The 52,933-nt window shown below is 30.3% G+C and overlaps 1 protein-coding gene across 1 annotated transcript; it reads left to right on the forward strand.

Annotated features, from left to right (window-relative positions):
* The first annotated feature begins 6,659 nt into the window (after window positions 1-6,659).
* LOC129959035 (uncharacterized) lies at window positions 6,660-34,269 on the forward strand. Its single transcript, XM_056071810.1, has 10 exons — window positions 6,660-6,718; window positions 7,194-7,257; window positions 15,431-15,504; window positions 17,135-17,163; window positions 20,969-21,003; window positions 22,284-22,366; window positions 25,846-25,910; window positions 28,918-28,970; window positions 31,322-31,455; window positions 34,047-34,269. Exons 1-10 carry the CDS (start codon window positions 6,667-6,669, stop codon window positions 34,127-34,129), a joined length of 672 nt encoding a protein of 223 aa, XP_055927785.1. The 5' UTR covers window positions 6,660-6,666; the 3' UTR covers window positions 34,130-34,269.
* The last annotated feature ends 18,664 nt before the right edge of the window (window positions 34,270-52,933 follow it).

Raw genomic sequence — 52,933 nt, forward strand, 5'->3', positions numbered from 1 at the left:
AAAATACATTTTTGATAAAGCAAACTGGGCTCTCTTTTCACAAATCGCTATTATTACACAAGGTATGTTGAATATGGAAAATATTGACGATTTTATCCTAATCATTACGGAAAAAAATTTAGCAGCAGCTGATACGGCAATCTTAAAGTCATCTGGGAAGATACCAAAACTTTGGAAGCCATGGAGGAATGACGACCTCAAAATTGCAGAGAAGAAACAATCCAAAGCCTGGAATAGGTTTCGACGTTATCCTACTACGGACAATTTTATCGTTTTTAAACAAGCTAAAGCATATGCTAGATTAATCAGACGTAGACGTCAGAGAAATACGTAGATGGCATTTGTTAATTCTATAAAGGGACGGATTAGCTACAAGCTATTATGGGACAAAGTCAGAAATATGTCTGGCCTTTTTAAAAATGAATTTCCTTTGATATTTTTAAATTCAAATGGACAACTTATTACAGACATTAAGGCAATAGCTAACACATTGGGTGAGGCATTTTCCAAAGTGTCTAGTGAAGCAGCTTACCCACAGCATTTTATATTTTACAAATTAAATGAAGAAAGAATTTATTTAGATTTTAATACAAACTAACAATGAATATAATTCTGACTTCAGTTTTATCTAACTAAAAAGAGCATTGCAAAAATCTCGAGCTGGTCCTGATAATATTCATTTTTGTATGATCAACAATCTTAATGAACAATCTTTACAAAATATCCTGCAACTATTTAATAGAATCTGGCACAAAAACTGTTTTCCTAATTCGTAGAGAAAAGCAATAATAATTCCGATCGCTAAACCAGGGAAAGATACCAAAGATCCAAACAACTACCAGCCCATAGCACTTACTTGTTGTTTGTGCAAAATTTTGGAGAGAAAGGTAAATGCTCGATTAATATATATTCTAGAAAGAAAGCATTGGTTATCTCCTTTTCAGCGGTTTCCGTCGAGGAAGGAGCACTTTGGACAACATTTTACAATTAGAAACATCAATCAGAGAGGTTTTTGTAGGCAAGAAACATTTAGTTTCGTTAATGTTGATATGGAAAATGCTTCCGATGGAACTTGGAGATATGGTATATTGCGGGACATATATAGAATCGGCCTAAATGGGAGTTTACCATTTTTTATCGAAATTTTATCCTAATTTAAGAACGAGAAATTTTCAAGTTCGATCTGGCAATATTCTTTCGGCCAGTTTCCATCAAGACGAAGGTGTTCCTCAGAGAAGCGTCCTGAGTGTAATTATATTTATCATAAAAATCAATATTGCCGCATTGAAAAGAGGCAGTGGACTCTCCATGGCCGAATGGTCATGGCACTGGTCTCTTAATCAAGAGATCGTAAGGTGGAATCCCGCTAGAGACAATGCGATTACCAGTCTGTGTAAATATTTAATTCCTTGATTTTATTTTCCTTTATTTCATGTTCCAGAAGATTCTGGACATTTCTTTAGTTTACCAGACAAGTGTTCTGGACTTTTCTTACAGTCTCCAGAAAAGTATTCTGGAACTTTCCCTGCTAGTATAAAAGCAGATCTGTCAGTCACTGTGTTCTGAGTTCAGAGTTGAGTTAATAAATTGGTTTGTCTCTACGTCTTGTATGTGTGTCATTGAGTTCCATACTAAAGTACCTCCGTGACAATATTATAAAAAATCTTCCGGCAGGCGTTAATGGCTCATTGTATGTTGACGACTTCCAGATACATTGTTCAAGTGAAGACATGGGTTTCATAAGGGAAAAGCTACAAGAAGCGATTAATAACATTTGTGAATGGGGAAAAATTAATGGCTTCCCTATCTCTTCTCAAAAATCTGCTGCAATTCATTTTTGTAGAAGACGAGGATTGCACCCAGATCCGAAACTTAATTAAATAACCAACTAATTCCCATTGTTTCTGAAATAAAGATTTAGGTATAGTTCTTGATTCAAAACCTATATTTAAACCACACATTGATTATCTGAGAAGGAAATGTACGCTTTCCATGAATATAATGAAAATACTCTCGAAGTTATGGTACGGGGCAGAAAGCGGTGGTTACTCAAGATCTACAGAGCATTAATACGTTCAAAACTTGATTATGGTAGTGCTATTTATGCATCTCCCTCGAAATCTACGTTACGACCACTCGATACTATAAATAATCAGTCTTCGATTGTCAATAGGTACATTTAGAACTTCCCCAGTTATGAGTTTGTATTGTGTTTGCAACAAGCCTCCTTTAGAACATTGACGGAACAAGTTAGCACTTTATTTGTTTTTAAAAATAAAAAGTGATGATTTTCATCCATTACATTATAAAGTCATAAATCCTCTATATAGTTCATTATTCGCATTGAGATCATCATTCATTCCCACTTTTGGTTTCAGGATCGGGTAAATTCTCAGAGATCTAGGAATAGAAGACTTCCCAGTCCTTAATATATCGGACGAAATTCTTCCTTGGAAAAATACAATTATAAATTTTATTGATGGGTTTGAAAAATGACGTAAGCCGACAACATTAAATTTGGTTTATCAGTCCTTGTTAAACGCTCACAGACAACTATTTTCTAATTAAGAAGCTGTTTTTACAGATGGATTCATAGGTGGTAACAATGTGGGTGCAGCTGTAATGCTAAGGCATGAGATATTCCAGAAAGATTGCACAGATTTTGCTCCGTTTTTACATCTGAAATTTACGCTATATACAGGGCTTTGATAAAAATATTAGAAAAGGATTATAAAAGAAATATTTTATACACAGACTCCAAAAGCGCAATCGAAGCTCTCAAAAATGTTTCTCCTTCAAGTCATCCAATAGTGGTGAAATGTGTAGAATATTATCTTAATCTATCAGAGAAATGTATACAGATAATATTTTATTGGATTCCTGGGCACTCAGGAATTCAGGGAAATGAAAGAGTAAATAATTGAAAATTTTGTTCCTTTAAATGATGCTTAGCAAGCTATAAAAAATTAGCTTGAGAAAAAATGGCAAAATGTTTGGGACCAGCAAGATAAAAATAAGCTATACGAAGTTCAGCCCTTCGTAAGATCTACAAAAAATAATAATTTAAGCCGAAGACAATCAATTTATTAAATCGTTTTAAAATCGGACACACCAGACTAACACACAAACATCTTCTCAATTCAGAACCAGCTCTTATATGCTCCACCTGTCATTGTCTTTTAACCATTGATCATATTTTGGTGCAATGCCCTAGTTTTAGTACATTTAGATGAAACCATTTTGGTAAAAATAATATTGAAGTAAAAGACTTGCTGGGAGATTATTCAAACCCAAATTGGTTTTTACACGACATTGGAATAGATTTGGAATTGATAAGCTCCTTTGAGTTTGTTCTTAATTTTTTTTGTGTGTGTGTGTGTGTGTCTTGGAACAGTGTATATCAAGATTAGACATGCGTTTGGCGCAGCATGGCCAAATATGGCTTTTGCGCCACTAAAATAAACCAAATCCACAATGAAGGAAGAAATTATGCCCACTGCAATGGAAAATATGCCTTTCCTTAATCTACTGCTAACTGGATTTGCCACTTAAACCTCCATAGCTTCTTCCAAAATTTAAATTGCATCTAAAGAATTGCTTCACTTTTCACCTTAACACTTTCAACGCTACCGACGAGATACCTCGTCGTTCAGATATTTCCAATTACAGGTTTCTGTGGGCTAAAATTTCTCTTATGCTAGTTTAGATAGGTTGAGCTTTCTAATACTCAAGAACGCCTTTACTTTTTTTTTTTTTTTCTTTTTTTTTCTTTTTGGCATAAGAAATGTCCATCAGCAGGAAGAATTGATATTTGTCTTCTCATGGAGTCTTTATCTAATTCATCCTTAGCGATGAATGTGTTAAGCGCTTTTAAGGAATATTTTTTCTACTCAGCTGACGCACCAATGGTACATCACTTCTGTTTTTTCCTCTGCTACAAATTACCTCAAACTGAGCAGAAGTGGCTATGCATTAAGGCTCTTCATGCATTTAATTCAAGCAAGCAATCTCCTTTGTTATGATTTGATTATCAATAGTATATTCAGTCGGAGTCTCCAAGTTGAAAAATACCGTCATCACCATATCAAACACGACTAACCTCTTTGGTCCGCCTCTTATTCAAATATTAAGGAGTTTGATGAGCGATCTCAGTTCCACAGTCACTAATTTTTAAAAACTGCTACATGTTGAAAATAATATTTCTGATGGGTATTTTCCATATCATTTATTTCAACCAGGAATTGCCTGCCTATTTTTCTATTTATATATACATTGAATAAACTTCTGCCCCCAACTAAATAAGAACAATAGAAAGCCTGACATCGGAAAATTAATATGAACTGAAATGCCATAAAACAGTTTTAATAATCGTTTTAAATTGTAATATAACAAGTAATCATTCATAGATATATTTAAGAAGTTACTCTATTGAATACAATTGAGAATTGTGAAGACACATATACTAAATACAATTTCGTTAATTCTATTTAATAATGGAATAATTCTTTCTTATATTAAATATCAATCGTGTAGCATAATTCCTTCTTATATCAAATATCTATCGTGTATATCAAAAATAATGAAATTATTTTTGATACAATTATTTTAGAAACACAGAATACAGTATCATCCTTAGCATTCATGTGAATATTTAAGACAAATCATTTCTTTTTTTAAGCAATATTTTCCGAAATATAATACTCGGAATTTTATGCATTTTTTACAAAAATTGATGACTAATTTTCAAATGTCGCTGGATGAAAACTTTAACATTAAAAAAAAATGCATAAAAGAAATGTTTTTCAAAAAAGGCAAAAGAAAATTATGGCAAACAATTTCTCCTTTTAAAGATAATATAAAAATAAATATTATTAACTATAAACAATATTTTTAACTAAAAAAAAGTCAGACTGATTTAAAAATTTACGATCTTTGAAAAGAACAAATTAATCGATAAACGAATCTACAGTGTGGATGATATCGCATACCAACGCTGTATAAAGCTAAGAAAGTATTCGAGCAAAAAGAAAGAAGAAAAATTCTGCGCCTTAAGAGTGTAAATAACTACAAAGTGGTTTTTTGGCTTTCAATGCTGCTGGAATCAAAGCTTTGAAAATTACAAAGATGGGACTCATGAAGATGACTAAAAGTTAAAAAGCTATGTAAACTTTTATTCTCTCATCTTAAATTCATTTAATAACGCTGGCTATATTAATAATTTATTCCTTCAGTAAAATATGCGAATATTAAATTAAATTGGATTAATGTTTATATTTCTTTATAATTTCTAAAGAACAATGTTTTTATCTTAATTTACAAAATTTCACTCCAAAGTCACATCTAAGATATATATTTAATCCGTGAAATTTGCCTCCATAGAGAATAATATGAAATTTTCAGAAAATAATTTAAAAATGATAAACTAGTTGTACCCCCCCCCCAAAAAAAAATGCACGTTATGCGACATGTAATGATTATACTTATTGGGGATTGAAAAATGGTCAGTGAAAATTCATTTTAACAGGATTTTTATCCGCAAAGTAATGAGACTGCCTGCTGTTCAGCGCTGCAATCGTCAGTAGAGCGCTTCTTGAAGGAAGGATTTGAGATGCGAGTTGCAAGCCAAGGAGGAGAATCGCTGATTTCTTTCCGAAATTTGGAAACGATTGTTGCGGCGTCGCAATGGTTTTGTTTGTACAGGAACTAAACAAAAGTCGGAAATATTCTAAAATATCCGAATCTCAGTTTTATATAATGTGGCGTTTGGTGGTACGTATTCTTGTAGAAGGCTATGGTCGGCGGGTGTTCTGAATAAATATTATTTAATTTACTGGTTGCAGACTGAATTATTTCCAATAACGCCCGGCATCTGGTAGATGCAACTTGAAGAATTTAGATTGGCTTTTGCTATGTTCAAATATTTTACTTTTGGAATTATTATTTTGATTAGATTTATTTTCTGCACATTCTCTTTTTTTATATTTTTCTTTACATTTGTGTACTCTTTCTTTATAGATTTTTAGAATGGATGAGAATGTCGAAAGCTTCGCAATTCCAGAAAAGTCAATAGATAAATTGAGATTCTGTGTTCCAGAAGCCATTATGAAACATTTGGATTGATATTATTCAAGATTGCTTCGGACGACAGTGGGTTTGATTATTATGTGTTTTGAAATTTTCATGAAGTTAAGTCTGATAGAAAAAATAAGGCCTTACGCATTGCTTTGTATCACGGATCCTGCAACCAGAAATTCGTTGTTTATATCGACCACTTTTAAAGACTGATAAAGAATCAATCATGAAACGAATAATAAAAAAAAAATAATAATAACGCTTTTCACGAAGATTCACGAGCAATATAAAAATTACTTTGAAATTTGATCAATCTCCTTACATGATTATGCAAAGCTCTTCAGCTATCAATTCATAAAGATAAAAATTGAATATTGGAAATTGATTACCTTTATAATTACTAAAGGAAAGCTAATAAAAACTTGAAAGTGTTTTAAATTTGTAAGTTTATTTTAACGGAATAAAACCAATTCATATTAACCCCTGCAGATGGAGCTGCTGTTATTAAATGTAAAGAGGGTTGCTTTTAGCGCCATCTAAGCACTTACATTTTGTCACTCAAGATCTTCGGAATCGTCCCCGAAAGAACGAAAAATGGGATATCTTATGAATTCTTATCACTTTCGTAAGCTCTTTCGAAAAGAAGGTGAGAAATTTTTTAATTTCTTATTTGCAGTATGCAAAATTATTACTTTTTATTCACCTTCCATAAAATACTTAAAGTTTATTTAATCTTTTCTATAGAAAAATATGGATTTAATACCAGTTAAAAAAGTAGATGAAAAATTTTCATTTCGATTTTGGCTAAAATAACGATATTAAAATGTGCTACAATTTTGTTATTAAATTTCTTTGCTAAAAAAATAATTAAATATTCTCATCTTCCATAAAATGCTAATTGACTAAATATTTATATGTAATAGAAAAAGTGAAGTAATGTGAATTAAAGTTATTAGTTGTGCTTATAGGTAAACTAACTGCAGTAGAACATTTAAAATAGTGTTGTTCAATATCTTTATTTACATACAATGTAAAACATTAGCATTTATAACAAATTTTAACATAATATATATATATTCGGATCTTTCCTGATTTCTTACATTTAAAAAATTTTTTCACAGTGAAAAAACTGGACACAGATCAAGTGGAAATGCCACCAAAGACGAGTAAAAAGGATTCCACCAGGTATTCTTTTGTATTCCCGTTTGTACTGTTATTTTAAATTGATATTTTTCATGTGCAGTAAAGCACCATATATAATTTTCTTCAAGAGATTGATGCAAAATAACATATAAATTAAGACATGGCTGCAATCAAAATTTTAATATTTTTTTGTTTATTATAAAATTAATATTAATAATGTAATTAATTCATCTGAAAGTAATAACTTTAAAGTTTTTTTAGATAGTACTAGCATGTTACTACATAGAAGTGAAAGAAATTATTAAACATTAACATTTATTCTGTAACTTGTTTACAAATTACATATTTCTTTTTTATATGAATTTATGCACATATAGCTACACATTTAATTACAAAAATCTTTACTTGTCTCGAATATGTTGACTGTAAGCAAGTATTCAATACAGTATAATGAATTGAATCAGGTTCATGAGATATTTTGACAAGCTAACAAGCTTGAAGTTTCTCAAAGGAGTCTATCATGTCTTTACAGGGAGGTATTAAAATTTCTTATTCACTTTTCATCATCACTAAAATTAACTCCAAAAAAGTTGTCTTCAATTAATTCTTTGATTGTGAAAAATTCCAAAGTCACGAATTATTTTTTTAATGAAATCCTAGAAATGGTAGAAATAATGGCCGAGACAGAAAAATTTACCAATTTTAGAAAACAAGAAAACTAAAGGCAATCAAACTTTTGCATCCTAATAACAAAGTACTTTTTCCTTCCACTGATTGCAAATGCATCTGCACTGTGAGGAAGCATCATAAATAAGACATGTATAACTGTTTTTACTTTATGTAATTTTAGCATCAACATCCTGTCAAAAATCAAAAAGGCCATAAACCAAAAGGATGCAAATTAGCTCTTTACCCTCACTTGTATTTTTTTTCCTTTTCTTTTATTGACTTTTTGTTGAGATCCATGTTGTCTGCTTGCCCTGATGCATGTGAGTGCAATAATTGACACACAAAAAAAATAAACAATAAACTATATGAACGAAATTTCATATTCAAGTTTATCATCAGAATTATACATCTACTCAAGAGCAAATCAAATAGTGATGAATGATCTCACAATTTTGAAGGAGGTACGGGCTCATAGGTTTTTGGAACTTTATTTTCGTGGTATTTTCAGTATTTAATTTTCAGTTTTCATTTATTTTACAGCGATCATGGTCTGATGTTTAATCAAATATAAAAATAAAGTGTTAGTTAAATTTTACTATATTGTTCTAAAAACACTCCCAACTAGTTATCTTTTGAAAGTTTTTTAAGTCTAAAAAAATTAAATATGGTATTTTGATTCTATAATTAAATAGTATTTGAATTATGTTAAAAAGATCTTGTTATTTTGTTCCATCAACAATCTTGGACAAATTGCTTTAAATGTTGATTTGGTTTATATACAAGATAATGAAACTAATTGTTTTGGAAATAATCTGCATTAAAATATTTTGTTATTTTAGTTTGTCACGATAATTCAAACAAAAGCCAGATAAATGAAATTTAATATTTAATCTTCGTATCAAAACTGTAAATCGGTAACAAATTTTGTACTTAATTAATTAACAGAAAGAATGCACACCTTATTCTCTTCACTATATGATAAAGTTCAACATAAAACACACTATACTGTAAAAGTATACAAGTGAAGAAAAGAATTAAAGTATTCCTGTTAGTTTAATTTTATAACATTCTAAATATTGATGGTTGATAAAAAGAAAATTTGAAAGTCTGTGGATTGAAATTCAATATAAAATATCAAATATCAAGTTTCAGTTTTAAGTTTTAGGAGAAATAAAAAGAGTAAACAAAAAACACCTGTTAATCAAAATAATTAATCCAACATTTCATGCCAAAATAGTGCTAATTTAAGAAACTTAATATTTATACTCATACCAAAAATATTAACCAATGCAATAACAATATTACAGTTAATGCAATATCTTTTTTAAATTGCTACCCGACAGATGGCAGTGGAAAAATTTCATGTACTGTTTAGATAAATTTTATCATGCAAACTTTTAAAATGGCCATCTATTGATCCAGATTAGTTCAGCGATCCCGATTATTCTATGGAGAACAACATTGAGATTTCACTGGCAGAGTATTAAGTACATTATGAATATATATACCATCTGTTGAGGTGCTTGTCATTATCTGGTCAGAAATGGGAAGCAGTAGCAGCATGGGTCTGAAAATAGTGGTGGCCACGAGACAATAGTGAACCATTTACATTTAAAATGTTATCATTTAATTTTTATAATGAAAAGATAGAATTTTCAAAAATGCATGAATTGAAGCCAAAAGATGAAAATAAAATTTCTGCAACATTAAATGTCATTTAGTACATCAGTATTTTTCATATACATTTATTTGTATTCTGAATTGGGATTTGATCATCTGCTATTATATAATGTATTTTTATTTTCTATAAATGATTATAAGATACACTCAATAATAGCTAATCTGAAGTGAAAACTAGCTTTTCTCAAGCTATTTTTTCATAAAGATTTGGTTACTAATATAGAATAATAATAAAAGTTTAAGTGTAACTTGAAATTACTCCTATCTATTCCTAATCTAATATATATATATATATATATATATATATATATATATATATATATATATATATATATAATCGGAAGCAAAAAAAAGTTAAAGCATAATATTTATGATTGAAAATGTAATAAGTTTTTGATAGTTGTATAGCATAATACTTTTTTGAGAATTTTTAGTTAAAACTCTGTATGAATTTTAAAAATACTTTTAAAAAAGATTGCTTAGACATATATTAACAATTAAAAAATACAGAAGTATGAAGCACACACTTCACTACATGAAGAATTCAAACAAAAACTAAGCTTAGAATGCTATATTATAATATAATGTATAAACCAAAAACAAAGTCTAAATTGAATAGTTGTTGAATTTTGGTATATGGTCTTTAGTGTAAATTTATAGATTTGTATCAAGTTTTGAGCAAAATCCAATAATAGGATGTCTGTTTGTCTGAATATAATTAAACTCAAAAACTACAAAATAGAGAAAGTTAGATGAATAAAATTTTGTAAAAATATTTTACCTCTATTAGATAATTATATGCCTATCAAATTTAGAACCAAATTCATCCATCTCTTTGTCTGTATTTCTACAAGCATGTACATGCAATACTCTATATCGAATGACTTAAATATATGGAATTCGGTATGTGATTTTGTGACAACACTTGTAATTTTGTATTAATTTTTTTTAATCAATTGAAAAATATATATATATCTAAAGCAAAAATTCAACCTTCTTGTACTATTAATTGCATTCTAGGGATTAATCATTAAAAAAATTTCCAAGGATCCCACAACAGATTAAGTAGAAATATTAGATTGATGAAAAAGATCTATATTTCTTAACTATTGTTCAACAATGTCGTGCATCAGATTTATGTCCTTTGCCTAAGGTTGACAATGTTATGCACAGATGGGGAAAGAGATAACATCTTCATTAGAGAGTATTCAAAAAAAAATTTAAAAAATGTCAGGTGATCATTCCTACTGGTTTATTTTGACACTCACAACTGACCCAAGTCTCATAAGAAAATAGAAAATTAAAAATTCTGAGTTGGTAAACAAAAGCACACATAGTTTTTGATATTAAAGAGAAAGTATCTCAAACATAACTAGGACTATTAGCTAAATCAAATGTTAATAAATATGAAATGGTACTTAATAAATTATCAGGATACTTAAGAGATTATTAGTTGTTAACTGTCATTAACGATCTAATATAATCACTGAATTTATAACTTCTCATACATATGGGAAAAAATTATTCTAAATTTCTATTAATTCCTGACTAATACAATATTAGAAATCTTTAAAATATTAGAATAGGGGACAGAAATTTTTAATACTTGGTCACATTTCAGTACCAGTCTCATTAAAAATGATCTGTTAACTCATTCTCTAAGATTTCAGAAAGTAATCCTATGGAATTGAGACTCGCAAGGTTTTGAATTCAAACCTTTAATATGTGACTTGCACATCCAATACAAATTTAGACCTTATTGCAATACTTTCTAAAAGTCATGTAGAAGGTAACAGGTGCATAGATTAATTTTATCTTTAAAAAATAAACACTTAATAAGTACCTTTCAAGCACCTACAGAGAAAGAAAATAAAAGAAATAATTTTAATCTAGAATTTTTTTATTATAGAACTATGAGTTCAATGAAAAAAATTAAGTTGAATATTAACTCTATCAGTATCCAATTTTATGCAAATATAAACATAAAATACCACAAATAATTACTGAATATTTTTTTATCAACATGAAACTAATTAAGATGTTTTTTATGTAAGTTTTGTTTAAAAAATCTTATTAAAAGACTTCCACTACATATCTTAAATTAATTACTCTATAATTAGTCCCACAAGAAAAAAAAAAGGTTTTACTTCTATTTCATTAACATTCCAATTGCTCAAAAAAGGTAAAGAACATAAATAAACATATCTATAATATAAAAATCATGCTAATTTTATTACACATGTAAAGAAAAGGCTGTTTCTTTTTATAGGTATTTTCAAACACTTCAATTTGTTCAATTTTCTCACTAATAACTTTCCAAACTCATTAAATTTTGTTAATAGTGAAAAGTGTCTGGCTTGTCAAACATTAGCTTTATATTCAATTTCAGAAATTTCCTTTTCTAAGAGAAATTTCTTTTTTCTTAAAGAGATCTACAAAGCAGAGTCTAACGTTTTTCATATCATTGACAACTTTTCTTGAGCCATCTGTTACCCACAAAATAGGCAGTATTTTGAATGGATCAATGTTGTTAGCATTCTCAATTCTTTAGTAATGTTTACTGAGTGGATTCTGCCAGACTGTTTTATGTAATCATAGACTACATGTTGTGAAACATGTATTTTTCTGTCAACTTTCCCACTTCAATATTTTATTTAATGCTGAATCCTCTTTTAATAGATGCTTGTTCGAGAAGGAATGAAATAATTTTTAAAACTCTCCACAGTTTAAATTTAGGTTCTTTAAATAAAAGATAAAAAGAAAAAACCTCATCCAATTTCATTTTCCTGACAGGCAAATTTTTGAAATCGAGTAAAGATGATTTGACATGGAAATTCATAAACTTCATGAGAATAGCATCTCCATTACATCTTTTTATCCTTTTTAATGAGAGTATACCTGAGAACATGTTTCTTTTCTCTCTCTTATTTCTTCTCTGCTAAAACAACATTTCTTATTGATGCAACATTTATTGAAGATCCAATCATTATTCATTTCGACGTTTTTAAAACAAGTTATTGACAGTCATGCTTGAAAAACATATCATTGGATATTGCTCCTGCAGAATGTAAGTCTTTCAATGATTTGTTCTTTCTTATGCACATACCCACTTTATCAACTGCAGAACAAGATATATTGTTAGAAAAATCATACTCTCATTAGCAATTTACTGAAAAAATAATTTCAATTCAGAAGTTTTCTTTCAAAACTTTAAAAAATGCAATCATTGTTTTATTAACTTGTGTATATCAGATGCAGAGAAAGGCAAAAGCAGGTCATTACTCTGATACTTTTGAAGAAATGTCTTAATATACTTCACTATGCATGTGAAACCAACTAAAAATGTATCTCCAATACTTCATTGCATCCTCTCTAATAAAGGCTCTATCACTCCTCTCTTGTGTAAGGTCATAAATTTTCTGAGCACACAAATTTTTACTTTTGGAATCCCAGGATAGGAATGGATTTTGCTCAAAAATTGGTAGGAATCTGCAAATTTAATTTCAAGATATTCCAGCTCAAAGCATTTTTCAGTTATGTTCACAGACAGATATAATTCCAAAATCATGTTATTCAGAAGTTTGAATTACAGAGATTTGGCAAGGTTGCAATTATTTCTCTTTCAATAGTTTGCATATGAAAAAGTAAAATGGGATTTTTATTGGTATTAGTTAATTTATTTTTAGATTTTTTGATAAGAGTAACATATATTTAAAAGTAATATTGAAACATCATAAATATTTTATTTTACTTTTATTTTTGAAAGCCTTGAATCATTCTGTGTATTCTCTTATGGAAGTACACAATAAATGAAATACACATTTTCAGACTTACTGTTCTAAACTTTTGCAAAAAAATTAATTCAAGTAAAAATATTTAAATAAATTACTAATAGAGAGTAACTAGATGAAACTTGAAATAAAATGAACAAGTAATCATGTGTGGAAAAACAATGGTGAAATGAAGTTACTGTCAAAAACCAATACTCGTGATTTACATGAATACATAAAACTATTTCTGAAATGAAAGGATTCCCCCCCTATCTAAAGAAGCAAGAGCTAAAAGAAGAGTTACACACATGTAAAGTTTAGATTTCCCCCTATTTGAAAGAAGTGAAAAAAGAGTCCAGTAAATGGAAATGTTTTATTTTCCCATTTCTATTAGTATTTCCTTTAACTGAAATGAAACCCTTCCTACTTACTTTCAGATTCATTAAATATTGAATGATCTGACATCGCATAGAAAATACAGCCTATAATTCAGCAAATCAAGAATGGATTTTTTTTTTACATCACAAGGAAAATATAAGCAAATAAAAAAAATTAAGCAATTTTAAGGACTATAAAATATAAGCAGTTTTTAAAGACTTTTAATGATGTTACACACCGTAGATAAACTTGTGTGAAAATTTTTATTTTATTCTTGTTCACCAAAGTTTATTCTGCCATAATATTAATAGAAGGAAGAGATGAGAAAATTTTGAAGCACTTATAGCAAAAACTACAGTTATAACATATGAGATTAGCTATTAATAGTTATATAATATAAATATCATACTACTAAAGTGTAAATGTAGAATTGAAATATATATTTAATATCAGCACTTGACAGAATGCCAACATGTATGAAAACAAATGCATTTATTAAATTTTTTAACATTTTAAATGTAAATATACTTTTGTATAAAATATATACAATATCCTTTTAATATCAGCAACTATTTGCAGAAAACAATTTTTAAACCTTGCATTCTTGAAAAATTACAGACTTAATCCAAAAAATTTTCATGTCAAATTTTTTTTTCTCTCCAGATAATAACTTTTACAGAATGGTATAAAATTCAACAAAACATTAGGAGTAGCAACTCAAAAATAAATAGAGAAATTAATTTGAAAAAAATTAAAAATGAAAAAGTAATGAACTGTCCAAAATTCTTCAATACCCTTTAGAGCATTTGTGAGCAAATTCTGATGAAAATCTTTTCAGTATCTTGGATTTCAATGAGATACAAGCTATTTATAAACTTCACTTTTATTTATACATAAGTTAAATACAATATTTTGCTTTAAAATTTACTATGAGTTATTAAAGTCAAAGAAATATGAATGAACAAAAAGAGACTCATGTAAGTACTGAGTTTATTGTTGAAAATCACATTTTTTATGAACAGTTGTTCTTTTGAAAACTTTTAAAGTCTATTAAATTGTAAAAATAACAGTTCAATATCTAGCTATGCTTTGTTACATAGGGGCAATGAACTAATATAGTTAAACATGTTTAATTAAAATAGCCATATTCTTATTTTTACAAAAGGGGGCATTAAGACACAGAAAGGCATAAAATTTGAAAAATGTCTAATGTTTCTAATATCTTAAATATTGTTTACAAATTTTAGGATTTACAATTTAATATTATTTTTGTAGTAATACTGAAGAATAATTATGAAAAGTAATTTTGTAAAATCATCATTATTGTACTTTATTTAATCTTTCATTCATATTCTGTTCAAAACTTAAGAACTCTGAACAACAAGTAAAAGGGCAATTTTTTACTCATAACAGCAATGACTGATATAAAACACATATATCCAATAAAAAACTATAATGCTTGGTTTTTAAATGACTTTTAAAAAATAACATGCCATAAAAATCAATTTATAAAAGTGAAACATAAACAATAAATGCCATTTTTTTTTTTTTTTTTTTTTGAAAATGTAAAATTATAAAAGTCAAATTTTCAATTTTTTTTTAAATAATTTTTTACAGTATTCTATCATTCATTCAAATGGATATTTTCAATTTAAAGAAATTTCTAGATGACCAATTAGAGCTATATATGAAATAATATGATAATGTGCATTTTATAGGAAAATGGCAAAAAGCAGCAAGGGCAAGACTGCAAAACCAAAAGGAAAATTACATTTAGAAGCAACAACTTCAAGTAAGTTCACGTTTTTTTTAACAGAAAAATTTCTGATTTTCACCTAAATAGCAACAATTTGTTTAGAAGTAATAAATCTAATGTAACCAATCCTATTTTAAAAATATTTTTTTTGTTCATAATCAAGAGTAAATTAACCAATATACTGGAAATGGTATAGGAAACTGTCATTTAAAATAATGTGATTAAGGAATTATTAAACATAAAAATACATTCAGAACATTAATCAATAAATATTTAAAAATTTCTATAATTACACTTTATATCAGAATACCTGTTTCTATTAACCTGTGAAACTTAAAACCAATAAAACAAGAACTTGTTATAATTTGTTTTATTCCATGCAATATTTCTTCAGTATGGGAATTATTTAAAGGGGTACTGTGGTAAAGTATATCCATACTATTTTATCTAAATATAAGTTTGTTTATTTAAATAAAATAGTTTGCATATATATATATATATATATATATATATATATATATATATATATATATATATATATATATATATATGCCATACTATTTTATCTTAAAAATAAGTTTAAGTTGAATACAATAATTCTTTTTAACTTTTCAATAATAAAACCTTTCAATCCCAACGAATTTTCTATAGCAGAAAAGGCTAGATATGGTGTGTAGATAACAAAAATAAAATGGTGAAATGAAGGGGCAATTTGATGTTCTCCATAATCATTAAAATACATTTAATTTGTTTACTGAATAATCAAAACACTATTCAAATTATGATTTCTTTTTTAAACTTTTTAGAAAAAAAAATATTTCAATATTGAGATGTTACTTGAATAATGAAAAGTTCTCAAGCCTGATTATAGTTAATTTTTTAACAAATGTAACTTACGATTCAACTTAAAATCTAGAGGGTGGTATAGCTGAAACTTTGTGGTTCCATTATTCATACTACATTTTGAAAATATTTTTGCTAACCTATTCCACTTTAAAAATTAGAAATTTTTCTTTCATTTCAGATTTTTTAAGATAATACATACATATTCTATAACCCTTCTTTTTTATAATATTTTTATATAAGATTAAAAAGGATATTAAACCCATAAACTTAAAAGAATAAAACCTCTCTAAAACGAAACCAAAACCTTTTAAACAGTTAAAATAACAGTTACCATTCAAAATTTAGTTTTACATTCTAGCAGGGCTAATGAGCTCTAATCTCTAAAATAACAGCTTGTGTATTTTATGATTTAAATCGTGCTTCTATTATTTTAACAATTTTTCTGAATTTTAAGAATTTTCTTTTGTAGAAAATCGGGAATACCCATATATCATTATTTTTAAAGCGGATTTCAGGAAAGCAAGAGATATATTTACTTCAATCCAGGAAGAAGCTATAAAAGATTTATATTTAAAAGCTTTTAACATGAAAAAAAGGTCAAATTTTGCATTTTTTTTTAGGTTACAAATTAGGTTTTATTGCTAAAGTATATCTATTTTTTTTATGATGCTTAAGGGAAATTCATCATAAAATGAATAGAACGGCGTTAAGCCCTCAAGTATCAATCATATATTTATAAAAAGTTATTTCCATTTTTTTGCATTTAGGTATATGCTTAGTGTTTTTACTTTTTAAATAAAGTTTCTTTTATCATTTTCAGAATTTCCGAAACCAAGGATTACAAAGAAGGTAAGCTAGAAACATGCGCAGTTCAGAAATATTTCTTTTATATTTTAAATGTTTTTTTGAAATAATAAGTTGCAAAAATTTAACAATTAAATAATTGATTTTATTGTAAGGTAAATTACGAAATTTATTACAGACGACAGTGCATAGTTTTTTTTTGTAATAATCGACTTTTAAGCTAATAAAGGACTTAAAATGTTCTCAAATTATTGATGTTTGATATGCTAATAGAATTAAAGAAGTATGTTAATATCATAAAGAAAACATTGCTTATTATCTAAAATTTTATCCAAGAGCCAAAATATCAAAAGAAGTTCTATCAAAGTTTCAATGTGCTTAAGATCTGAAAATTTCATCGCAGATCTTGTTGTACGTGTTAAATAGGAAGTTGGAAAGCATAATTTTAAAAGAGTTTTCATTTTCTTTTTAGAATTGTTGTTCGGTACATCTAACAGAGTACCTTTACGTATTTAGAGAAATATTTGAAATTGAATAGATGCTGACAGTCACAATTTTGACGATTCTCGAATATATTTAAGTTAATAATCATATGCAGCAAATAAAAATATATTTCTATTTACTATGAAGTACGACGATTAGCTTCATCTTGAAATTTATGTATTTGCAGCTTCTAAACTAATATTGGATATAAATTTAATGAAAGAATATGTAAATTTATTTCAAAAATGCAATAAACGTAAAATATGTTATTTTCTGGTATTAAGATATGAATAGTGTCTATATATATAAAACAGGAAAATTAAGAAACCAGTAATTCAGCCAAAACTGCTGAACCGATTTCGATAATTTTGGTTTCATATAAAAGATCTTGAACCGAGATATGCTATCAAAGGTTGCTTGTACTCTTTCTCCTTCAATTTTCGAAACAAATCGAAAAATTAAAACTGCGTTATGTATTCTCTTTGGAGAAATCCTACGATAGAGCTCAGCAACCGAAACCACCGAACCGTTTAAATAAAATTTATTTCATATGAATGCGTATGGCCCCTAGATAAAAAAAATTGGTTAAATCGGTCCGTTATATATTTTATTTAGTGATTCACAGACGAACTCTGTCAAGTTTTCCTCTTCGGAGAAAGGACAGAGAAATAACGTTTTGAAATATCTCTCGGAATCGGAAATTGGTTTGAGAAGAGTACTATTGATTTGATATGAAAGTCATTTGATTTTCCTGTAGATATTGATGACATTAATTTCATGTGAAATAAAATTTGGTAAAATCAGTAGGGTATTGGGTCAGGATTGTTCTTTGGTTTTGCCGATTATTTTGGATACGGGTGAACTGCTGATCGCCGAAGCAGCTAGTATATTTTTCTGTATGAAAATTTGTTGTACTGATCTTAATAGAAAATAAAACAACAACTGGATTAGATAAAGAACTATTTGCACTTTCTTGCATTCGAAAGTTAATCCTAGTTATATGTATTTAAACAACAGATGAAAAATCTAAATAACGAAATGAATCTGTTATGAAAGCTGCCAGTTACAGTTATCATCTGTAACTACTTAAATATGATAACTAATTTTCTGTTTGTTGTTATTATTTTCCTCTTCTCTTCCCTTTGAATTTTTCCGATTTCAGAAATCCAAATTTATGTTCATTACGTTTTTAGATGGAAGAAAAAAAGTTAATCAAAAACCCTAACACATATTCCTAATTTATTAAATTTTTTAAAAGTTTGATGAGAAAGATAGTATAAAGCTAATAAATCGCTTAGCACACAACAATATGTAAAACAAATCTATCGTTAATTTAGCGCTTATTTCATATTGGTCTCTTTTGTGTATTTAGAAATATAAGGTCAGATCAATGAAAATGGAACAGTGGTTAAAATTTGATGCGTAAATGTGACAATAATAGTTTGTAACAATAGAGTGGGAGATGTGAATGACAACTTTTATTTGAAATGAACTTCCTTACGTCATCGAAAGGAGCTACATGATATGCAGTGATGGTCGGGCAACAATGCAGTTTGCTATTTCCTCCGCATCACATTTATGGTTAAAGAGCAATCATTGACATATCGGTCTGCTTGCCTGATGACAGACAGATCCCTTACATTTTAGGCAAAAATATTGATATACAAAATAATGACAATTTAATGCTGCAGAAATTTTATTTTCATCTTTGGCTTGGATTCATGAATTTTATGCAATTCTGTCTGTTCGTTTTAAAAATTTAATTACCACTGTAAGTATAATAGGGCCCCTATAATCTCTTAGCAATCAATATTTTCAGATTCAGTTTGCCAATAGGATCAAAGCGATGGACGCGATGTTGGATTTCGAAAATTGCATTGATGAATGAAGAAATGCACGAAGAACATTTACTGCCATCGACTCGCGTGAAGGACTGGCACAAGCGATTTTGTATCTTCTAAAGTGTCTTTTCCCCATTGTAATGTATGATCACTCGCATACTAAACAAGTTGACGAAGGTTTAGTTGACAGAGATAAAAATCCACGATATAGCCCTGATCTTTCATCGTGTGATTTTGAAATGTTGCTGAGTTGAAAAAAAATGTTGGCACTTTTTTTTGTTGTTGTGTTCTTCACTCAGACAGAAAAGTCATGGAATCTATTCGAAACTAGTTTCAGTTTCAATTATATGCAAGGTATTGGCCACTTGGTGAATCAGAGGGAAAAGTGCTTGTAATTTTTCTGATTATTTTTTTAAATGAACTATGCCATTTCATTCTATGGTTCCTGCTTTGTTTTCCTTGATCCGCCCATATAATTTCAGTTGTTTTCTGTCATTCATTACATAGCTGCCTTTTCAACTATGCTAGAACTGCTTATACTCCCGCCGGATAGAAAAACATGTAGTTGATTCCGTTTTCGGATCTAAAGCAGGTTACTTAACCCATTTGTCGAGATTTGTGTGCTTTTCCTTTTCACCAAATGGGATAACGTGCAAGAATTAAGGAACCTGTGCAAATTGAGATTTGAATTCACAAATTAGGGTTCATAGCCAAATAACAAGACCACTAGACAAAAGTGTACACACTTGTCCAAAAGTTGTTATCTGGTTTATGATGTTATCACCACAAACCATAAAAAGCTGTAATAATTTCCGTTTCTCTAAATAGGTCTTGACATAGTTTAGCAACTTACTTAAAATATTCTTTAGAATCTTAAAAAAAATGGATTTTGAACCCAATTATCTTTTGTTTATCGCTAATGCATGGTTAATTTCCTTATTTTATTCTTCTTTTGACTTGAACTTCAGTATATGTAAAAAATTTTGACGTTCAAAGAAAGCAACTATTTTCATTTGCACTCCAAGAAAAAACTGTTAAAGTATGTAGTTAATATTAATGACAAAAAACGATATAAACAAATAGCGGATAAAATAAATTTCCTTTCTTCTTTAAACAAAAGATTGTTAAAGCTTTCTTCTTATTATTTCTATTTTTAGACGATTATTCCAATATCTGGGCCAGACTTTTAACCAAAATGCTCTATTTCATTATTTATGAGCTGCTACTATGAAACTTATACGATTTTTTTCCCATTAATTAAGCATATAAAAGTAATGAAGAAAGTTTCTTACGAAGTTTTCATTCTATAATAATTTTCCATTGTACGCTTTTTATTTTTTAATGTTTGTATTTTGTAAACATTTATAGAATAAAAAGTTCCTTTTTTGCTAGAATATAGACAAATGTTTGTTAAAGTAAAATTTTAGCTCTTTTATTTTTTTAAATTTTATCTAACTTATTTTGTGTTTTTATTTATTTTTTTTTTTTTTTTGGTTCAAATAATAATTGCAATTTTATTTCCGTAGGGAGCCCCATCTGAAGCAAAGCATTCAATTTCACGGTACTGTGTGACACATTTTATGACATCATTTTATTTATTTGCTGATTTAAATTAAATTGACTAGTACTCTTCTTATATTTATTTAGAGATAAAATCGTCTTATTTGTATGCTTTAAAAATATTTGTATGTTCATATTTGTATGATTTGAAAATATTTCCGTTTTTATTACTGATCTGCTTATGTTTTATTGTATGCTGAAATTTAAAATATTCAAATAACTGAATTATACAATGCTTAATATCGTTTTTCTCGCGTCAGATTAAAAAGAATAATCCTTTTTTACATTTCTCACATCCAGGTATTATGAAGTTAGATATTTAATACTAGAAAAGCAAAAATAAATAAATTAAATAAGACAAGCTCTAGAATTCATTAAAGAAAGAATTCTTTAAAATTATTGCCTAACTTTATAAATTACTTTTGAAGAATAATACTTTATATGAAGGATGTTTAGGCTGCATGTTTATTGAATTAAGAATCACAATTCATAATTATCTAAAATATTTTTAATATTGTAACGATATCAAATAACTCAGGACCTATTTAAAAACTCTCTGGTGCCCGAAGAAGTAAATGATGCTAATCTTTTATAAAGAACGCTAGCATAACGATCAAAGCATTTTTCCCAGAAATGCATTTCCAGAAATATTTTCGATTATTTCAGTTTTATCTAAAAATAATTTCTCACTGAATTTCAGAGTAATTTTTTTTATAAAAGTTTTGTACATTTTAAGCACTTTTACTATAATTTGTTGTTTGCCGTTTCTTGACATTTTGATTTAAAACATTGAAATTTAAATATCGCCCTGAAATTAATAATATCATATTCAATATCATTTCCTTTAACGTAACAGAATGCTAGATTTTCAGCAATTCTAAATCCAAGCTTCTTTTAAAAGTTTTCTCTTTTCTGATTTTAATTATGTCCTACAGGGTTAAAATCAGAAACAAAATTTGAATAATGATTCGTTAAATACAAAATAAAAAGGAAAAAAGTAATTTAAAGTGTAGACCAAAAAAGAGACGCATTTTTTAAAAAATACAATCCGTATCTTAATGAAAACCATCTTTTTTATGAATATTCACAAGATTTTTAAATTTATGAATATCAGTTTTTTATTTTCTTGCATATTTAATTCAACTTCTCTTTTAGATGTTTTATTTCATCATACATTTCTTAAAACATCTCATTTTTCCATCTAAAATTAAAGTTAAAATGTATTTTTATAAAATGTATATTTATAAAGACCAGGTAAAGGGACGATACAAATTTTTTCAGGAAAGTGACCAGGCCTTCAGCTCAGGCAATAAAGGAACTTAATTTGCGTAGAAGTAGACGAATTGCAAATAGAACTAAGACCGGTAAGAGATTTTTTTTTTTTTTTTTTTTTTTTTTTTGCTTGCTTGTAATTCTATCTTTATTAAAGCAACAACGTTTTATTTGATATAAAGCAATACATACCGTCTTTAGCCTCGTTTTAAATGCCTTTTTCATTCCGTGATATTTTGGAAATATTAGCTGAATGCACATCCTCAGATCACGCAATTAACAAACTTGATGCCGATACAATTAAATAATATTAATTATTTATAGTGATGATAAACCAAAATTTCTTTATTATCAGTTAATACTAATAATATATAAAAGCTATTAAATAACTCAATTAAAATCCTAGAATCGTATTTTACTCCATAAATATAGAAATTGTGTTACCACGAGTAATTTTTTAATAATAATCTACTAAACAGTATTTCACAATAAATGGATTCATTCCACGTAATACTTACTAAATTTGAGAATTTTTCAAATGGGTATAGAGTTAAGGAATCACTGTGTTATATACTTTTGACGTTACACTTCTTTTTGGATTTTCAGAAATATAGTATTCATTTTTTCATCCTCAAAAACATCAAAGGTAACCTTGTATATGTTGTAAGGGCAGTGATGTCTCGTGCATTGTAATCATGGTGGTAAGATAATTTGTTTACTACTTTGTGAAATGCACTTCTATATCATCTAGCTTTTTCTCTTTCAACAATCTGGAATAATTTAAGAATTATTAAAAATATTACAATGAATTATAAGCGATCGAAGAATTTTAAAAAATCATATTTTGTAAGGTTAAAATTGATATAAATCAAATTTTTTTTTCACATTTGTTATCTAGAAAAATGCCGTGAATTATTCTTTACCGTGAATTTTTTTTTCATCCTGTTGTTTATTTTTAAATTAAGGACTATCGGAAATATTTTGCATAATGGAAAAACGTTCAAAACTCTGTTTCAAACATCTTTGAAACTGCACTTTTCTACAAACCCTTCTTCCCTTCAAACCGTGTGCAATAAAATACGCAATGCTACAAGGCATTCCTTATACATAACGCCATCCTGTGCCCCCGGTGTCTATAACACTAAGTTATCTAACCAGTTGGATGAGCACAAGATGGAAGGGGAAAAAAAAGAAAGAAAGAAGATAAAAAGAAAGAGACGACAGACCATCCAGGGTTCTCCAGAGAGAATCACATTGGTGTCAAATCCTACATGACTATATTCAATTTTTTGGTGATGTTATAACTGGATAGAGGGGAAAAGAATACTTAAACAAATGGTGACTTTGAGTTGAACTTACAGGGAAATGAGATTACTAACTGAAAAATTGATAATTTACATTGAGAATATCTGTATGACATATATTAGCATATAAGTAATCACTAAAGAGTCAGAAATCTGTGGCGTCCGTCTGAATCCTGTGGTTTTGATTTCCTTCTCGAGAACTGCTCTTTTGAGGGACTTTTGAAGTTATAATTTCGGCTGATTTTGACATGTGGCATTTTGGTCTCAGCTAATGTGTAGTCTTGAATAGGTCTTGGTATTTGTGAATATGGTTTACTATGGAGTGGATCTTGCCACGTGAAAGGCATTCCTTATAGAAGAAAAAGAGAAGTTTTGAGAATGATGGGGAAGGTGGTGTCCATTCAGCCCGATACAATAAAACAAAAACTATTTTTCAAATTAAAACTGTTTTAATTTTGTTAATTTTAAAACTGAAGTAATTCATTCCAGGATTTTTCAAAATATTCTGTATACAAGTTATAGTAAATTTATTAACAAATGTAACTTACGAATTTAACCTAATAAATAAATGTATTATATGTGAAAACTTAAATTTTGAGGCATTGTCATTAGTATTATATCCGGGAAATATTTTGCTGACTTAGTCTAACTTAAAATTTATATAGCTTTAATGGTTCGTTTATGTAAAATATTTTGAGTGAGTTATCAGTTTATAAAATAGTGATAGAATTTTCTATAAGTTATTAATATTCCCATGATTGCTAAAAAAGTATGTAAGATACAGCACCCCAGAAACATAAGAAAAAATTAAGGTATCCGATTAGGTTAAAAAAATGATTTTTCCAGAAAATTAGAAATTTTTTTTTATGATCTGAAAATAAAGTCCAAACTTCCAATCCAACTTCGTTACATTCTAAAACAGACTTTGTTTTTAATATATGTGAGATAGAACTGTAGGTACAGTAGTTTCCATAATACGAAACAAATAAAAATGAAATCCTAAACGGTGTTATTTTTAACAGAAAATGAGCGGTTTATTTTATTTTTACCGTAAATTTCTCAAAAATAATATTTGATATGTTTATACTATATCCCTACCTACTCGACCGTAGTTTATTTATTTTTGACATTTCAGTTTAAAAAGGGTGAAAACTACATTTGTTTCCAGCGCATTTGGATGAACGAATTTACAAGTACAGTATCTAAGCGCATTTTCTGAGGAGTGAATATTTCACTGTGATTGATTCACAGAAAACATATCTCAAAATCAATTCAATAAAATTTCGTGAAATTTGGTATGCATGTATCCAATACCTTTGAGGGTGTGATAGACCACGGATTTTAAGATAGCTTAATTTACAAACACTTTAAGTTCAAAACATAAACAAATTTTGACAAAGAATCACTAACGGTAACTTCAAATGCTCATAAATTTTTTATTTAATAAAATATTTTTTATGTTGTGGTTGGTCTGTTACATTTTATGTAGTTTGAGCTATATGTAGGTGAGATAAAAATTAAATTTTTTAATTAGTGCGCTGTTTTCCTAACATTTAAAATTTTTCTAAATTTTCATTAAACAAACAGTATTTTTCAAAAACTAAAGGTAATGAGTATATCTTTTTCTTCTGATAGGGACCTTCGAAATCTGTATTAGCTATCTGCTACAGTAAAAAATATGTATGCATCATTTTTAAAAAATTCGTCTCCGAATCTAGTCGGATATCTTAACGTGCTGTAAAAAGTTAAAATTGCTAAAATATTTCTACTGACAGTTTGAAATAAGAGGTAACCTTCAAGCACGAGTTGGGGTTACTATAGTATGGTAGTAAGGTTTGTTCTTCGGGAGCGGAGTTTTTAAAGCTCGACACCTGACTTTATTGAAAAGCTGCCGCCTTAGCGAGTCTGGTACGCAATAAATCCACCGGAGCTAAATGTCCTTCCCTTGGTTTACCGCGGAAAGTTAGAGAGGAATGTGCCAATTCAGGTATAATCCTCGTCATATGACTGAGGTTCAAAATTATGACATCTGTGTCAAAATAACCCAAGTGTTTTTTGTTTGTTTTAAACATGATGTTAATGTAAGTAAACTAAATCAAACTCGAGTTTTATATTCTTAACAACAAGGCTATGGTTATTTTTTTTTTCTTTTCGTCTTCCATCATATTTTACTTAGAAAACAGTTCATATTAAAGTGAGTATATAGGTCAATGCACGATAATTTTAGAAGATTCTAATTTTTTTTCTTCTTTTTTCACCATTTATAGAATCAGCCACCAGAGAACTGCCAAAAAAAGAGATGCGAAAACCCACTCGTAAGAGAGTAGAGTCAGTAAGTTAGATTCATGTGCATTGTTGGAATTTTTTCTGTTTTTGAATTGATGTTTTTTCAACAGTACTGAACAGATATTTTTCTTTAAATGATTACAATAAAACTGAAAATAAGAATTTAGGTTATAGGATTGGAGCGTAGATCTCTTATTGTTTCGAAAAAGAAAACATTATTCTACTTTTAATAAGTAACATTTAAGCAATAAATAAATTGAACATTCCAAAACATAATGAAGGGTTTCCAGCTTTATTGCAGTCTGTTAGCGTCTACAGAACGCATTATTTTATATGTAAATTCTTGTGACGAAAAAACTTTCATACTAAATATATTATCCTGATTTGTTTGTAAAAATTTTAGAGAGGGAAATTTTGAACTGGTTTTCATTCTCTTCATACAGTGTGGCTGGGGATTATCAGAGTCAAAAATGCACAATTACGCCAAGCCAATGGAGTGGTGACAATCGAAAAATTTGTCATTGATGCAAAGAATCGGTCAGAATTGGCATGGCGTGAACTTGAGTATTAAATATAAAACTCGTTCAAATTCCTTTTCAGTCCAGTTGGGCCGAGAGGAAATACAGCACAAGTGGTTCGGGCAACTGCTTGGGCTGTATGTGTGGAGAGTTGCGATATACCAAGGGGCTAGGATAAGCTATTCAACTAGGGGATCAAAGTGAGTGATCGTGAAACAGATAAACGTTAAAATAAAAAGTAATGGTGGATTGTCATTATTCCATGTCGACATTAGAATATAAAAAGCTATAGGTAAAAAATTAAATCAATTTTAATTGCTCACATAAGAAAATAATGATTAAAACCTGAAGACATAGAAATGGAATTCAAGTTCATTTTGTAAAACATGTTTACTAAAACCGCGGTAATGGTAATACGATGCTCCATTTAGACACATACGCATATATAATTTCAGTTGACTTTCACTGAATTATAAACTCAACTTACTCTGATGTATTAAACTATAGTTTTCCCGAGAAACAGTTAAACTCAAGAGAACGAAATGATAGAGCCGCCCATTAACTGTATTAAATTTGTAGGAACTGCTACTGTTCACCAACGTTTACATCCAGCAAAATCAAAACTTTATGAAATATGATTATTTTATCTTGTAATTTATAATATTTCTATGTTTCTCTCTACATGTGATATTGTCACAATTGTTAACATGTAACAAGATACGTAAAACGTTGTATTGCATTTCAGCAAATTGTTTTCTTACGATATCGCACAGTTGCAGTTAATTGATATAATTCAGCTATTTTAATATAATTAATTATGCACGATAATTGTTATTATAAAAAGTTTCCAATTTAATCATAGGCCAATAGCTAATTTCAGAAGCATTTTGAAATGGCATATAGTTCTAGTAAGCAAAATACCTTAAATTATATAAATATTCATATTTTGTATTGTTTCATTCAATAAACGTATTACTGACAAAAATAGGAAATCTTAATTTTAGACATACCCTCGACTTTTTTTCATATTTAGAAAAAATCTTTAACACTTTAAATAAATAAATAAATCCTATTTGTTTATGATCAGAAATGAGAAAACAATGAAGCTTTGGTCTCAGAAAAATCAACGGCCACTTCGTGGACTGGATGGTCTACTTTGCAGATTCAACGAAATGGTCTACAATCGTGATATTGAAGGCTTCATAAGTCATGTCATTCTAGTCGCAGAAGTGTGGAACTTTTTGTTTTGGTTTAAAATGTTAGCGTGTCAAAAAATATTAACAAAAATATGACTATAGTCAAAGTCATGAGGAGTGAAATCTGCTATCAAGTGGATTTGAACATTTCATAGTTATGAATCTTTTGTGTGTGTAGATGCTGAAATATAAGGGCGTTTCCGATATTTTTGGAAAATAAAACGAAATTCCCGTTTACTGATAATAAATAATAATTGCCGGCGTCCTGGCATAGGGGTAGCGCGTCTTCCCCGTGATCTGGGCGTCCTGGGTTCGAGTCCCGGTTTGGGCATGGTTGTTCTTCTGTTGTTCTATCTGTGAGATGTGTGAATGTGCCCTCCTGTAAAAAGGGGTTGTGCAAGCGAATGAGTGATGCGTGAGTAGCAAAGTCGTACTCTTGGCCCTAGTTGGCGCTGCTATAAAAAATAAGAGACGTCCCCCTCAGGCTTAAATCGCTGGTAACAGCGGGCTTGTCGGTGGCAAGTGCCATAAGAAACAAACAAACAAACAAATAATAATTAAAATATCTAAAAAGGATCAAACTAAATGAACTCGCAATGTTAACATTTCCAGCTGTTTTTTAATTGTATTTTCAGTGCTACTTTATTATTTTTTTTTTTACAATTAGCTGTTTTAATGATAATTTGAGAAGTGTTATTTTTCTTGACTAATAGCAACATATATCATTGAAAGCGTTTTGAAAAATGTAGCGTTGGTTGATTTAGTATTCTATAAATAGCTAATGTGCTCTAGACAACTGTTGCTCTAGAATAAAGATTTCCGACTAGTAGCCGGTGTAGAACTAAACTAAATGTGTTTGTGATCCATGATACAACAGATGACAGTTTACGCGTTGATTCTTGTTACGGATACTAGTTATGTTAAAACTAACAAACAGTATGTAGTTTTATTATCTAAATTCTACCGCAGAAAATGAAGGAAAAATATAAGAAAATCCTAGAATAATTCTTGAGGTTTGTAAATAAAGAAATAAATTCTACAAAAATTTTGATTTTTACATAGAAAAAAATTTCTTGGCTGAACTTATGAATATTGTTGGTTTCTTCTATGTGGTAGCGGGTACTTATTGAAGTAGTTCAACTGTAAGGCAGCACATCCCAAGATAGGAATGAGTGGTCCAATATAAAAGTTTCACCTATATGTTGCCAATATATTTTAATACTTTTATATACTTATTTAGCTTTTTAACATTTTTACACAATTAAGATAATTTATTTAATTTATGTTCTCTCAAAAATATTATTAATGTTTTTTTTTTTTTGTTTTTTTTTTTTGTAAGGAGAAACCTCAAAAACGTCTCGGTCTGCTGCCGCGTCTACCATCAGATTACAGGTACTTGATATTGGTCATATATTTAATTATATTTCATATAACTAGCTTAATCATTTAAAAGCTTTACTTGAAATTAACCATTTTGTCTTTATTCTTTATAGAGATAAAAATGATTTTCTCTGCAATGTATAAACATTTGGATAAATTTGTATACTTTAAAAATATTTCCATAATTATTTTCTTTTGAATAATTTGATGATATGTTACTCGCTTCTGAAATTTAACATGTCTGAATAACCACTGTTAGAATATTTAATGCCATTTCCCTTCCATGCAAATCTAAAGATTAACTTTTTAAGGCTACCACATATTAAATAACTTTTTGCTACTTTTTGAAGTTTTATTAAGCTTTCATGCTTTTGAAATTATAAATTGTTATATTTCTGTGTTAATATTACTTCGGTTAAAATATAGTAACAAAAATCTGAAACGTTAGAAATAAATTCACTTTTTATAAATTTCTTCCGAAACTTTAGCATTTCAAAATAAAGATTTTGCAAAATGCATAACTGTTGCTAAACTAAAAGCTCAATTTAAGATTTTCTGCAATCATAGTAGAATTACGAATGTCTTCAATAGGTGTAATTTGTGAGGTGTGCGATGCAAGTAATTCAGAGAAAAAACCCAAGTTTTAATTATTGAAGAATATTTTTATACTCTTTATGCTTCTTGTTGCTAACGAATTTATTTTATTTTTCAAGCCTTACCAAATTCTGAAAACAGATGCATCATGATTATGTAAATATCAGTATTGAATGCATAACTTTGAACAAAAACAAAAAAAAAAAGTTTTTTCTTTTTTAATTCATTCCATTATTTTTCCTGCAATTCAAACAATCAGAGCAGTGCTTTTTTGAGTGATTTCTTCTGCCAATTTGGTTTAGATTTTTTTTTTTTTTTTTTTTTTTTTGCTGGATTTTAAAAAAAAAAATTTTTATGCCATATGTAACTCCAACTTCAAAATGGCAACTTACTTCCTACTACGAGAAATTCAATTTTTTAACGTCGTTTTATTAACTCGTTTTCGCCTCTGTCTGTCTGTATGAATGCAAATTTTGCAATCGATTTTGAACTAATGTCCTGATGAATTAAAAGAATTGAATTTTTAAATATAGTTCAGATCCGGGTGACAATGCGATATTAAATCGCTTTCTTGTCAGTCTGCTCTGTGCAAATTTTGCAATGATTAAAAATTTCCATTACCGACAGATGGCGTCTCACCAAATCTTTAATTCATCCGAAAGTTATCTTAAAATTGATTGCAATTTCGCAGACACTTGACTAAAAAGCAAAAAGTAATTATGTAAATAAAAGAAAATTAATAGATCACGTTTATAAAACGGACTAAAACGTATAAAATATTTTCTTTTAGCCCTATAATGATTGTCCTGAAAATTTCTGACTGTGAATTTAAAATAATTACGACTTTATGCTTTAAAGGACAGTCTGTATGGGATTAGCAGAAATTATATTATATTTTTAGTCCGTTTAAAAAACATTATATATTGATTTTTTTATTTAAATAAATATTTGGATAGATAATGAAAATAAATTGATTTTTTTTTGTCGATCAAAATTAATTATTCAATCTAACTAATTAGTATAATTATGATGCATCTCTTTTTTATAATTATGTAAAGGGTAAAAAATAAAGTTCCTAGTAAAATAATTGGGTGGAAAGACTTCGCGTGAATGCAATGGAGCCCTAAGCCATAGGCCATACAATTCGGAAACGTACAGAGTGTATAAAAATTCTGAATTTTTCAGACTGGAACGAGTCTCGCATCTGCGTGTTTTCAGTGAATCTTCAAGAAATCGTAGTGTCAGATCATGCTATATCCCCCACCCTCTAAAAATAAAGACAGGCTTTTAAAAAAGAAAAACATTCCTTTCACGGCAATATCCCTATATTTATTTTTTCAAAAGATCCAATATCAATTTTATTATACTTTGGTGGTGGTTTTTCTGTTTAAAGATCTTCTCTCCAATAAAATGAAAGTAAAATGAATTTTTAGCAATTTTATTTACATTTACTAAATTGTTTTAATTATATATTCATTATGATAAGTAGTTTTCAGCGACATCCCCCCCCCCTCAGTTTTCCTTTTAGATTTTTGCACTGAATTTACAATTATAGAGCTACATATAGCATATCAGAATTAAATATTCTTCTTGACTAATTATTAATGTAATTTTACCTATTTTTACGTACAGAATTATTCAGTTTTTAACAACATCAAATACAATATGTTATTTTTTCAATCGTATTTTTTTTAAAAAATATTTGCAACTTGTGCATATATTCTATAAAATCTGATAATTCAGAATTGCACTTTTATATATATATATAGATTTTCGTCAGATGAGTCAGTAAGTAATAGAGTAATTGAAAACCCGTTTCGAAAGATTCCTTCCGTTTCGGCACAGGAAATCTTGGTTCCAGAAGCTACAAATTTGGCTACAGTAACAGAAAATTCCCAACCTGGTGAGAGTTACAAGTTTTTTTAATCCTTATTTGATTCATTTTTATGTGTGTGTGTAATGATATCTCTGAATCTAAATTAAATCCTAATTAATATCCTAATTTTTTTATCTTAATTTAAACCATATCAACTTAATTCTAAAATGTTCTTTTATTTCCTGATCCAATTCCACCATTATTATTTAATTATTGCTACACGAGCTCTATAAAAATGCTTAAATCAGAGGTTCCCACACTCTAAGTCAAGGGATAAAAATCTGACAACGTATATAAATTTTTTTAAAGATACCTACGTGCCCTTTACCTAAATCGAAACGTTCAAAAAAATTCCTATCAGAATCTCATAGTATATAATCACCGGGGGAAAATATTTCTCTGTCTCACTTTTTTCGCACTTGTGTCGTGCTGTGGATTGACGTGCCTCGTGCCTTCATGCTTGTACATAAAGTATGCCTTCCGCGATGAAATAAACAGAAAGTTTAAAAATTCAAAGTGTCTTCTCTCTCTTCGGCTATGAAACTGCACAAATATATAATAATTCGGTAGTGCTTAAGGACTCTCAGTGCATATTATTTAATTTTCTGTTTTGAAAAAAAAATTAATATTATTTGTCTAGTCACCATAAAACGAAAAAAACTTATATTTGTAAGTTGGTGCTATTTTTAAAATAACAATAGCTGAAATTACATTTAAAACGGATTTTTTAATTGTTAGACAATATTAGAGCTTTGAAAAAGTGCCCAGAAAACTGTATCAATACGACACATCGTTTTCTAGAAAAAAAAAAAAAAAAAAACAAAGTATGACGTCATATCCGGTGCAAGAAAAGAACAGTTTATTTGATACATCAGCAGCACTTCTTGCAAACTACTTAAGCAGATGCTCAAAGTGCATATCGAGGCAGGCTTGGCTGCGCCGTGGAATGGATGCCAGCGCACGTCGCAGCAGCACGGTGTCCACCGAAGTGCCATTAACACGCAGACGCGCATTTAAGTCTCACTACGTATTGATACACCAATGTCTTAAGATAACCCCATAGAAAAAGAAGCAACCTAATAAGGTCGGACGATCGTGGCGGTCACAGCTTGACCCCCACATCCGTTCCAGCGTGCAAGATATTCCATATCCAACCAATTACTTACAGGAACACAGAAATGTGCCGGAGCAACATCACATTTGAACCAAAGGCCTTGTATTGCCGCTAAGGATATGTCATCGAAAAAATCGGGTAACATATTACGGAGAAAAATCAAGAAGAATGTCCTGAGAACCGTTCAGGCAACCAAGCAGGCGGTCCCCGAGTATGCCGACCCACACATTTGTAAACCAGCGTTCCTGTTGTTTCTGCGGCACTGATTGAATGACGATTGAAATGGGACCATATATGGTTGTTGTGATGTTTGAATACCCCATCTAGAGTGAAGCATGACTTCTCAGTCCACAAGATATGAGCAATGAAACCATTATATATGTTGTGTTGCTGAAACAGCCATTCACAAAAGACCATGCGTTTCTGAAAGTCATCTGGTTTTAGACATTGCATGGTTGTGTACCGAAATTGGTGTAACCTCTTTGACCGTAAGAGCCTGTGAACAGTACTTCTAGCAGAATTCAGCTCACTAGCTAGAGCGCGCGTGCTTATTTCGGACTTTTCTTTTACCCGCCGCAGTATTGCATCCTAATGTGATACCGTCAAGGTGGGTTCACGCGAGGCCAACTATTGCGCGCAATAGAAGATCATGCCTATTTCAGGAAAATCACGTGACCCCAATGGGACAATGGCAAATAGTTGTGTCTTCGGAACAATCGTTTGCCATTGTCCCAACAACGTTGTCTGAACTGTTCACACGTGGACAATACAGGGACAACAACAGAGGGACAATGATTGCGCACAATAGTTCACCTCATGTGAACTCAGCTTCAGGGCACTATGCGGTCTTCCAACATAATGACGGCCGATTGTCGAGCAGACGCTTCCTATATTTCTCAGTCTGTCGACCAGCCTGCGGATGACATAGACATAGGGAGGAAAACGTGACGGATATCGACGGGCATACTTCCTAGCAATTCGTAAGGCATTTCCATTACATTGGCCATAGATCAAATACATGTCGCTGCAGTCACGGACGAAATACACGATCACTATGCGAAGAATACATGAATTTTATTGGTATTTAGGATTTCAAATGTATTTTATCTCGGTTTTATTGTCCCTAGCGATTATCCAAAATAATAAAATAGCATTTTTTGTAAATCTAAACATTTAAGAATCAAAATATAACAAACTTTGATAAGTTTTAACCTATGAAATAATCTTGAGAAAAAATAAAAAGGATGTCTGGACAGTTCAAAAGTATGAAAATTTTTATGTTCCAATCTATGATTCTTTGTTTTAAAATATTTTCCTCATTTATCATAAATTAGAAAATATGAAAATAAATTTCAAGTTGTATTATAAACGGACCTTGTTATTTCGTCTGTTTCGATTTAACGGTTTTAATACATTCGAAATACACCGTTCTTCATCAAATTACCAATTGTTTTATTTCTTACAAATCGATTTGCAAATTGTTAATTGCTTTTCCCATTTTCAGTGTCACCTGCTGAGTTGGCGGAAGCAAATGACCCTGAAGCAAGAAGGATTGTTGACGGGAATGCTGATGTCAAGCCTGTTTAATGTTCAACTAATGTTTTCTTCTCGTTTGTAAACTTTAAGCTATGAAATTCTGACATAATTTTTTTCAATATCTTTTTAAAAGTACTTTTCATAAATACTCAAAATTTTAGATTTTATAAGTAAATTTTAAAAATTTTCTGTTTGGCAAAATATTTTTGATTAATAAATGATATTAGAATGAAATATAGTCTGGATTTATTTTTCTCTCTAGAGAAAGACAGCTGAAAAATTATTAAGAATAAATACGTAGTTGATAAAATAAAATGAAACTTTAATGTTGATACCATTATTAGAAATTTTAACGAAGAATCAAAATAAGTCTAAGTCTTGCAAAACATTCAAAAATTTTCAAAGCCCAAAGCAGAAAGATAATAATCAGTTCATTGAAGTGATTGGGAGGGGTGGAAGTTTCAACACCTTTCGTCTCAGCCGGAGTCAAATGAGATCAATTTGTGCTGAAATTCCTACAGATTATGGATAAACAATATACGGTTCTTCTAGACCTTCATTGTGTGTCTCCTAATTTTAGCTTATTTGCCGTTATCACTAAATAATAAATTATATAGTATCGAACCAATTTTGTCTGTATGGGTTTCTGCCAAGATTTGATAAGACTCCGTGTTAGTCACACGCGCATGACCCATAACTGTTTTGTATTTAGAAAAACTAGCGCAATATGCAGTTACAGTGGGGAACCATTCACAGTGCAAAGCGTTTTCACTGAATGTTTTACTTTTATATATATCGCTGTAAAAGATTTTCTACCAGTACTTTTTTTGAGCTATTGCTTTTATTGGATGAAAGGTCTCATCTTCACATTTTCCCCAGACATTCATGTTTTAGGAAATTCAAACTTAATATCTTTAAGTCTTGCATTTCTAGACTGTATTCGTTGTTTTAGATGAAATTCCGTTTGCGATACTTTTATTAATACTTGTTTCTGATTTTTTTTATAAAATTTCGACGCAAACTTTTCTACGAAAGAACTTTGCACCAAGTAAGTTCTAATAAACCAAAACAATCTGTTTGCTAATAAGGTTCAATCTCTGAGATGTTACAAAAGTAAAAACCTTTTATTATATATTCCATCCTTCCATACTATTCCTCATCACTGTGAGAGAACCTCCTTTCATGCTACTGAATTTCGAATTTGAAATTTAATTTCTCCGAGAGTGTAATAACAAAACGAATATTCTAAATGGATTTTCAACCCTTTGCACTCGGATGGTGGCTCTCAATCACAATTCAAAGCATCAGTTTGATGTTTTATTTATTTTTTAATTTTGATTATTCAAAATACCTAAAGAATGGTAAAAAGATGTAAATTCTTTTTTCGGGGAAATTCAACTTGAAACAATTATATATATTTAAATATCGGAACAATAAACAAGCTCTTGTATTAGGTTAATAATTTTGCATCGAATTACTTCTCCGAATGCAAAGGGTAAATACGCGATATAATATTAAGGCATAGGTGTTTGGGATTCTGAGAATCTCGGGATATCACTGAGTTTGACTGAGAATGAAACTCACTAACTGGTATATAGTGTCGTAATCAAATTCTACCAAATAACATCCATAAAATGCTGAGAATCGTATGTAACTGTCGTTTGAGTAAAAGCAAAACAATGAGATTTGAAAAATGTTATAGGAAAAAAATTTCAAAGTACATTATTAGCTTTTGTGGTAATTCCTAACATAATCAAAATATCACATTGTGGAATAAGAACACAACTTTGGCGGGAAATCGAAGCGAAATCGTTCGTATTTTCATTATATTCCTTCGTCTGGTATTATGTTTACATGACAATATTTCTGATGTCTAAAAAAACGAAAAAAAAAAAAAAAAAAAAAAACAGCATTCTGTATTATTAGTAACAGCGCATCCTCCTCTCTTTTTCCTTAATTCTTTATAGTCTCATAGATTATAAAGATCTTATCGCTAACCCCTTATAGCTACCCATATATCTTATCTTATCGCTAACCCCTGTCAAATATTTTCCATTTATGATATTTTCTTTTGATGAAATGAACCAGTCAAATCTTTCAATATATTCACTTAGAGTGCTATTATGTTCGAATCCAAATAACTAATATTTAATAATTTTTTCAATTGCAATCATGCTTTGCGGCATGTTTCGAGGAGAAACGATAGATCTGTTAAGATCGTATTTACCTACTAATTAAACAATACGATTAATTGCTTTTTATTTTATATATTTTAGTGGTAGATTTGTTTATAATTATTATAAATTATTCTTTATTCACATCTTCTTTTACTCTATTTTTATGCGGAAGAATAAACAATTTCGATATCATGTGAAACGTCTAAAGACCTCGACTGTCTGATTCAGAGACATATTAAGTTTCTAAGTTTCATTGGTCTTTTGCATTTGATTTATTTATTCATAATTTACAACATTGCTGAAATAACGTTCGCAACATCTTATCCAGCATCCACTCTCCAAATGTTCCTGCTGCACCAAGGTGAGGGCGTCTGATACGTGATGGTAAATTTCACGTTTACCAAACTCACATATACGACGGATCCCAAATATAAACATATCCCGAATCCATGCTCCTTTAATTTCGAAATCCAAACTTTACTATTATGCTACCGCGGTTCTGGTCTTTAAAAAAATTTGGGTAAAGAATAGTGGCAACAAGTTTCTGAAATGGGAGATTTTTGATAGATTGCATTTGCGGCGTCTTCATCTGATAGCACAGATAAATGAAAAAGACCGAAAATAGTTTCATTAAATTTGTCTGGAAATGCTAAGGAAAAAAAGTGCCTATGAAAATGGTTAGCATGTAGTAAAAGGTTCGAATGTTACTACGTTATTCTATTTCTCATGGACTGAAGAAACACGTGGTTATGCTGCGTTACGTTATAGTACATTAACAATGGATGAAATTATTCAATAAAAAGTCATATCAATTTTCAATAACCTTATTATGACAACAGAAATGAAGTTGTATTTGTTGTAGGGAGTTTATTGCACGACTTCCACAGAAGTGATTTTGATGGTGTGCATAATACATCCATGTAATTTGGATGAAAGCTCTAGAAGTGGAAAGAAACTATATGGATGGAGTGTAAATACTTTTTAGCACTAATGTGTATTCAACCTCATACATTTCGTCCATCTGTTTTCCAGTTTCGATAATGAATTACATGAAACTTCCCAAGCCTTTGGAAATTTTGCCATTTTGTAATGACAGTGCAGTTTCAACAAGAGTTGAATATCAGTAAGGTAAGCAGTTTTCGTTGTTCATGTCTGCTTAGCTTCATTAGTAAATTTTTTTATGGTTGGAAGATTATTTTTTTTCATTTGCAGATTTTACCTGCATCAAAATTTCTTTAAAATGAATTCTTTTGAATAATTTCCAACTAGACGCCTCTCAAATTCAAAAATATTTTATTCCTACAATAGCTTGGAGTGATATTTCTATTTATCGAAAATGCTTTTCAATCTGTTTTCAAGATTTTTGAGAAAATGGTTTTTAAATTTTCTGTTTGATAATTCTGCAAGTTTATTAGGAATAAGATTATGAAGTGAAAATTTATTATATAATTAGCAATGCAACATTTGATTATTTTCTACAGTTAGTTTTTCAGATGATTAATGCTGGTTATTAAATCTAGGTCACACGTTACATTTTTGAGCCAAAATGGCTGCGTATTTAAATTCAAAATATTAAAAATTATGAAATTCATTAGAGTTGTTTAGTAAACTGTTAACTTTTTAGGCTGACTCGAAATAACTTTCAGCAGCCTCATTCTCGAGGGGGGAAAAAGGCACTGAACCTAATCTCATCCGTTGTACTTAAATGGTATCGGATTCGAATTACATTACATTAAAACCTTAATTGTGTAACTTACAAATGAAGACAATCTACTTTGATATTTCTAACTAATAATTTGGATACCCTTTCTATTGGTATATGGATGGAAGGTCCAAATTAAAATTTCCCATCTAATCAGGAGTTCAAACTTCTCAGTTTGAGGTTAAATAATTCCTGTATAGTTGCATTATATTCAAAAAATTTTGGAAATTTCATGAACAATATGAGACCTATGTTCATTTTCTAGACTTTATATCGTATCAATACATGCAGAGTTCTTGAAAAAACTTAAATTCTCCCAACGAAAACACATACTTTAAATAAAATTTGGTTGCAAAGAAACAGAGTATTAAACCTGAAAATGAAATTTTTTGAAGTACAGTAATTATATAATGAATCGCATGAAATATGATAAAAAAATTTCGTTGCCTGATCATGCCTTGGATGCGTATGAAAACAAATCTTAAAGATGCATATTTATGTAGCATGTATTCCAGTTACAGAAAACTTACGTTGATTCTTCAGAATAACGCATCTTGAACCTTTTTCATTTGCTATATGTTCATAGCTAAAATGTTCAGAGCTTCTAGAACAAATACTTGTAGCTGAAGAATTGAAATTTCAAGTTTCTATAACGAAAATCGTTGAAATATTTTAAAGTGATTCTTGAATTGTATATTTCTCTTAGTACTTCTGTTCAGTTTCTTAGTATTGTATCAGAACTGAAGAAACTGAACTGAAATGCCATCAGAGTTCGTTCTTCAACTCTAATAGCAGCGACTGATTCAAAAGATGGGCAAATTTACCATCGGTTAATAGACACAAATTTTCATGCATAACAAATTTTTGTAGTAAACTAAAAATTTTGGTCATTCTCTGATTTGCCCCAGAAGAAAAAATCGTCTTTTCGAGTCTTTAATGAAAGGAATGTGGAACGTCAAAGAAAATTTTCAAGTAAATCTCAAAGCCTTCTAGTTCAGTTCCTTTTTAGTTTTTTGATTATTTATCAAATTTGTAATTACAAAGATGTGGTATTTCAATATTAATATCAATGTTTTTTGAAATTTCATTAAAGATAATAAACAGAAGTTCCCAGAAGGAATTACTTAGGATGCATTATATGTTTTTAAGTTCGATTTTGATAAAATAAATTGGGAGATGATTAAGAAAAATACTTACTTTCTTTGGCAATTATTTTTTTACTGAGCTGTGAAAAAGAACAATTTAAGTGAATTTTTACCAACTCTTAACAATAAAATGAATATCTGATATATTTATGATTTAGGAAGAATTGTATGATAATTGAAATTTAAGGTGAAGAATCGATAAATAGGAATTTTTAGTGATGGAAGTAAGATGATGAAAATTATCAAGTGGTAAATTGTATTTAAAACGATTATAAAAGCCGATAAATGAAAATTTTATAGCTATTCATGATCTCCATTACTGGCTCCCAAATTAACTATACTGTGTACTTTTAAACATTTTCTAATGAATCATTTGATTAAGCGTTAATTATTAAATGTACAAAACGCGGGTGTTAACTATTTTTTTTTTTTTTTTTTTGATTAAGTAGGGGTTTTTTTCAGGTGCAATATATGCTGAGAAATTTTGCAAGAAAGCACTCAAGTTCTAATGCCGTCATGTACAAAAGAATAAAAACATTTGTTAGATATTATCTCGGAATATAGTTTGAATGCCAGTTGACTGAAAAATGGAATAATAAATATTTCCGATTGGGCTCTCATTCCTCAATGTTTCATGGCGTTTCCTTAACAATGCTCAAATGTACTGAGTAAGCCTATAATTTTGTAATGCTACCCATTCAAATCTCTTTCTATGCTGTATTCGGATGTGATTTGTCAGATTGTTACAGTTTGTGATTTTGATGCAATCTGAAGTTCTCAGAACACAAAATTCAGATTTGGTGGATGTTTAGGGAGAGAATGAATTGAATGATTTAACTCAGACAAAAGAATGGCCATGGTATTGAAATCGAATTCCCATTTCAATTGAGTATTAAATATCATTACATGTAACGAAATCGCATTAGGAAATTCTAAAAAATGAATTATATTTAAAACCAGATGATTGATAATAACTTCGATGAATGTGGTTTATTTGTTGAAGTAATTCGGTTGCTTTTTAGTCAAATATTGAACTAATCTCAAACAGCCACTAATGCATATATCCGTTTCCTTCAGAGCTTTCCATCTAGATTATTTTCATTTTGAACTATTAAACGCTTCTCGTATTCATTCAGCATAAGCAATTCTTTTATTTTGGTTCTACTTTTGTCAGTTTTAAATCATTAATTCATGTTTCACTTAATATTTGCATGTAATCTGTATTAGTTATAATTCCTTAATTCATTTAAGAGTAAATTGCATCGTTCCACAAAAAAATGGCTAATTGGCGTCTGGAATGAGTTAGAACTGCCCATTTTGCATAAAATACACGATATCGCTTGTTATGTGAATAGAAAGAATAGAATACCAAAATCTATGGAGTGGGAGTTGATCAAGAATATAAACAGACAGAAGTTAACTGAAAGAAATTCTAGAAATTTTTTTCTAATAGCTTTTTTTCTTTTCAGCTTCAATTTAAATACAAATGAATGAACTTATATTCAATAAAATTCCGAAAGCTCTTATTTTATTGTTTACCATATTATTGGAATAAAGTCCTTCGAAGATGTTGGTTCGACGTCCGTCATATTAAAAATTCAGTTTTTTGTAGTGGAGTACCTTCTAAGATTGAGGACAAAATTGCATCGAAATCCGAAATTTACAATTTTACTAAAGTTATTTCCCCATTGGTTAAGTGGAACGTGTTGAACTTTTCTTTTGCACTAAGTGCACGCTGCTAAAAAGTCCAAAATGATAAATATTTTATCACACTGACTACAGAACCATTGTAGATTATTTGGCTTTTTTCTGTGACATAGCTGCTTCCGGAGTTAATTTGAAAATCCTTCTAGCTACTGCAAAATTTCATCCTTAGGTTGGTTGATATTAATTTTTTTTTTCATACCATAATGAAATCTCACATGGATAGGATTTAAACTTACTTTGGATCAAAGTGCTGCTCAGGTGACATTCATTAAATAACCCTTAGGTAGATTCAAAACTGAAAGTTCAATATATCCAACCTAAACGGACGTAGTCAACAATTCCAACTTTCTAGCAGCATGACCTGATGTTGTTAATTTTCAGCTTTCGGTCGTATAGGAATCGAATTCCAAGGAGAAATTCTCGAAATCAATGCTTTGGAGCTTTGGCACTTTTATTTTTTCGAGAGGACAAATGGAGTTTTATTTGACTTCTTAAAGTTACATAGACGGCATTTACACCAATAGCTGAATGACTATCAATATCTAAAATGCAACTCTTTAGTCAGCTTTGCATTCAGTTCGAAGTATTAATTGAGTCATTTAAAATTATTTGACTAAAAATCGTTTCGATATATTTTTTTCAGAAAAGACAAAGTGAAATTTTTCAGTATAACTTTTTTCTTTGTTCTTGTGAAAATTATCGTAGACCATCTTATGTTTAGACGAATCTGGCAAGCATACAGTTTAATGTTTTGTCTATCAGCCTTGCACTAGCAACTACTTCTTCCATTCGGATGCTTTGGTGTTTTGGTAGTTCCTCTGTACAAAAGTAATTCTTGACTGCCTCTACCAAATTGCCTTAAATTGAAATTTCATTTATAGAATTCGATGAAATTCTTTTGTATATTTAAATTAGCAAGAAAATAACAGATACATATCGATTACTAGGGGATTAATCACATGCGGAATTGTTTCTGATATCTATTGATTCCACGTGTAAAGGCGTAAAGCATATTATTCTGATGTGCATACACAATCATGGAGAAAGGTCTGGAGTGATTACGAGTGTTTCATGAACGAGGAAGGAAATTTATGGATGATCGTGTACTTTGAGCATGCAGAGAATTGTAGTTTTGATGTGTTTATTGAAGTGTATGGAATGAGCATTATAGTTCATTATGATGAGGCGAGAAAATCTATGGTGTATGTGAATTTGTTCTGTGTGTGAATAAAATTGTGAAGCAATGCAATAAGAATAAATTTATTATTTTGTGAGGCTTGTGTAAATTCTAAGCTGTGATGCGATATCTTTGAGTCAAGCTTTCACCACTTGTTCTATAAAACGAGGAAAATCGACTCATTATTCGCAGTCTGTCCCAAACTCTCTACAGAGAATTTGGGATGATATTCGAATCCCTTCTCTTCAAAGTTTCTTGCAGGTAGCTTCTAAATGAGAAGAATCTAATTAACTTACCAAACTAAAATATTAATCAATGATTTCATTCTGGAACATATATTGATTTGCTTAGTTTTGGACATTTCAACCGTATTTTTGTAGTAATCAACGATTAATTATGCTAATAAAATCCCGATTTCTTGTATTTGTGTAAATGCACAATTTGTTTAAGCGTTCAATTCCTTGTTGAAAGTAACGTTTACTTGTTGCCCGGATTCGTTTGATAAAAATGTAGTTTACAGCTAACGCTCGTTTTCAATTAAGTTCACATATAAGTGCTGTTGCAGGATAGGTGCCAGTCTGTCATATTTGGAACAGATCTGAAGTACGAAAAATGAGACTGGATTAAATTTCATTATTTCGCTAAATACAACGGCATGAATGCTAACAGGTGAAGCAATCGCTTGTGCAAAGAATCACCTTTTAAAACGGATATTTAGTGACGATGAATTGAAATTAAATTCTCTATTTTTTTTTTTAATTACCTTTAGCGATTTCGTAATCTTATTTAAAATTTCAAAACTGTAGTTAAGAATTCAGTATTTAGTTCCCTGAAGATACATTTTGTAAAATAAGTTCACTGTAAGAATATGCCTACAGTGTTAGATGATGCAGTTTGGAATCTAATACCTCATATTTGACTCCTTGTTTGATTTCATACCGATTCAAAGTATACATATAAGCATTTTTGAGCTTAATCAGATATTTTCATTTCTAATTTCCAGCAATTCGAATTTTTCTGACTTCTTAAAATTTCGATTAATATAATGTTAAAATATTGTCAATGGAAGACGAATTTATTTTATTTCAAGATTATAAATAATTTAAATTTCAGAGTTTTTACTAATTACAGCCGTATTCTGTTCAGTGATCATAAATAACTATTTTAAGGTGCTTAACTCCCTTCAGCATTTCATTAATGTTTAATAAATTCAAAAGAGATCTGAATTTCTGATTATTTAAAAACAATTTAGTTTATTATGATATAATAAATTATGGATACATAAAATTCCATTATTTTTTGAATTTCATAGTTCATTTATTCAGCAAGTAATTCAATCATATTTATTATATTCCTAACCAATTTTAACTTACTGCTTTCTTTTGTTGCATTTTTTGAAGTTTTTCTTAATTCCATGTTTTGAATAAACAGTTCTTGTAGCAGCAGTTTTGATAGTCTGAAAGTTGTAATTTTCTTTTCTATTGAGTCATTAAAATAATGATGAAAAAATTTTAATTTAAATCTGGAAATTATTTGTATTACTAACGTTTTTGATATACATTACTCCACTTTCTAATGTACTTCGTAAAAGAATTCTCATTGGATGTATTTAATGAAATGTCTTTGTAATGGAATTTTTCTCTCACTTCTTGACGTGGTAGTTTTGTGAGCATTTGCATATTCTATAACTATGCACATTTTTTTTTTCAGAATTTGATTACGAATTGACTATCTGTTTATTTAAATTTTAATTACAAGCGCGCGTTACCTGCTAATGAATTTCAGGTGGAAAACGCATTTTTAGATTCTATCTTGGTATAAACAAGTCATTGTATGACTGTATTCGTTTGGCGTCTTCTCCTAAACGACTAATCTGATTGCAATCAAACATTTGGTACTTAATCGGTAAAACAAGAGAAGGAATACTGAAAACTTTGCAAAATGCAAAATTGAATTAAATACTCAATTAAAAATTAAATTTCCTTTTTCCCTACATGAATTTCGGGACAATTATTCTTGCGAGAAATGCTTTAATTTCACCTTAAAATTCAGATTTTACCATTTCATTGATATCAATTGCATTGTTGCATAATATTTATTTTAGTTATTATTTTCTTAAAATTTAAAAATATTAAGATTAATAACTTTGAATTCTTTTGCTACTTTAAAAAAAGAAAATCTATTCTTTTTTTGCTAGGTTTCCGTTTATATTAACTGTATCCCTAATCTCCGAAAGGTGGATCGATACCAATTGCTTCAAGCTGCGAATAATTCATTAATATTTTGCCTTTCTTCCACAGATCTTCGTTGGAAATTAATCCAAAGAAATTTACATTATTATGAAATTAAAAATTTTAATTATTCAACAATATAACAATTTTATTTTTGAGCTTTTTTTTTTACTAATTCTTTAGAAAATATAACTCGGGTAATTTTGAGATAAATTTGTAGGTCGATACTCCTTTACCGGACAACGTTAAGACTTTGAACGAAACTGCCACAATTTTTTTTTTTGAATACATAAGTCTTAAAACGTGTATGTGTATTCAACTTCTGCAGGTTACTGGGCCGCGGTAGACTGGTGGTAAGATCTCGGCTTCGGAACCGGAAGGTTTCAGGTTCGACACCCTATTTCGCAGAACTGTCGTGTAAGCGGGTATGGTGCAATCCATTGGGGCCTAACTTTCTTCCTCTGGTGTGATGTGGAAGCTTTGAGAAGGGGTGCCAACTCAGGTATCGTCCTTGTCACCTGACCGCGGTTCAAAATTGCGAGGTCTGTCCCAAATATCGCCCTAGTGTTGCTTTAAAACAGGACGTTAATGTAACTAAACAAAAAAAAATACTCTGTAGGTTACGATATTGATTGAATGTTCGGAATATGCTGGTCTTCAGGTGGGAAGTTGTTGTGAACTTATGTTGTCATCAAGCCTTTGGTGAGTAGTGTGGACTTAGTACGAATTGCGATTAAAGATATGACTAATTCCTTTGAGGTTTCTATACTTCCAAATTTCCTATGACGTTAATTTGTACTATTTATAGGCCTTCGGGCCTGTGCTTACGCACACAGATCGAACTTTTCCTCGGTTAGGTTTAGGTTATGTGATGGAAAGAACGATGGATGAAATGGCACCCGAAGTGGTAAGTGCTTCTCAAAACTTTCCTCTTTTTGGAGTGTAGCCTAGGAGATGTTTCTAAATGTGCCAACTACCAGGAGTTATACGTTTTACAAAGTAAATGCAACAGGGTCCAATACTACTTAGAAAATGAACTTGATACTCTCGATGTTATGCTCAAAATTCATCAAACTGATAAAATTGCTTTAAAAATTGCACTTCGAAAATCGAATTTTTATTAATACGATTAAATTCCCAAATCCAGTTCAAAAACTCAGAAAATGATAGCAGCGGTGATCACAATTCTCCTAGCGGTTTCTCAAATAAAATAAAACAGATTTTAAAGAAAAACGTAATCGCAGGGAAACACCCCGCGGAAAAAGTAACTCAAAAGATCAAAAGTTACGGATTTGATTTAAAAGAACAATAAATTCCTAGCTCTAAATAATGAGGAAGAAATTTATAACATTTTGCCTATCGACAACGAAGATAATGCTTGCGTGTCTGGAAAAGATTATGAGAACACAATTTTGGAAGACGAACCAAAACTGAAACAATTTCGAAATAGCCAGCATCTCCAACTAGGGTTTATACAAAAACCGGTTTTCGAATTCGATATTTTGAAAAAAAAAAAAAAAAAAAAACCGGTTATAGCCGGTTTTCGGATTTTTGTCAAAAAAAAAATTGAGTAGGGAAAAATAAAATATTTTTCCCTATTCTATTTTTTTTATTTTATTTCAATTTATATAAAATAATAAAAAACGAAATTAATTTCAAAGTCAAAATATAAAAAACAAAATTAAAGTTTACATATAAATATTACCTACACAAAATAACGAAAACTCAAACAAAAATTTCAAATAATGTTTAATATTATTTTCACTAATTTTAATTTCTCCTAAGAAAATAAGATTTTAAAAAACATAAAATATCCACTGAACAGTGGCTGAGTTGCGTTCTTATTTTGGACACAATATTGCCTGAAATGAAAATACTCTTTCACTAGTTACTGAGTTTAGCATCAAATTACAAATCTAAATTTTTTGTTCTTTTATTCGTTTGTTCAAATAATGAAAATTCAGCTTTCAGTGTCTTTGGATTTGTAAGTTTTTCTTCAGGGTCTTCAAGAAACTAACAATTATATTATTTCCGACAATTATTTTATGAACTGCTTTCAAATGATTATGTAGATTGCTCGTAGATGATCCTTTGCAGCTCAACATTTTGTTACAATGATTTCAGATTGCCTTGTCTATCTCGAACTTTTAGAAACTATCCCAAACTTCCGACTTACTCATTTTTATCTAAAAATGAAATTAAAGTTATTGAATAAATATTTTTGACGTTTATTTTACAATTTTATTATTTTAACTATTAATATTAATGCAATTTAAAATAATCTAATCTACACATTTTCTAGGAAGTTTGAAAAAAAAAACAACACTTAATCTAATTCCGATGCTTGTTAAAGACATAATTTATGTTAAAACTTTCCGAAAGAAAATATGGAATATTTTAACACCCTGTGTTTCATTTAAAATTCCATTAAACAGAAGCCAAAATTTCTTATTTGACACTAATTTTTGATAGCAGAAATTTGTAAAATAAAATTGAAATTTTAAAATGTAAAATAGAAAATATAAACAAAAATTAAACACACTTGATACTTCCGTTATTTTTACCAAATATAACAACTTTTTTATTTTTGTTTCCAATTTTCATCTTCACAATATTAAGCAAACCTGTCGTGACTCGAGACGGATCGGATTCCGAGAATACATTTCGACAATTCCATTTCATTAAGGGGTGAGAGGTGGGACGATGAGCACATTTGACCTTGGATTTCTGGCATTAGATACTTTTTTTGTTCTACTTTCTTTCACGTGTATGTGAGTGTTATGTTATTTCTGACAGCATTTTATTTTAACTGAATATTTCGTATTGATATGGCTAGTTCAAGTGGTATAAAAAAGCTTTCAGGAGTGGTACGAAGAAAATTTTATGATATCATTAAATACTGTGATCAAGAAGCAGAAAACGGGGAATTATTTATTAATTTCACACGTTCTTCGAAACGAGCCAGTCAAATTGCTGACGTTTCTATTAGCACCGAATTCATACCGATAGACAAAACATCTGATGAGAATCAAGAGATGAAATTTACCAAACTTTTGTTTCACTTAGAAAAAAAAAATGAAAAGAGATGTTCATGAAAACCAAAAATTGACGAATTTGAGGCGCAATTGTGCATTGCACAAGCACTGGCCATCGCAACTTGCAACGTTGAAAAAATGTGTTTGCTGCCCGTTGCATAGAATGAATGGCAAATCAAATAAGTTCAAAATCAATTTTTACATAATATGAATTCTTAAAAACCGGTTTTCTTAATTTAAAAACCAGTTTTCGAATGTGACAAATTTACGTTAAAAAACCGGTTTTCTAAAACCGGGTTTGAAAACCATCAAACCCTATCTCCAACATAGATGAAGCAAAAATGAGGAATTTAAAAGCAAATACGTCCAAACAATAGTAATAGACGACCCTAATAATGTTCCAAAACTACTCAAAATATTGTGCAATTTAACTAAAAATATCATGGGTCGCATGATATTAAGCAATAAACTATACGAGCGGTGCTCGTAGAGCTATTACGAGGGATGCTCACAGAATTACAAAAAAGGTGCTTGACGGTCTAAAATTGAATACATATGAACTAAACGATGAAAAAAATTCACTATAATCATCAGAGGAATTAATGCATATTATAATACTAATGGATTCATAGCATAGTTGAACAACGAAGGCTTTAGCCCAATCCTCTGCCGCCTCTGCGTCATCGCCAAACGAATACCAATCTACCACTTTTCTTAATGACCTTACCGAAAACACTCAAGTCGAAAGATATTTATCATCTGCAGACGTCGATCGTATGCGTATTTCAGTCGAGGCCCTCTGAAGAAAAAAAACTCCAGGACAATGTTATAAAATGTCAAGAATTTTTCCACCATAGTGCTCTTTGCCACCGCAATTCTAGATGTATGAAATGTACAGGAAACCAAAAACCCAAAGATTGTCCAAACCAAAGGACTCGCCACCAAAGTGATGGTAATCACCACTACGAAGGTAATCATACAGCAAGCAACTCCGGGTGCTCCCAAAATCCTATGAATAAGAAAGCTTTCCCGTCTGCTCCGGATAATCCATGAACTGACTCTGCTACTTTGGAAAAAATAAACTCCATATATTTCTCCTCGAGAAAAACTATCTAGAAGTTACAATCCATTAGTACAATTCCGTCCACGTCCTGTTCAACTTACAGCTAATACTGCCCTCCAAATCAAGGGGCATGTTTTAAACAGCTGTCTTCCATGATGTCGGCAATAATGAACTCCTTCATCCGAATGGCAAATTTATCAATTGCAAAACGAGCAACATTCAATGGCTTGCGTAATAATCATCTTAACCTCAATAGTTGGAATGCTTGCGGCATCAACCACAAAACGAAATAATTAAAAAAAAAATTTTTGATTATTTGAGACCAGGTATTTTTGCTCTCACAGAAACTCACTTAAATCCTGGTGATAAGCTTAAAATCCCTATTTACTGTCTATAGAACCGATAGACAGTAATTAGGATAGAACCGATAGACAGAATAGATTAATACCCACAGATCATTCTATAGATCATTATCCTTCATCCATTACCGCCTGTACTTTTGAAAACACAAGCATCATGATACATCTTCCAAAAAGCAAGCCAATCACCATTTCAAGTATTTATAGACCTCAACATGGTAGTATTTCTATCCAAAAATCGGGCAAAATTTTTTATTCGATTAGTAAATATATTGCAATTGGAGACTTTAATGCAAAATATAGAACTTGGAATTCTGACAGACAGAATAGCAATGGAAAACTAATCTATAAGTGCATCTGCGATAATAGTCCAAACTTGTTAGCGCTACCTGAGTTAATGGTCTTCCCCAATAACGTCCCTAGCCCTAGTGGACTGGACTTCGGAATCCTCAAATTTCTCTTCTGGGGATGCCGATTCTATTAACGATTTTAACAGTAATCACAATCCGGTTTCCTTTGAAACTGATATTAATGCTAATATACCAGCAATAACAAAAATCCAGGAAATACAATAATCGATTTCATTGCTAAAATTGACGAAAATATTGCAAAGTTCATCAACTCCATTTTATCAGAGATGAATCTAGGCTTCAAGTCTAAACTTCTAAATAGACATCTCGGGAAACTTCCTCCAACATCCTCGAAAAAATTACTCGGAAATAAGTATAGAAAAAGGTGGCATATTACTTCTGATCCTAGGTTCAAACACAGTCTCGGATTACCAATGAAATTAAGAGATTTCAACAATTTCGATCAAGATTCTTGATAAGAATAGTATTTCAGTCTAAACCCCGAGGACAGCTCTATCTACGAAGCAAACCGGAAGTTCACAAAAACGTTTATTTAAATACCACTCATTTTAGACACTGATGGTTTAAAGCATATTCCTTCAGATGAAGCTAATGCTTTTAAACACTCTTTAGAAAATTCTTTTCAAACAAATCCAGAACGTTAGGACAATACACAAATTCTTAGTCTCTTTTACAGTTGAAAAATATCTAAGTAGTCCTCATCATCCAGGGAATATTAAACTGACGACTCCTCAAGAAGTTATTGCAGTCAGGACGAAAATAAGTCCCAAAATAACTATAGCTCTGAATAGCATTCCTTGGCATTCTGTGGGGCGATGTTTGGCCAATGATTGGCCGACAACCTAGATCTGCTTGGAATTTTACAAAAAGATCTTAAAACTTCAAAACTCTGATTTCACTCGGGTACTTCCAAGAAATATTCTATTCGACTGAAAACTCACGAAAATTCCACAAACAAGGCCCCTGAGGGACTCGCCTACTATAGGTGAGTATGGGTGTCCCAATCCCGAAGTACCCAGGGATTTCCTTTTACCCAGGGGGTTTACCAACTTTGGTAAATACGGGTGTCGCACCCCCGTGTTACCCTAGAGATCCATCTTATTTTTATTTTCTAATTTCCATTTTTATGAGTTGAATTGATATTTCCTTACAATATATGCTGGTGTTTTGGTTTCGATTTTGGTTATAAACTAAACTCGTGTGTTGGCCGTGCATGGCGATGCGTTAGGTGCAAAATGGAATCCTGGGGTCCCATGCGTTCCCTTTGGCCCACGGTGCTCCGTAAGTCAGGCGGCAGGAATGAGCCCATTCTTGTCAATCGGTTGGTGGTGCGTTTTCTTTGGGAACGAGAAACCACTGCTTGAGGGTTAGGCCTGCAGTCTCTGTAGGTCTATATCCCGGTACTTCCCCTAGAGTAAGTACCGAGGCTGGAGAAAATCAGCCGGCAACTACCTTCCCTTGTTGGGCTGCATGGTGGGCGGGGGCGTACCGGGATGAACATTACTTACAAATTCTGGGTTCCCGCAATATTAGTCCGGAAGGAGACATGCGTCCGTCAACCTCTCCTGTAAAGGAGTATCATGAGAATGTTAATTTTTTCATAGTTAAAAGGAAAGATGGGTCTTTAGATGCCGTATCAGCAATTTTGATTCAGAAAGCAATAAAAGGGAATGGTGGCGAAATTAAATCTTTAAAAAAGTGTAAAAACGGCAATCTTCTGGTTGAAGGCTCATCCCAAGAACAGGCCATATCTATCGTGAACTTGAAAAACATTGGTAACTATGACGCAATTGTTGCTACACATGCTATACTTAACCAATCGAAAGCTGTAATCTGAGAATCAGAACTGCAAAATGACAGAGGATGACATACTTGATAAATTGAAGAGTCAAAATGTTACCGAAGTAAAAAGAATCAAAATAAAGATGGGAAACTCATTCCAACAAAACATTTCATTCTTACCTTTAATCTACCAACAATACCTAAATCTGTAAAAATAGAAAAATCCGGCCCTATATTTCAAATTCTTCACGCTGCTTCAAATACCAAAGGTCTGGACATACAATTCAGGCATGTCGTGGTACTCAAATATGTGCGCGATGTTCCGAGACTGGCCATGAGAGTCAATCATGCTCAACTGTCCTTTCCTGTATAAACTGTAAAAATGACCATCCAGCGTATTTAAATCTTGCCCTCGTTGGAAACAGGAAAAAGAAATCTAAACAATCAAAACCAAAGAAAACCTTTTTTATAGAAGCCCGAAAATTTGTAATGGATCGAACTCCTAGAATTGGTATCTCCTACTCTACTGCAGTGAAAAGAGGGATGATTTCAGCATCCACTCAACCACCAGGAAACTTATTAACAAGACCATTCTCCCTAATCCATTGAATCTAAATCTGTAACTGGAAGTCCCAAAAACACATATACAATAGGTAGTAATAACAAAGTCAATCAAGCCCTTTGAAATTAAGCCACGAACGAATAGCATCATCTTCTAATAGTTTAAACAAAATTACTTCATCACGCATACTAACTGCCAAAGCTGATAAAAAGTTACCGGCAAAGAAACTTTCGAAAGAAACGAAAGTTATGAGGAAAACTAGAATACAATTTCAGAAGAAAAACCTAGACGATAAAATAAGACTCAATAAAAGAGCTCACAATATCAAAGCAAGAATTATTAAAACAAACGAAATACGATGGAGACTATGATGAAAGATATGATATTAAGATTCATCCATCTGAAGATGATGCAATGTCGATAGGCGGGGAAGAAAATTTAACTTAAAACAAAAACAGGGCAAATAATATTCTTTGTTGGAATTGCCAAAGTTTCCGTTCTCATTCAAGATTTAAAAAATATTTTAAACAAATATCAGCCCATTTGCCTTGGTTTACAAGAAACTTTTATTACACCAGACCGGTCCACTAAAACCAAATATTATAATACAGTTAGAAGAGATTACACACAGGGTTCTAGAGCGGTGGGTGGTGTGGCTCTTTTAATTTCCCAGGCCTTCCCGTGTATAGAAATACTTTTAAATGCCCCTATCCAAGCAGTGGCAATTCAGCTTCATATAGCTTCCTTACAAACAATTTGTTGTATTTACTTGCCCCCGAACAATAACATAGCGCCAAATGAACTTTATAATTTAATAAATCAACTCCCTCAACCTTTTATCCTAATGGGAGAATTTAATGGACACCACCCAATTTGGGGAAGTACAGATTCTAATTTAAAAGGGCAGCAGGTTGAAGCTTTGATGGAAGACCATGATTTCTGTTTATTGAATTATAAAACTTGCACATATTTTCATATATCAAACCGCACGTTCCATACTTTTAACCTAGTTTTATGCTCACCACCTCTAGCAATTAAGTGGGTTTTTAATGTTTCGGGTGACCTCTATAATAGTGATCACTTTCACATTATTTTATCATATGAAGATAATGATATCGTTTATCCTGAAAAACCAAGAAAATACATTTTTGATAAAGCAAACTGGGCTCTCTTTTCACAAATCGCTATTATTACACAAGGTATGTTGGATATGGAAAATATTGACTATTTTATCCTAATCATTACGGAAAAAAAATTAGCAGCAGCTGATACGGCAATCTTAAAGTCATCTGGGAAGATACCAAAACTTTGGAAGCCATGGAGGAATGACGACCTCAAAATTGCAGAGAAGAAACAAGCCAAAGCCTGGAATAGGTTTCGACGTTATCCTACTACGGACAATTTTATCGTTTTTAAACAAGCTAAAGCATATGCTAGGTTAATCAGACGTAGACGTCAGAGAAATACGTAGATGGCATTTGTTAATTCTATAAAGGGACGGATTAGCTACAAGCTATTATGGGACAAAGTCAGAAATATGTCTG

Source organism: Argiope bruennichi, chromosome X1 (assembly GCF_947563725.1).
Source record: "Argiope bruennichi chromosome X1, qqArgBrue1.1, whole genome shotgun sequence".
In the NCBI taxonomy this organism is placed as follows: domain Eukaryota; kingdom Metazoa; phylum Arthropoda; class Arachnida; order Araneae; family Araneidae; genus Argiope; species Argiope bruennichi.

What these genes read in the sequence shown, in the direction of transcription:
- LOC129959035 (XM_056071810.1), top strand. Translation starts at nt 6,667, where the DNA reads ATGGGATATCTTATGAATTCTTATCACTTTCGTAAGCTCTTTCGAAAA. An exon ending in AACCAAGGATTACAAAGAAG is followed by an intron (nt 17,164 to 20,968) that starts GTAAGCTAGAAA and finishes TTATTTCCGTAG; the next exon opens with GGAGCCCCATCTGAAGCAAA. An exon ending in AACAGAAAATTCCCAACCTG is followed by an intron (nt 31,456 to 34,046) that starts GTGAGAGTTACA and finishes TCCCATTTTCAG; the next exon opens with TGTCACCTGCTGAGTTGGCG.